Here is a 60,517-nt window from a genome sequence, read left to right as displayed (position 1 = left end):
GCATTTGATCCTCTGTACATTTCTGAAGGACAGGCTCCACATTCACTTCTACATCTCCTCTACCAAAACTTTGGCTGTCTGATTGCCATGCCTTCAGTTTGCAGTCAAGTTCCTGACACCTGTCATTCATCTCAAGAACATGCTCCTTTCTTTGACACAACTCTCAAAAGAGGCTCTGTCACAATTTTACAAATTAACCCAAGTGCCCTACATCCTGCCAAGTACTGTCTAACATTTAGATCAGCAAACACAGCTCCACCAATTTGTTTTCATGCTGAATTTCTCTTCTGAATTCCAGCAAATCAGAGTACAGGTAAAAAACCCAGCTGCACTGAAAAACGTAATGTTGATTCTGTAACCTTTGAATGGTACCAGTGGCACAAATTCAAATGTATCCTTGCCTAACAGAACTATATTGAATTGCACTGGTTTTCTACTTTTTTCACAGCCTCTTTCCTGCACTGCCTTGCATTTAATTCTGATCAATCTAATTGTCCCGCTTTCTCCTACTGATTTGTGTACCCAATGTAAGCACAAACTAACTATTTTGTCTGCACCAAAAAAATATTTCTCTCAGATAGAAGTGTTACATCAGCCTGGTAGGCCAAACCATAAACTAAGTGCAATCCACAGAAAAGCTCATTTACAAGTCTAAGCATAGCCCCATCAGTCTCACTGTGGTTTTCAAATTCTGGAAGAATATCTGATCTGTACAGAGACAACATTTCATAGATTTTTTTTTTCAGTTGCAGTTCTGTCCCACACAAGATTTGTAATTGTTGTGATAATTTCACTCATAAAAATGTACATTCAAGTCATACACCTCATTTCCTGAACCAAACCATGTTTGGGAACATTTAAAAATAGACTGGATAGGATCCTTGGACCACCAGATATTAATGGACACCAAACGAGTACGATGGGTTGAATGGCCTCCTCTCGTTTGTAAACTTTCTTATGTTCTTATTTCTCTGACAGTATTAAATGTACACTGAACAGAGCCTAATGCCTGTTCCCTGCATCCTAAATGCATCCTTGTACCATCCTTCAAAAATTATTGACCTATTTTTGTGCAGACAGTCCAATCATTTTCTGTACGAATTCTCTGTAGTCTTTCTGTGTAACACCCATTTTTTTAAAAACTTCTCTAACAACCTGAGATGCCTTTTGTGTTCTAACTCCCATATTAGCAACTAAGTCCATATACACTTCACCCATGTATCAATTTTCCAGGTATGTTTCAGTCTTGTTCTCCAAGAACTTGTCCAACTCTCCCTTCACTTCTTCATACTCACCCTGCTAGAACAGCACCTCTTCATTTAACTCTCTAACCTTGTCTGCCACACTTAAGATCTGTTTACCATCCATTGCAGATTTTCTGTTATAGTAAATAAGTTTCTTTTACTACGCATCTGTTTCTGCATCTCTTCCTTTAACACCTCAGTGCTCTGCTCAAACTTAGCATTACCCAAAGCAAGTTGATCTTTCTCCTCCCTAAGCTGAAGTGCCTGTCTCTACATTTCTTGATTTTTGTCATCTCTATGTCCAGTCCTTTTATTGACATTTCCAACACTCGTCCGGGCTAATTTGTCTGAAATGGTTCTCAATTCATTTTTCAGTTTAACTATCTTCACCTCAGTCTTATACAGCCGAACCCCCCTCTCTTTCTCTCTGTGTCTATTCGGTCTTTTTCGTCTGCCAGAGCTTTATGTCTCGGTTCCACTGGCTTAAGCGTCCGTGTCGTGCCATGCCGTCCTCAGACACGTCCCAGAGCTTTTTTTTGCAAAATTAGGCCGCTGTGAAGTCCGTCCCTCTGATGGAGGAGCAGCGACTGTGGGTTTGGTTTGTTTCGTTTTAAACAGAGACAGAGAACAACACTACGAGCGATACAGCCTGACGAGGAGAGGACTTGTGTGTCTGTTTTATTCTTTCTGCTTTACATGATTGTAAACAGCGTAATAAATACACGTTTCTGTTAAGAGATGTTAGGAAGAGCTAAACGTGTATAGACAACATTATATTCAGACAAGCACGTCCTCATAAGAATACGTTTCCATGTGCAACAATAATACTAAATAGCGAATCGTCATCATTTGTGCTAGTATATATGTATTTTAAACTGCACAGCGTGACTCCCTTAATTTATTACTCTTACTACAGATTTGTAACTGCAAACAATACTTTTTGCCGTATTATTTATAATTTATTTATCAGACGTCCTTAACCAGGGCAAGTTACAATTGAAACAAAATACACACGTTTCACGATTAATCATCCAGCTACAATATAGCCGGTTATAATTTAACTAAAGTGTGCGTGTCTCAGTCATGGCGTTTATGGACGCATTTATTAAACCAGTCCTTAATGTTTTAGAGGGAAACCCAGATCTGCTGTATTTATTTATTCATTAATTTAACTTGTAAATGGACATGTTAACTAAATCATGTTCACCTTAACACTGACTGTCTATGCGGATTGTCCTGCACACCATTCACACAACACAGCCTGAAACACCAGCCAGTTATTCATAAAATATTAAGAATATCGGCTGCTACGATGCGATTATTATCCTTCAGTTTATTTTAACTAGTCACGGAACTGCACCGGTCCTGTGAAATCCAAGTTTTTAATGCTCTCAGATATTAACTGTAAGCAGTCATTGTTTCTGTATGTGGATTTCACTCCATGCTGCTAATAAACTTGTAATTTTTTCGTGATCGCACACGGCATTTGAGATTATATCTTCCGACACAATGTATCTGATCTCCTCCCTGTGAAGTCAAACACACATCTCCAATTCTGAAAGCGAATCATGTCCTCAGTGGGGAGGGACGTTTACGGACACGTCCAGTACCAGCAAGTTAACCAGCCACAAAACACGGACGCGTCCAGACGCTCAGCCAGTGGAAACACCCGTTTAAGCGTCTGGGGCCGGACTGTCTGCCAGTGGAAACGGGGCATTACATTCTGAGGTCAAGTCGTTAATTTTCATCATCTCTTTTCATATTCCGTTAACTACAGAATCCACATTTTGCAAACTAAGCAAATGGCTCTCTGGGCTTCCTGCACCTGCATCTGAAGCCTCGCCATCTCCCGAGTCATGCACAATTCTTTCAAACAACAGTGTGAATCCTGCCACCTCTAATGTTGTCTTGCTATACTTTGCTTCCAATGTCTTTACATACTTGAATAGCTCACAGCAACCACCTGTATCAGTTATACACCTGCACTATTGACTTTGGTTTTTAACAAAACAGATATTAAATAAAAGCAAGACAAATCCACAACTAGGATTCAGTTTGTTAGTTTCCTGTCTGTCATATACATTAATGCATGTTTTATCATAATATGGGCAATAATACAAATGTACACTTCAAAGGACTCCCACAGTCATATGCAACAACAACAAAATGTATGCATTGACACTTTAAGTTAAAAGAGGAAATAAGAAATACAAAATTAAAATTGCAGTCAAACCTGTGGCTCATCGCTTAGTACACAATGGAATGCTGGAATACACGCGCGCTCCCGCTGCTGAGGGAAAATGGCGGTTCGTGTTAGAATTTCTTTTTTCCCCAAAAATATATGGCATATGATGTATTTAAAGCCTTGCAAATTACAGAGCCCAAAAAGTTTGGCTTAGGTCTGTATAAAAATTGAAAGTAGAGGGGTATGGCCACCTCTCATATTAGTGACACAGGCGTTTTACAGTGCATCCGTAAAGTTTCACAGCGCTTCACTTTTTCCACATTTTGTTATGTTACAGCCTTATTCCAAAATGGATTAAATTCATTATTTTCCTCAAAATTCTACAAACAATACCCCATAATGACAACATGAAAGAAGTTGGTTTGAAATCTTTGCAAATTTATTAAAAATAAAAAACAAAAAAAGCACATGTACATAAGTATTCACAGCCTTTGCTATTACACTCAAAATTGAGCTCAGGTGCATCCACTGATCATCCTTGAGATGTTTCTACAAATTGATTGAAGTCCACCTGTGGTAAATTCAGTCGATTGGACATGATTTGGAAAGGCACACACTTGTCTATATAAGGTCCCACAGCTAACAGTGCATGTCAGAGCACAAACCAAGCCATGAAGTCCAAGGAATTGTCTGTAGACCTCTGAGACAGGATTGTATTGAGGCACAGATCTGGGGAGGGGTACAGAAAAATGTCTGCAGCATTGAAGGTCCCAATGAGCACAGTGGGCTCCATCATCCGTAAATGGAAGACGTTTGGAACCACCAGGACTCTTCCTAGAGCTGGCCGCCAAACTGAGCAATTGGGGGAGAAGGGCCTTAGTCAGGGAGGTGACCAAGAACCCGATGGTCACTCTGACAGAGCTCCAGCATGTTTCTGTGGAGAGAGGAGAACCTTCCAGAAGAACAACCATCTCTGCAGCACTCCACCAATCAGGCCTGTATGGTAGAGTGGCCAGACAGAATCCACTCCTCAGTAAAAGGCACATGACAGCCCACCTGGAGTTTGCCAAAAGACACCTGAAGGACTCTCAGACCATGAGAAACAAAGATTGAACTCTTTGGCCTGAATGGGAAGCGTCATGTCTGGAGGAAACCAGGCACTGCTCATCACCTGGCCAATACCATCCCTACAGTGAAGCATGTTGGTGGCAGCATCATGCTGTGGGGATGTTTTTCAGTGGCAGGAACTGGGAGACTAGTCAGGATCGAGGGAAAGATGAATGCAGCAATCCTTGATGAAAACCTTCTCCAGAGCACTCTGGACCTCAGACTGGGGTGAAGGTTCATCTTCCAACAGGATAACGACCCTAAGCACACAGCAAGGATAACAAAGCAGTGGATACAGAACAACTCTGTGAATGTCCTTGAGTGGCCCAGCCAGAGCCCAGGCTTCAACCCGATTGAACATCTCTGGAGAGATCTGAAAATGGCTGTGCTCCCCATCCAACCTGATGGAGCTTGAGAGGTCCTGCAAAGAAGAATGGGAGAAACTGCCCAAAAATAGGTGTTTTAACATCTTACTCAAAAAGACTTGAGGCTGTAATTGGTGCCAAAGGTGCTTCAACAAAGTATTGAGCAAAGGCTGTGAATACTTATGTACATGTGCTTTTTTTGTTTTATATTTTTAATACGTTTGCAAAGATTTCAAACCAACTTCTTTCACGTTGTCATTATGGGGTATTGTTTGTAGAATTTTGAGGAAAATAATGAATTTATTCCATTTTGGAATAAGGCTGTAACATAACAAAATGTGGAAAAAGTGAAGCACTGTGAATATTTTCTGGATGCACTGTATACATGCTGGTTCATATGTAAGTATTCCTCCCAATATACAGTGAGGGAAAAAAGTATTTGATCCCCTGCTGATTTTGTACATTTGCCCACTGACAAAGAAATGATCAGTCTATAATTTTAATGGTAGGTGTATTTTAACAGTGAGAGACAGAATAACAACAAAAAAATCAAGAAAAATGCATTTCAAAAAAGTTATACAATATATCTCTTAAAGGGAGTGCTCCTAATCTCAGCTCGTTACCTGTATAAAAGACATCTGTCCACAGAAGCAATCAATCAATCAGATTCCAAACTCTCCACCATGGCCAAGACCAAAGAGCTATCCAAGGATGTCAGGGACAAGATTGTAGACCTACACAAGGCTGGAATGGGCTACAAGACCATCGCCAAGCAGCTTGGTGAGAAGGTGACAACAGTTGGTGCGATTATTCGCAAATGAAAGAAACACAAAATAACTGTCAGTCTCCCTCGGTCTGGGGCTCCATGCAAGATCTCACCTCGTGGAGTTTCAATGATCATGAGAACGGTGAGAAATCAGCCCAGAACTACACATGAGGATCTTGTTAATGATCTCAAGGCAGCTGGGACCATAGTCACCAAGAAAACAATTGGCAACACACTACGCCGTGAAGGACTGAAATATGGCCTAGCCAGTCTCCAGACCTTAATCCCATAGAAAATCTGTGGAGGGAGCTGAAGTTTCGAGTTGCCAAACGTCAGCCTCGAAAACTTAATGACTTGGAGAGGATCTGCAAAGAGGAGTGGGACAAAATCCCTCCTGAGATGTGTGCAAACCTGGTGGCCAACTACAAGAAACGTCTGACCTCTGTGATTGCCAACAAGGGTTTTGCCATCAAGTACTAAGTCGACCATCCTCATTAACATGCAAATCGATTTATAACTTTTTTGAAATGCGTTTGTCTGGATTTTGGCTCTCACTGTTAAAATACACCTACCATTAAAATTATAGACTCATCATTTCTATGTTAGTGGGCAAACGTACAAAATCAGCAGGGGATCAAATACTTTTTTCCCTCACTGTATATTACTGGAATATGCGATCATACGTAAACAGCCTCCTTCACACTGACTGCAGACTGACTGATGCATTATTCGAGAAAAAAGGGGAGAAATTAAAGTGTTGAAAAACATTAAAACTAAGGGGTGGGTGAAATGAAAGAGTTGGAAAAATAAATCTTCTGCTGGTTGTGCCTCCCAGGCTTACACTTATTAGCTGTTTACTGCTTTAAATTAAATAAATGCATAACTGAGCCAGTGTCCCCCTGCCCTCCCAGCTGCGCATCTTCTCTGCACAGACCCTGTGTGTCACTGAGCCATGAGTGACCCCAACACCTCCCTTCCCTCAGCCTCCTATTTCATTATTGTGGGAATGCCAGGCCTGCAGGAGCACTACACCACACTCTTCTTCATGTTCCTCCTCCTCTTCCTGGCCACCATTCTGGGGAACCTACTGATACTGGTACTGGTGTCTCTGGACCTCGGGCTCCACACACCCATGTACATCTTCCTGTGGAACCTGACTCTCCTGGATGTGCTGCTGACAACTGCCATGATACCCAAAGCTGCTGGCAGTGCTGTGGGGCCACTACAGGACCATCTCTATCGCAGGCTGCTTCCTGCAGATGTACTTCATCATCTCATTTGCCACTGTAGAAATATTCCTCGTGGCAGCCATGGCTTATGACCGGTACGTGGCTGTGGTGAAGCCCCTGCATTACAACACCATCATCAGCACCAGGGTGTGCCTAAGGATGATGTCCACAATCTGGGCACTGGGCTTCCTCCTCCCTGTGGTGCCTGGGATCCTGGCCATTTCAATGCCATACTCTACCTCCAACTATGTCTTACATTGCTTCTGTGACTACCCCACTGCAATGTCTCTACCCTGTGCTGATGTGACAGCCCAGGTGAATTTTGCCCTGTTGATCGCCATGGTGGTTGACTGGGGGCCATTTATTTTTGTGCTGTTTACCTACTGCAGGATTATAATAGCGGTGATGAAAATGAAATCCAACGAGAGCTGTAAGAAAGCCTTCTACATGTGCTCCTCCCTCATAGTGCTGGTGGTGCTGTACTACGTCTCCTCGGCTGTGGTGTATATTGGGTTGAGAGTGGACAGCATTTCACCCATTGGTCGCATTTTCATCGGTGGGCTGAACTACTTCCTCACCCCCCTGGTAAATCCCATCATCTACAGCTTAAGGAATAAGAAGATAATGGCAGCAGCTCAGAGGTACATTATAATCAAATGTTTATTTCCACACAGTGCCAAGAACACTGTCAGGGCTGCCAAATAAAACTCATTCTCTGGTTTTACTATGTACATTTACAAGTTAACGCCTCTGTAAATCCTTCAACAGAAAAGGAAAGAAACTTAAAAACACGTTTTGCAAAGACAGAACCAGATGGCGTGTGCTGGTTTGCCTGTATAAACTCAGGTGCGGATGCAGCCATGTAGGTCAACCAGTTCACTGAATTCTTCAACTTATGTAGAACGTCCCCCTGTGTTCATGTCACAACATATAAAACAAAGCACCAGCATCACATTGTATTAAGTGACACACACACATTCACAGACACACACCCACACACAAACACAAACACTCTCACACTGACACACAAACACCCTGTATACAGATCCTTACTTAATAAAAAGCAAATAAATAATATTGCAATTAGATTTTCTTCACGTGACCAGGTGTAGGTCTGCCCTTGATACTAGAGATGTATTTTAAAAAGTAATACCACAGTGACTGGATGTCAAATACACAATATTAAACAAACAAAGCTGAGTCTGATTTACTGTTTTTACACTTGCAGCTACAGTTCAAATTCAAACAAGGATACCTTTCTTTCTGTATTGATATCATACTATGTTACTAGGCCTAATCACTTGCTAACTGCAAATAACAACTAAATACTTGTGCAAAGAAAAGTTGCCATGGTTTGTAATTTGCAATTGGTAATTAAGTATTAGCATGAATTTTGACTCATCCCCCGCAAAGCATATAGACAGGGCATGTAACTTCCTCATGTGTTTGGCAGATGTAATCGCCAGAAGAAACGCCGTCATCAGCTACACTATCTTTAGGTCAGCTGATTGTACTGGTTTGAATGGGGCCTCGGAATTTGCTTCCAGCACTACATCAGGGCGCCATGCAGGCAGGGAAAGAGTGTGAGCAGGTTGAAGCCTGAGCAGTCGTTTCAAAACCTGCGAGACCAAAAAGTGGGACACAGCCGGCTCGCCATAAATCCATATGTACCATGTACCAGAGTTGGCCACCAGGTACACTTTGAGCGTGGATGGGGACCTGCCCTCATTCAGAAGCTCCTGCAGAAATTGCAAAATAACCCCTTTGGGGCAAGGGACCATCATTCAAGGTCAACTGGCCTTGATCAGCATTTTTGCCACAGAGCATGATAGGATGTTAATTGCTTAATTGTATCATGCTGTATACCTGTCTGGAGGCGTCTGCATTTGTTGTGTTCCTTTAATGCTCCATTTATTCAGGTTTTTCCTTTAATTTGTCACCTGTCTGTATGTATGTATAATCTACTACTACCTTATATAATTCCTTACTAACTTACATATATATTTATATTGTGAGCTATCAGGCTGCAAGCACAGCTTCCAGGGCAGAACACAGAAGAGGCAAACACCTGAGTGAAAGAATTGGGACTGGTTTTATTTTGCATTTGTCTCTTTTTTAAATGACAAAAACTGGGGAGGATTACCAAAATAATAAAAAAATCCTGGTCAAACGTTGCACCCAGTCTCTCCTCAAAACAAATGGGAAAAAAAACAACAAATCAAAACACACGTGTATTCACACCTGTAACCTTGTAGAACCCGAAATAACTGGAAAAGTCGTTGAGATTAAGCAAATAGAACTATCAAGCCAGCTTTATAGTAAAATGACGTAGAATCTTGTGGGCATTCATCCAATCAAAGGCTTCAAAAGTTGCAAGCTCTGCAAAGTTTGTAGGCTGCCCTTCCCAAGGGAGGAGGTCATCATGGAGGCAGATGATGTCTGGTCCTGTTACAGCATACAAATGATACAATCGTGTGGTTTTCTTAACAACGAGGTAACATCTTTAGCTTTGAGAGGAGAAACAGGAAATCCACACACAGACAAACCCAAGGGTGGATACATTCGGGAAAACCCATTTCTCTTATCATACAAAAACAGAAACGGTGAGAGAATTTAAGAAAGGGTGTATCGTTAACTGCTTTATTTGGCCTCCCACTAATGAATCCAATTTGCCAAGTCTGCACAAAATGTCATTATTTCTAATATCAATATAAAATATGATATAGTTAATATAAAACACTTTCTTCATCATTCCAATACAGAGTCTTCATTTCCCTCCTGTTTGGCAATAGAGCAAAGTGAAAAGAAGCCAAAAGAATCGTGTTTGTCAGTTACAATAATTTCTTCCTCCTGAGGGGCAGGTGGTATAGTGCTGCGTTTTCAGCTCCCATCCATCCCAACCTGCCACCTATGAGGTGTGTATGTATGTATGGCAAGGTATTCAAATAATCAGGGAATAGGAATGTCTTTTCTTTGCCTGGTCAGGCAGACAATTATGCCATAACCACACATTATCGAATATTGAATTCTCTTATGGAAATTGCAGTGGCCACCTACAATTTCCTGGAGCTTTACCGTGCATCTCAAAATTATGTTTCATCCTGCCCCAGGTTATAAAGGTCAATCCCCAGTTACTACCTACATAATACATACATTTTGTTGCTTTTAAGAGAATACAAAAGTCAGCAAAATGTTATTTTAACAAATTCAGTTTACATATATTTCTATTGCATTTTAATTTATAAACATTGTACATTCTACAAATCTCAAGAGAAGGGCAATGGACTTATTATTACTTCATGTATTTTATTCTATTTATTTGAATAATTTGACATCTCCACCAAAAGTACATTAAAATTAAACTATCAATACAAGAATATATGCTATTGCGGACGTCATCCAAGCTGTTTCACAATGTTTTGTAGATCCCTATAATATGGAAAACCTTTATTCATAGTATTTTAACTTATTTCTCCATAAAGTCAACCATCACTTCAGCGTTGTGGCCCTCAACATCGATCTGTTCAAGATGCCGTGTGGCTGTCTTTAAAGCCGTGTCCTCGGCCTACTGTGTCTCAACGAGAACACCAGCTTCTTCTCCATATGCACCTCTGCCACTGCGGGTCAAATATCGGTTCCTTCAGGACACGATTCACAACGTGAATCATCTGAAGACACAATGTGTGGTTTATACAACATCAGAGATCCTCCTTATAAAAGGCATCTCTATCACATGGACAGTAGTTGACATTCGCACAATCTTTAAGGTTTCCAGTATAGGGACAATTCAAAATAATAATCCTAATTCCAATTTATCACAAATTATTTGAGTACAGCACTCAGCTGTCATCAGCAGCATCATATCTCCTGTGTTACTGAATCAACTTTACTTCCTAGTGTAAGTACTCTGTTTTTATGTAGAGCTGTCAAACTTTCAAAATAATGTATCTCTTTCCTTTTCATCTAACTTAAATATCTGAGACCATTTTAATAATTATTACAGCAGTTCCTTCAACAATAAACCTATAACCCAATTATACCTTAATTAGGGCAGGCTGATTCCAGGGCCAGTAATGATCCATCCCATGAGGTGTGCTGGGTCTGGTCAGCCCTCTTTCAGACCCCCATAAGCTCCTACTAGTGGCTGATCCTTGAGGTGGCTCACATTATATATAAATTAGTGAGCCACGTGAGTGAGGCGCAGCCGGAACGCGTTCAGTGCTAGGTCAAGGTGTATTAATAGAATATTAGAGAGCTTTGCTTGATACAACCTGAGGATCCCAAGGTGAAATGGCAAAGAGACAGTTCTGGTGTGGGCGTCACTGTTTAAACAAACAGGAAACAAGAAGGTGCTGTTTATGTGACACACAAACTTGGATAGAAAAATGTTCCATATGATATTACATGGAACTTTACCACTCCCTCGTAGAGCAACCCTCATACATTCGTCCAGAAAATGAGCACAGAGAAACTCAAACCTGCTATGCCCTTCTAGCAGAAGCTAACTCATGCACTGTCAGGGATGAAGCATCTCTCAGCACATCAAGCTTGAAAAATGGGTAGAAATGTGTGGCATAGCCCTCGAGGGTCGGTGAGAGGCCCCCACCAGAGGGAAGACCACGGCCAGCAGCACCGGTTAAGAGCTTCCTGATCTCCTTGCTGCTGTAACAACTATATTGCCTGGAGGGAAGGAAACCATTTGGCCAAGGACCACCAGAGACTTATTTTCTCCTACATGCCATCCATAGGAGTTTTTGTTATTCTCTTCTCCGTGCCTAATGGTTTATTTATTTAATGTTTGTTTACTTTATTTTAGATCATCTCAACTGTTCAAGGTCTATTTTTATTTATTTTATTGTATTATTTATGTATTCTTAGATTTTGCTGTACTTGTGCAAAGGGCGCTATACAAATAAAAATGGATTGATTGATAGCCTCAGGTAAAACCTCAGATAAAGGGTTTCCCCAAAAAAGCACCTGTGAAGTAGCCATGCCACATGGGGATGCACCACTAGCTGCTCTGGCACCCGGAGACCAGCTGCCTCTTACGCCAGGGCAAGCGACTACACAATCCAGTGAGACAGGCCCCAAAACTAGGGCAGCATGACAGTCTGACAAATAGAGTATCAACATAACATTGTACTGCCTGCACAGGGCAAAGGAAATGCAGATGGAAACCCATCAACTCCAGTGGCTTATTGACATGATACAGTATCAAATGTTGGGTGAAAAGTGTGACACAGAAAGGCTCTGGAGCCTTCATTTGCTAAATACAAACAGGAAGGACAAATGCAGGACCAAAAGTTAAGCCAGGAGTGAAAGGGGCAACAAGGAGGTGTGGCTTGTCCTTCTCAGGCAATCTGTCGTGAGAAAGCCACAGTTGGAGCTTGGTAGCAACTAGGGTCAACAGTGAATGGCCAGATGCACGCAATAAATACATCATGAGCTCCACAATGAAGTTGGTAGCTCCAGCAATCTCTGGCATGACCTCTGGGGTAAAATCTGCCTTATGGTTCTCTACCAGATCCCACCACATACACCGCCAGCAAGCTGGAACTGTTCTGTATGTTCTTAAGTTCTTAAGTCAGTGAGTGAAAGCTGTGAGAGAACAAGCAAATGGGGTTGCCAAATTAATTCTGGAGAGGGCTGCTGTCTCCTCTCCAGGTGTGTTGGAGTCATGCTCTCCACCTGAAGCCTCGAGGAATACAGCAGTGTACACTGGCAGTGTAGAAGAATCAGGGAAACTGTGTCGCAGGTGGCCTTGAGGCTGCAGGGGTATATATATAGACAGAAATAATTGCGTCAGCAGCAGGCTATTGTGTGAAGGTAATTGAATGGTATTGAAAAGGTAAAGAGGGTGTCTCTACAGTGTGCAGTGTACTTGTACTGAAGCAGGGTGTGGGCAAAGTCACTGATTGCACACAGAAGCTGATTTCCACCATGATGCTTCAGGAACTGATAAAAGTGTTTTCTTCTCACTGTAAGTTCTGTGAGTCTCATCCCTGTGGTGCTCCCTTTCTCTGTGTCTCTCTGAGGGTTAATGAAGACTGCAGCACTGCAGACAGCAGCCTCTGGGGTCAGCGCGAGAGGCCGCCCCAAAAAAATGACACGTGAAGAGTCTGGTCCAGAAGAGCTGTGACTGGAGCTGAAGAGTGAAGTGAACAGACACACAGCCCAGGTACCTGGCACTGAACGTCACTCCACACTGAGCCACAGACCACAGACACAAACTGACTTCTGAAGGTTTGAACTTCTTTTAAAATACTTTTAAATCCAGATTCTGCAACAGAATTACTCAAATTTAGTTTCATTCCATTTCTTCTCAAAGGATAATTTATGTTATTCAATGAAGTCTGTTTATAATATATTCATAATCAGTTAGATCACATTAATGAATTATGTTTTCCTATATTTAAGATACATTTTAAAGAATATATTTGTATACAGAATACACAATGTTGTTACAGTATATATATATACTATTTAACTATTGCTTTAAATTAAATTATATATATATATATATATATATATATATATATATATATATATATATATATATATATAATTTCATTTAAAGCAATAGTTAAAGGTGTGAATACATCTGACCCTCATGTTTTCAAGAAATGCATAATGTATTGATGTATTGATGTATGTATTGATGAAAAACATTTTGCTCTGTGAAATGCTAAGATTACAGATTAATATTCTTCAGATGTTTTTCAGCAGGACACATACTCCAATCCATAAATCTTTCTTTGATATGATACATTTTGTTAATATTTTCTTCATAGGAATATGAATGATTCTACAGAGCAGTGTATATACTGTAAATTGGGACATGCAAACCTTTGATTACATTAACTTCACTTTAAATAATAATTGTGCCTGTAAAAGTAAAATAGGAATATATTTGATTCATGTGCTTTAAAAAACGATTTTAAATAACTTCAATCAGCACCTGTTTTACAGTTTGTATTGTATTATAAAATTAAAAACACAGATTGAAATCAAAGCAATAAAATGTCTGGTTCTTTTCTTGTTCAATGTTTACTTCTGTCCCTTTTCCACTGACACAACCAACCCGACCCAGAACGAAGCCGGAACCAAGCTGAGCTGGCCTGGTACAGGTTGCGTGATTCTGCTCAGGTAAATGATGTCACACGCTGTGGAAGTCAAGAGTCGTGCACCTGACATTAAAAGATAGTCGGGTTTTTCACATGACAATAATGAAGGATCTTGAGAGTGAGGTTATTCTCGTAATTTGGTTTCATAATTGTTTACTACATGGAAGTGAAAACGAACTTGCCTGGATACCAAATTGTAATAGTGATGCTGCAGAGACATTAATTAAAGCATATTCTCAAATGCAACAAAAACCTATGAAAGACCGTAACGATTTAATAGAATTTCTATTTGTTAAGGTTATAGTATTGTTTAGGTAGTCATTGAACCCTGATAATATGGAGTATTCCAACATGCGCTGAAACAGTCAATTTATATAATAATTATGTATAAATATATTGATCTATATATATATAACATTGTGAAAAGAAATATTGCCTTTTAACAGAAGAGTCTAAAATGCTTAATGTAGAAATCGCTTAACATAGCTTACTGTAATTAAAATGTAATAATTTATATCCATTACACGACTGATACCATTCAGGCTGATACACCAAAGACTGATGTTTAAAGTGATATTAAAACCATATGTATCTTGTTAAGCCCTATTGTAGCGAAGCGTGTGTTGCGCTTAATGTGGTTTACTATATTGGGCTTAACATGAAGTTGATATTAATTGTGGTTCAGTAAAATTGGTGAAGAACATGTCTAACCAACAACACACCAACCACAAAAAGGCGAGATGAGCTTCTCTGAGAAAGTTTCTAAAAATGTAAAACTTTAGGGGGAAAAAATTAGCAAATGGTCACAAAATGCTGACTCTCAAAAGCCGGCTAATAGGTCTTCATAACTAAGCCAGTGTCCCCCTGTCCTCCCAGCTGCCCCTCTTCTCTTCACAGACCCTGTGTGGCACTGAGTCATGAGCGACCCCAACACCTCCCTGCCCTCTGCTTCCCAGTTCATCATTGTGGGAATGCCAGGCCTACAGGAGCACTACACCACACTCTTCTTCATCTTCCTCCTTCTCTTCCTGGCCACCATACTGGGGAACCTGCTGATCATAGTGCTGGTGTCCCTGGACCCCCGTCTCCACACACCCATGTACTTCTTCCTGTGTAACCTGGCTGTCCTGGATGTGCTGCTGACCATTACCATCACACCCAAGCTGCTGGCGGTACTGCTGGGGCACAACAGAATCTCCTTCACAGGCTGCCTTCTGCAGATGTACTTTTTTAATGCTTTCTGTGCCACTGAAGTTTTCCTTGTGGCAGCCATGGCTTACGACCGGTACGTGGCCGTGGTGATGCCACTGCATTATAACGGTATCATCAGCACCAGGTTGTGTCTCAGGATGATGGCCACAGCCTGGGCTGTGGGATTCCTCTCCCCCGTGCCATCTGTGGCCCTGGCCAGTTCAGTGCCATTCTGTACCTCCAACTATGTCTTACATTGTTTCTGTGACTACCCCACTGTAATGTCTCTAGCCTGTGCTGATGTGACGGTCCAGGTGAATTTTACCCTGTTGGTCGCCATGGTGGTTATCTGGGGGCCTTTTCTGTTTGTGTTGTGGTCCTACTACAGGATCATAATATCGGTGGTGAAAATGAAATCCATGGAGAGCCGGAAGAAGGCCTTCTACATGTGCTCCTCCCACGTAGTGCTGGTGGTGCTGTACTATGTCTCCTCGGCTGTGGTGTATATAGGGCTAAGAGTGGACAGCATTTCCCCCATTGGACGCATTTTCATCGGTGCGCTGTACTACTTCCTCACCCCCCTGGTCAACCCTGTCATCTACAGCTTAAGGAATGAGAAGATCAAGGCAGCAGCTCAGAGGTACTTTGGACTCAAGTTTGTCTTTCCACACACTGCCAAGAACACTGTTAGCGCTGCTGAATAAAACTCATTTTCTAGATTCTCTGTCCATTCCAGAGCAGGGACCCAGCCAATGCCTCTGTAAATCCCTCAACAAAGAAGGAGGGAAACTGAAAAACAGAATCAAACAGAGGCTGAAAGGGCAAGTGGGGCAGAATTAAAAAGGTGCTGATAACCCCCATGAGCTGAGCTGTAGGGCTCTGCAGTAATAAGGGGTGGGAGATGATTGCCATTAGGATCTGTGCCCTTCAGGACTAACTCATATGGACGTGAGACCAGTTTATCAAAACCTTAATAATGCAACCATTGTAAGGGAATGAAACCAGTTCTAATGGGAAATTAATGTGATCTTTGTACATGAATGGCTTTTATAATTTTGCAAAGACAGAACAAGAAGACATGTGCTGGTTTGCCTGTATAAACTCAGGGGCAGATGCAGCCGTGTAGATCGACTAGTTCACTTAATTCTTCAAGTTGCGCAAAAGGTCCCTCTGTGTCCAACTGTCCCCACATATGAAACAAAGCACAAGCATCACGTTGTATTTGGTAACACACAAACACCCATACACACATTGTATACAAATCCTTATTTAAGTTAAAATACATAACTTTTTTCACACTTGACCAGGTGTAAATGTGTCCTTGATACTGGTAGGGATGAATTCAAAATATTGATACCACAGTGACTGGATGTTAAATACAGAATATTAAACGAGCAAAGCTGAGTCTTAGTGAATATTTTTACATCTGGCCATTCACTGGTGACCCTGAATTGATCACTGATATTAAGATATTTTACCATCTTAAATGTTTTTAAAAGTATATATATAAAAAGAAAAACATTATGAATCTCATTACCTTAGAGCCCAATCACCTGCTAACTGCAAATAACAACCAAGTACTTCAAAAATTCATAGAAAAGGTGTCATGTTTTGTTATTTGGAATTGGCGAGTGGGTCAAAGTTGTCTTTGAGTTGCCTGTGGATTTTTTTTTTTTTTTGTAATTTACTTTTACAATTTACTAATACTGTTCTAATTAAATGAAAAAAGCGAAAGCCCCCACAACAACATAACTACATAGCTTATTAGGCTATATTTTCCATGTTGCCCAAAGTGTGTCCCCCCACCCCCCCCGCTCTCATAGTCTGACCTGATTTGGGGGGGGGTGAGTTCAGTAAGTCAGAACACGAAAAATGATCCATTAGCATCAGTAGCCACTTCAAACGATGTCAAAAAGACCAAAGCCCTCTGGTGCCCAGGGGAAAAAAGAAGAGAAGTGGAGGACAAACGGGATAAGGACAGAGGTGATGTGATGTGATGTGATGAATGAGTAAATATGAACATACATAAGAAAGTTTACAAACGAGAAGGGGCCATTCTCCCCATCGTGCTCGTTTGGTGTCCATTAAAAACTAAGTGATCCAAGGATCCTATCCAGTCTTTTTTTAATTTTCCCAAATTGTCTCTTCAGCCACATCGCTGGGGAGTTTGTTCAGATTGTGACGCCTCTCTGTGTGAAGAAGTGTTTCCTGTTTTCTGTCTTAAATGCCTTGAAGCCCAATTTCCATTTGTGTCCCCGGGTGCGTGTGTCCCTGCTGATCTGGAAAAGCTCCTCTGGTTTGATGTGGTCGATGCCTTTCATGATTTTGAAGACTTGAATCAAGTCCCCACGTAGTCTCCTCTGTTCCAGGGTGAAAAGGTTCAGTTCCCTCAGACTTTCAGTAGGACGTTCCCTTCAGACCTGGAATAAGTCTGGTTGCTCTCCTCTGAACTGCCTCTAGAGCAGCGATATCTTTCTTGAAGTGTGGAGCCCAGAACTGTCCACAGTATCCAGATGAGCTCTAACTAGTGCATTGTACAGTCTGAACATCACTGCCCTTGTTCTCAATTCTACACTTTTGACAATATACCCTAACATCCTGTTTGCCTTTTTATTGCTTCCCCACATTGTTTGGATGGCGAAAGTGAGGAGTCCACATAGACTCCTAGGTCTTTCTCATGCGTTACTTCATCTAGTTCTATTCCTCCCATAGTGTAATTATAGTGGACATTTTTGTTACCTGCATGTAATACCTTGCAACTCCTCTAATCGACACCCTCTGTTTTCTATACATCAACCAGTTCATAATCCATCTAGTTACATTACCCTGAATGCCTACAGCTTCCAATTTGAAGATCAGTCTTCGGTGTGGAGCTTTACTATGCTGTTCACTGTCTGTGCTACTTTTCTCAGTTATCTTTGTTGCATAAACAGCTTTAAAGAGTGAAGGAAACATTTCACATAGAAACAGACACCTTTGAGCAATAAAAGTCACATGATTACTTAATGCACTCTCCAGAAAAGGTATTTCAGTTTGAATTTTTAACCTTGTGTATATGTTTTGTTTTGTTAGATTGGTGTTGTGCTTGTTACATTAATCCTGCTACCATGTCAGTCTCTGAAGTTTCCACTAAGATGCTTCAGGAACTGATAAAAGTGTTTTCTTCTCACTGTAAGCCCTGTGAGTCTGATCCCTTTGGTGCTCCCCTTCTCTGTGTCTCTCTGAGGGTTAATAAAGACTGCAGCACTGCAGACAGCTGCCTCTGGGGTCAGCACGAGAGGACGCCCATAAAAAACGACAGGTGAAATGTCTGGTCCAATTACTCCGATATTGCTTTATCCTGTTTTATCTCAGGAGGTTAAATTATGATATTCAATGACACTCCAATAATATATTTTACAAATTTTCACCAATATCATGTTTTCTAAATATGTTTCTAACTTATGTGTTGTTAATCAATTAGATCACATTCATGAATTGTATTTTTCTATATGCAACATATATTGTAAATATTTTTGTAAATAGACTTGCATAAATATATTTCAAACCTCAAAATGTAATATTTTTTATTTAATACATATATATTTGTTAACAAAATAAATTTACAAACATTGATAGTTTTCTTCAGATTTATTAATTCCTGAATAACCACCTTTGATAAAAGAAACCTTCAGGAAGTCTCTATATAGTTCCAGAAGCTCCCACTGAACAGAGCAGAAAGTTGTTGTGGATTTGTTTTTATTGGATTATATTTAAAGAATACTTATAGGTATGAATAAATCTGACCCTCATATTTTCTGGGATTAAATTACTTATTAATTACAAACCTGACTTGCTCTGTGCAATGCATTAAGATTACAGTATAACATTCTTAGCCTTTTTTCATCAGAACAAATAATGCGATCCATAAAACTTTCTTTGATATGAGTCGCAGAAATCCAGAGAGACATGCACCTCCAATCAAAAGTTTTTATTACAAGCAGCTGCAAGGAAGAGGTTCAAGAGGCGATCTCAAGAACAGTCTTAGAGAAGTTACAAACTACAGGCACTTTTATGCAGACCAGACAGGAGAAAGAAATAACAGGCCCACATGTCTGTCCCGTGTTGAGTGCAAGTTCGGTTTCTGCCTTACATCTGCTCAGGAAGACCCATATATAATCAAACCAGGGAGAATTAAGGCATATGTAATGTTTAATATAAGGGGGGTTTGTACGATGTATCAAGACCAAATTGCTGATGAAAACTGGTTCTTATTTGACCCCAAGACTTCCCTGCCCTCAGCCTCCTATTTCATCATTGTGGGAGTGCCATGCCTGCAGGAGCACTACACCACACTCTTCTTCATCTTCCTGCTTCTCTTCCTGGCCACCATCCTGGGGAACCTGATGATTGTGGTGCTGGTGTCCCTGGACCCCCGGCTTCACACACCCATGTACTTCTTCCTGTGGAAACTGGCTATCCTGGATATGCTGCTGACCATTATAAGTTCATTAATAATTTCATTAATAAATAAGTGATGAGGGCTGTTTGAGACACTGCAGGGTCAACAAAACATGCCACAAATCTGTTATATGAATTATCTGTAACGTACAGGAACAGGGGACGTAGTTGCGGTGCATGGTAGAGGTGGTCAGACAGGAGTGGGTCAAATACAGGACAGGGCAAACAAGGGCTAGGTAAGGACGTGGTCATGATAAAAGGCAAGGTTCAGACGAGCAGGCAAACAGGGGAAGTCCAGGGACGGGGTCTCAATGATATTTCAAAGCACTAGGCGTGAGATTGTAGCTAACACTGACAAAACTTAACAAAGTATGAAAGACAGTGAGGGGTTTATATGTGGAGCAGAGGGAAGCAAGAATCCAAGTGGGGAGGTGCAGAGTGAATGGGAGCAGAGGGTGATTGAACAAGTGCACATAGTGTTCAGGAATGTTGAATGATGGAATGAAGCTGGGAGAAGTGATGGGCGATGGCGACATCGTTTGGGGATATGTGGAGGTGCATTTAGACGGGGCCTGTGACATCATCTTTCTTTTGTATGTATTTTTAATGCTTTTCATAGCCCAGAATAAGACAAAGAAAGGAAGAAATCAATAATTTCTTAATTATATTTAAAACCACTGCAGTTATTTATGTTGTAACAACAGACTCATGAGGATTTAAGAATTTAACTGTATACAGAGTGACTAAGGCAGAAATAAGACAATATATTCAATGCAAAAGGAATCCAAATAAACTATCTCTCTTTACTTCACTTTTCAGCCCACTGCCTTCCCAGATGACAGCAGAAGAATTACTTTCATCATAACCCTTTAGACAGGAAAAGCGTTGCAATGGGTGTCAGTGGTATGGACACAGCCAGGGACCATCACACACACCTTGAGGGTTTTCCTGGCTCAGTTCAAAGATGTTTTCAACCATCCAGCAGATTGAGGCGAGCAGGTGAGCAGCTTCTGGCCCTGAAGACTCTGTATAGGAAGTTGAAGAAAATGTTTTGTGAAAATTATATAATGTTTTATATTAATACTAGCATTAGAAGTAGCTTGTATACAGACTGAGCAGATTAGCTTTAGCAAGCTAAGTAAAGGGTCAACAAGGTTGATTTGTTAGAAACTCCTGTCAGTAATAAAAGATCACACAGTGCCGAAATAGCCTACAGCTGTCTGCTGAAAATTTGTTTATGACTTAATCGTTTCTCCAGATAGGCAGGAATTGTTTCTGTTAATGAGTGATTGACACTAGGTAAATGATGACCGTGGGATCGCATCTTCCTAGTGCACATCAAAGACAGACATCTGCTTTTTGGATCCATCACCTCTTCATGGGAGGACAGATCATAAACGGACCCGGACCTGTATCTTCTGATTGGATGAACGGCCATAAGATGTTACGTCATTTTCCTATCTCACTGAAGGAATTTTTCCTGACGTGGAGCTTCCGAGCCGGCTGATTAAAGTTTTATTTGCTTTATCTCAACGACTTCTCCAATTATTTCCGAGACGTTTCTACAACTTGGCGTCAAGAAAGAGGATCTGAACTTGCCTCCACTCCCGGGACCAAAACAAGGGTGAGTGTAAGGATTTTTATATAACATATTCATATATTAACTGTTGGGGATAATTAAGTTTGATGGGCATACTGATTATTTAACCTACTGTAACCATGTAACTCATTGTATTGTATTCTTATTGTAGGATTAGCCTTTAACAGAAGTTGCAGAATTAACATTGTTAAAATATCTCACTGGAAATGTTGCCGTGGCAAGGGGGGCTGAAATTTGTCATTGTTGCAGAAATAATATCATAAATAACATACTCGCGCATAACTATTTCTGTGAAGGTCTAGACAATTGAACTCACGGCCTTCTTGACTTGACTTCTTGGAAATGTCAAACCGCAAACTCCCTATATTTATATTATATTTTGAGGAACAGCTCAGAGCTAATAACATAAACAATATACATGCTGCTCTACAGACAAACCAAAAATAAGATAGAGTCCCACGTTATCTACTACTAGGCAAACCGTGCAGCTGTGTTAACTGAAACTCTTGAGTGTGTTATGAATGTTATGACTTATGAGATCGAACACATTTCATGTCTGCCTAGCAAATAGATCTGTAATATGTTTGTAATATCTGTATGTACCTGCCCCGGAACTCTTGGCAATCAGACTTCTGACATGTATAAAAGTGTGTGTTGTTTCAAAAATAAACTGAAGACAAACGATCTGGCATTGTGTCGGTGACTTTACTTCCCGGGCTCGTAATGCACTGAAGGGTTCCTACTGTTGCTGTGATACACTTGGGAAGCGATCCACGTGTACCTGAAGGGTTTTGACTGGCAGTCAAGTTGTACCTTAACAGTGAGTATCTTTAAAAAATTACCACCCTGTATATTTAGATTTGATCTCGGGATTGTGTGAGGCTCTCAGATTGTAATTTAAAGAGAACCTGTGGAGAGGTAGAGGTAAAACAAATAGAAAGGTTGACTGTACAGCGGAGGTTCACAGTAGGGTGTTCACAAGTAAGACAGATCTGCGGGGAGAGATACCAAAGGAACCTAAAGGTACGACAAGGCCTACTGAGCCCCAAGTTAAGCAAGGAAATCCTTGTACGCTAGGGCCAGAGTTAGTGGCAGTCAAAGCCAGACGGAACCGGAGGTACTGTAAAGTCCAACAATATAGCCCCATCGTTGGCAAAGATAGGGTTGGCATAATGGCATTATAAGACGTGTCTATATGTGAATACCTACAAGAGAAGTTTAAAAAACTTCAACTTAAGATGGAAAAGGCAGGATGGGATCCTGACTGGGTTCCCAAACAGCATAGAGAATGGTGGAATAAGGAAAAGAGAGAGAAAACCAATAAAGCTTCCGTAATTCTTTGTCAATATAGTGTGAAATTAGAGAAGAAACGAATCGCAATGATTGAGGAAAATACAGCAATAAAAGAATAAAGAGAGAAAGTCACTGAGATGCAAACAGAGATAGATAATGGGAAAAGAATTAGAAATGAGGAAGAGAAAAATAAAGAACGAACTATTAATGTAAGGAAGCAAGCGCAAGCACCTTGGGGGCACATATAGAAGGCGATGAACCTGACTGGGATGATTTAGACCGAAAAGCCTGGGAACATGAATGCGAAAAATATGGGGGATGTGGATTTGGTGCTTCTGCCCCTCCACCATATAAACATTCAGACAACCCCACTGATAATAGAACAGAGTCTAAACTTTACCCAGATTTGAGTTCATTCAAGTCAGAGAAAGTACAATTAGCACCCATAGAGATGCGCACTAGACAACATCTCTCTGCCGATGGACAATTGTATGCATTAACAAAGTAGGTGCATCGCCCCTTTACACCCGGAGAGAAACACACAATATTAAATGACCTTCCAAAACTTAAATCCAATCATGGGAATCTGGACTTCTGGGAAAAATGTTATGAGATGTTAGATGTACATCAAATGCACGCTAAAAACATACATATAATAATTAAAACTAAATGTCCAAGGCCAATCTGGGATGGGTTAACCCCAGCCCAGCAGGATGGTACCTGGACAACAGCTGGAAATGATAATAATAATCTAAGGATCACTAACTTCATCACGGTTGTAAAGAGCTATATCTACCATAACACAAAACGGAGGTAAATGTTACAATTGCGGAAAAATAGGACATGTCGCTAAAGACTGTCGGTCCAAATCAACCTGCCCTAAGTGCACTTTCTGTGGGAGGACAGGGCACACGGGGGACAAGTGCTGGAAGGCAGGCGCTCCAGGCGAACACGAAGCGCCCTGGAATCAGACCAAAGCAAACCCTGATCAGCCGAGAGGAAACGCGGTGCTTCTGCAGATCATCCAAGATCTGACAGAGAAACTAAATAGGAAATAGGTCGCCTCGACCCCCGAGGTCGGTACAGGGGAAGATCCCTGCCTCCACATAACCGCACTGTTAGGGGGTCAGCAGTGTTCAATGTTGGTGGAACAGGCGCCTCTGTCTCGATAACCGATCTCCCCCTCCCACTGACTAAACGCAGACCAAAGATCTCAGGTGTAGGCGGCACATGTATCACGGCCACACTCAGCACACCTCAACTTTTAGAAATAGGCGATCTCCTAATACCAGTGTCTTCTTGGGTTTGTAAAAACCCAGAGGGGACAATATTAGGCATAGATATCCTTTGAGAAGCCGGAGCACTAGTGGATGCTAATAATAATCGCATAATATGGACCAATACACACAGGAATAAAAAGGATACACAAAGATACACAACAAATTGTGCTAGTATCTCACTCACACCATCAACACCTCACATATGGCCAGACACACCACTTGGACATGTGTGTCAGGCATTTCCTGATGTTTGGGCAACACATAAACAAGATTGTGGTCTGGCAAAAAAAATAGAACCTATAGTTATCCCAGGTCCATTACACAAAGCACATAAACAGTATCCTATTAAACCAGAAGCTTTTACGGCAGTTCAGACAATTATTCAAACATTGCAAAATGAAGGAATAATACGCAAAATGCATTCAACCACTAATTCTCCAATCTGGCCAATGGCCAAACCAGATGGCTCATGGCGACTTACAATTGATTACACACAATTGAATAAAGTTACACCTCGGTTACACCCGATTGTAGCCAATCCCAACACTATATTAAACGATTTGAAACCCGAACATTCAATTTTTACGGTCCTAGATATTAGTAATGGATTTTGGAGCCTGCCACTCCACTTTGATTCCCAAGATAAATTTGCGTTTACTGTATGCGGCAAACAGTACACGTGGACTAGAGTGCCACAGGGATTTCACAACAGCCCGACACTCTTTCACCAGTAAATGGCCAAGACTTTAGAAGGAATAGATCTGACACCCTGGAATAGTTTAATCATCCAGTACGTGGATGATCTTTTGATTGCGTCTCCTGATGAGACCGCACACTTAATTACAGTCCTTGGTGTCTTACAAACAGCAGGATTTAAAGCAAGCCCTAAGAAAGCACAAATAGGCCTAACTAAGGTTCAATATCTCGGACACATTTCACAAGGACAAAAATCTATGACGCATAATAGGCAAGAAGCCATTCTAAATATGCCAAAACCACATAATGTTACGGCTGTGCGTAAAGTTATGGGGCTCCTTAATTATTGCAGCACTTTCATCCCTAATTTCACACATTTCACACAAACCATTTCACCTCTACTGTTCCCAAGATGGGATCTATTATACAGCAGTACTAACACAGGAACATGGGGATAGGCAACATCCCGTCGCCTATTACTCCACAAAGCAACCTACGGTAGCAGCAGGCATGCATCGCTGTATGGCAGCAGTAGACTGCGCCTCTTGGGCAGTGCAGGCATGCGAGCCGATTGTAATGAACACACAGTTGATTCTGCACACAGGACACACGTTAGTTGAATTATTACACACCGGCAAATTGCGTTCAGTCTCCGATAGTAGACGAGCTAGTTGGGAAGCCGTTTTGCTAACTAGAGATAAATCCATACAAATAATAAAAGACACACAAGTAAACCCAGAAGATGGGATGTTAGGGGAGGGAGAAGAGCATACATGCTCTGAGCTGGTGCTCCAGGAGGACCACAGTCGCTTCCTAGAAAACCCCCTCACAGACCCTGACTTGGAACTATATGTTGATGGATCCAGGAAAATAAAGATGGAATCTAATAATAGATGGACACTGAAGGAAAGTTTGGCAAAAGCCCTGTTAACTACAGGCAAGGGATGGACAGTAGCGCTCCCCGGTGTGCTGTATAAACTTAGAGCGTAACCTAATCGGAGTACTCAGCTTTCTCCATATGAGTTCATGACAGGGAGAGCTTTGCAACTCCCTGCTGGCATCTGGGGTCCCATTGATCCCAGTGCTCCATTCAAAGACTATCTTAAACAATATGTGGCACAGCTATGTACACACTTAAAAAAACTTAGAACACAAGCACGTGATCTCCAGTCCCTCAGGGACTTGGAACTCAAAGAGGAAATGCCAACAACACTTCCTGAGGTTGGTTCGCAATTAATGTGTAAAATAATCCCAAGCAGACCAGGGCTCAGGCCCAAATGGACAGGACCGCATCATGTCCTTCTTTCTACAGACACTGCAGTCTGTATTGATGGACAGGACAGGGGTACTAGATGGAAACATTGGTCACAAGTTAAAAATTATAATCCAGGAGAACTGTGTACTAAACCCTTATCTTTTCTCATTCCTAGGAAAGCAACAGTTGCAGATTTCCTAGAATTTTGAGAGACATTCCCCTAACTGGTAAAGGTTTTGTCCCCCTACAGGTACTAAGGGATAATCCAGCATGAAGATGACTGTGTACACTACAGTATATGGACTGATCTGCCTGTCCTTAGTTGAATCATGAAGAGATAACAAATGTATCCAAATGCCATGCACCTTTGCAAATGCCCTTAATAAGATGAAATGTTGGGTTTGTTCCCACATTCCACACGACACTGAGAAAGGGGTTCCAATGATCCCCATTCCAATTCCAGTATTTTCTGATTATTCACAACTTAGAGTTGCCTCTAATGTATGGTATGCATATGATTATGGCTTAGGCATCACAGGAGAATGGTACTTTAGACCGAAGATGGATCAGAATAGAAGAGATTTTAAAATGCCATATATTGACTTGGCTCACAGTAACAAAGGATCTGTGTGTGTTTCATACTATAACCAAACCATGCAATCCCAATTTATAGGTAATAGTACTTGTAATCACACTGTGGCTATCGATGGCCTTGACTTTAGGTATCAGACTTGTCGATTTTACGCCCCATGGAATGGGACTTATTGGATATGTGGCATGTGGGCATATTGGGGACTTCCTTGTAAGTTCACAGGTTCTTGTTATTTAGGATTTGTGGTGCCAGCTTTGCGCCACACTGAAGATAAATACCTTCCAGATATAGAACAATTTACTCACCCTAAACGTGAGATAGGGGAAGGAGACAGGTTTGCTTCCATACTATTTCCTATGTATGGAGTTGGAAGAGCAATAAAGGAAATCAGATTAGTAGCTGGTATATTAGAAACATTAAGTATTTCTACAACTGAAGTTCTCAGCAATTTAACAACTGAAATAGTGGCTACGCGAACTGTTGCCCTCCAGAACAGGCTAGCTCTAGATTTCCTGCTAGCAGCACATGGAGGGACATGTGCCATTATAGGGCATGAATGCTGTACTTACATACCAGATAACTCCGAACACACTGATAATCTTATAGAGCACATTAGGAAAGCAACTACAAAGATACACCAGTCCTCCGGAGGAAAAACCCTCTGGGAATGGCTTGCTGATACCTTTGGTAATCTGGGTATGATTTTGTTACAAGGATTGATATCAGTAGTTACTATTCTGCTATGTCTGTAAACCTCATAATGTATTTACTATGGTTACAGCTGCAATTAAAACACCCTCGTTGGCAGACTTTCTCTAAATTTCTACTAAACGACACCGTCCCTCACTCGGGAGGAGCAAAACTCTTGGTTCTGGAGGCTCCATGTGACTGAGGACAAATGGATTTAGTATCAAAGGCAATAAACCTCATGACTCAAGGAAAACCAAAGGATGCATTGGAAAGATACTATTACAAAGGTCACTCTGCTCCATGAGACGCCTTCAGGACATTCTGTACATTCACATTTAGGGGCACACACTTATCACTCGAGCCGGTCAATTAGACCGATTTGGTTATTAAAATTTGAATTACTCTGTGTTCCTAAATACACTGCACATACCCGTTCGTGACTTTTCCTAAATATATGTATTAAACATGCCTACCACGTTTTAGCTGGATAAACACGAAAATAAATAAGTTATAAACACATTTACCTAGAATAGCCAAAATCGGGTTATTTTGACCGGTCATTTAAATGCATAATAACTCGAATATAACGCATAATCCTGCCTGCCCCTTTACAATACAGTCAGTCTGGCGAATGAAGAGAGCTCGTTTTGGAAATGCCATGTACACTCACCTAAAGGATTATTAGGAACACCTTACTAATACTGTGTTTGACCCCCTTTCGCCTTCAGAACTGCCTTAATTCTACGTGGCATTGATTCAACAAGGTGCTGAAAGCATTCTTTAGAAATGTTGGCCCATATTGATAGGATAGCATCTTGCAGTTGATGGAGATTTGTGGGATGCACATCCAGGGCACGAAGCTCCCGTTCCACCACATCCCAAAGATGCTCTATTGGGTTGAGATCTGGTGACTGTGGGGGCCAGTTTAGTACAGTGAACTCATTGTCATGTTCAAGAAACCAATTTGAAATGATTCGACCTTTGTGACATGGTGCATTATCCTGCTGGAAGTAGCCATCAGAGGATGGGTACATGGTGGTCATAAAGGGATGGACATGGTCAGAAACAATGCTCAGGTAGGCCGTGGCATTTAAACGATGCCCAATTGGCACTAAGGGGCCTAAAGTGTGCCAAGATAACATCCCCCACACCATTACACCACCACCACCAGCCTGCACAGTGGTAACAAGGCATGATGGATCCATGTTCTCATTCTGTTTACGCCAAATTCTGACTCTACCATCTGAATGTCTCAACAGAAATCGAGACTCATCAGACCAGGCAACATTTTTCCAGTCTTCAACTGTCCAATTTTGGTGAGCTTGTGCAAATTGTAGCCTCAACAAGGCATTATCGCCCACAGGACTGCTGCATACTGGTTGTTTTTCCCTTTTCACACCATTCTTTGTAAACCCTAGAAATGGTTGTGCGTGAAAATCCCAGTAACTGAGCAGATTGTGAAATACTCAGACCGGCCCGTCTGGCACCAACAACCATGCCACGCTCAAAATTGCTTAAATCACCTTTCTTTCCCATTCAGACATTCAGTTTGGAGTTCAGGAGATTGTCTTGACCAGGACCACACCCCTAAATGCATTGAAGCAACTGCCATGTGATTGGTTGGTTAGATAATTGCATTAATGAGAAATTGAACAGGTGTTCCTAATAATCCTTTAGGTGAGTGTATATGAACATGACTGATTCAGGGGGCATCAGTGATACGGGCAATGACAGATATTTCGTGGGTTTGTGCCAGTGCTGTGAAAACATTGCGAGTGAATGGCACCAAGTGGTACCAAGTGCTTTTACTCTACTGATCAATACGCGATCGCTACTGCACAGTACAGAGTGCAATAACGCAGGCACATCGAACAAAATAATGATTCACGGACATTATCAGCGGAGGAGCATTTATTATGATGGTATATATTCATGGAGCAAAAGTATTCACCTGGAGAGGCTGTCAAAATGCAGTGTGAGGGACGAGCTCATGCAGGAAAGTACAGAAACTGTCCTGTGTGACTGTACGAGCTGTCAGGTATGCAGGCTAAATATATAGTAAATAGTTTATTGAAATACAAAACTACAGTGAATACAAGCACTATATGTTGAAAACAAAGTTTACATGGTGTTGAAAATGTTTACTTTAGTGTACAATTATGTTTTGATAAATGCAATAGTTATTTTTGAACTATAAAATATTGCTTTTGAGAATTATTTCAATATTTACATTTGCACTTGTTTCATTATCTTATTGTATGCCATTTTTGAGCTTTTTGCTTATTGTAGACTATATAGTTATTCATGTTTTGACTGCAGTGTGCACGTTTAAAAAAAAAGTGCGTTGTTATTTATAGCAATAATATCAATGTTTTAAGATTATATTTCAATTTAAATACTACATTTGTGCTATGCAAATGTTGGATTTGAAGTTCATGAATACAACTTCTGAGTTTTATATGATGGTTTGCCTTTGATCGTCATATCACAGCTATTAAAGAGCTATCGGTTACAATGACCGGCTATGGCGCTTGAAGGTAGTTTGAAATGTCGGCGCTTCTAGTGTTAAATGGTACAATGCTGTTAAGGGTGGTGTTTGTGACTTCAGAGAGTAGATGGCTGCCTATTGCAAAAATGATGTGGCGATCCTTAAAGAAGCATGTGTAAGTTTTCGAGCCGAGGTTATCAAGACCTCTGGGCTTGACCTTTTACAATGCGTGACTATAGCATCTCTCTGTATGAAAATGTATCGAGCCAATTTCTTGCAGAAAAATACTATAGCCGTCACCACTTCTGACAACTAGACAAAAAAACTTTTCGACTGTCTCCATACAGTGGTTGGAATATCTAACTACCCAGGATGACATAATGATCAGTCATGCTTTAAACCGCGGGGAGGTCAAAATGGGTCCCTACCGCTTACGAGTTTGCCGGTTGTATTTTCCACGGGTGCCCGCAATGTTTCGTTCCAAACACATTTAATCCCGTAACTCAAAAACTCTGTGGTGATATGTACTATGATTTTCAGGAACGAATTGAAACTTTAAAAAGCACCTATGGTTTGAACGTGGTGGTGATTTTGGAACATGAGTGGACAGCCCTGAAGCAGCAGGATGAGGGGGTGCGGTGCTTCATGGAAACCTTTGACTTTCCAGAACGTCTCGAACCCCAGGAGACATTATTTGGGGGCCGGAATAACTTGATGACCCTGGTCCAAAGTTTTGTAACCGAAAAAAACGTGCCTCCTCGTGAGATTATAACTTCTGGAAACCAAATCTATCGGAATAAAAAGGGTTACACGTTGGAAAATAGGTCACTTAACAAACGGTTCAGGGTGGTGTACAATAAAGGGGTGTTGATGCCCGACTATAACACTCTACCTTATGGATATTAGCGGTGGTTTTGATAACAGACTTCAGCATCCTTTTTCATGTATTATAGCCGGTCCCTCCAACTCAGGTAAGAACTATCTTATAAAGAACGTCATAGAAAATGTGGAAGCGACCAAGTCCCAAAATCTCAACAACATAGTGTGGTTCTACTCTTGCTGGCAGCCACTCTACGATGCTTTGGCAGCGAAAAAAAAAAATCTGAAAATTGTACAGGGAGTCCCTGAATCACCGTGCGACGACGATTTGTTCCCCCCAAGTCAAACTAATCTAGTGGTCCTTGACGACCTTATGGAACTGGCCAGTGACAATAATAAAGTGGAAAAAGTCTTCACAGCCTACATTCATCATAGGAATTTAAGTATTATTTATTTAGTTCAATTTTTTTTTTCCAAGGTAAAAAAAGCCGCACTATTAATTTAAACGCTAATTATATAATTCTGTTTAAAAATCCCAGAGATAAACTACAGGTTACCGTCTTGGCTCGTCAAATGTACCCCAAACAGACAAAGTTCTTTTTGGAGGCTTTTGAGGACGCTACCAAAAAACCCTACGGGTACTTGCTCTCCGACTTAAAAGCACAAACGTTTTAATAATGGAACATGCTCAGAAAATGTTTTTGGTCCCTCAGGAACAGCTTGAAAAACTGAGAAAAAATGTTGTCGGGCCAGAAACCCTCAGACAAACTGTCGAAAATAACTTGGACTCTGAAATGAAAGCTATATTAGCCAGGGGTGATTTAAATCAGCATTCCAAAACCAAATTGTATAGTGCCACGTTACAACGATATCTCCGTCTGGTTCGGCAGGGGGAAAAAGATTACAACACCTTAACTTTAAACATGGCCTCTCAAGAAAACGGGGTTGTGGATGTGGGGGCTGTGGCTGATAAGGGTTTTGATGCTCAGGCCGCTGTGATTGCGGATACCGATCCTGTTGAGGGCTCTTCCTCCTCGCCAGAGGTCGATGTTGTAACCGATGTTTTAAGAAACATGACTTCCAGAAGCAAAAGAAATGCTGAATATATCCTACACAAAATGGTTCAGAAACCGCAGGTAACGGCTTGGAATGAATAGGGGAAATTTGTTTTTAAAGGGCAATAGATCAAAGGATTACATATGTTTGATTTGCTGAAGAGTGTCACTAGTACTAATAAGATCCCTGCTAGCCGCAGACCTGTAGGCTGGAATTCTTTTCTACATGCGATGGCCTGTCTGAACATTCCCCAATCAACAGTGCCTAACCAGGAGACACGCCAAAAAATACACATGTGTAAAGAGGGGGAGGCTGAATGGGGAGCTAAAACCCCAACTGCTCATTACTCACCCAGTGCTAAGCGAAGGACCTCAGGACCTAGCACATGTTGGGTCGCTTATTAATAGCCTGTTATTATTTGTAAAACAGTGAATGAAGACCGACAACCAATTGTAATTATTTATTTTATCTTTTATTTTTCAAGTGTTTACAAATGTGTTCTTTATAACATGCACCGTGTCTTGTATAATAAGTGTGTTAAATAAATGATTTTCTTCAAAGACTGATTCCTATTTTTCTCCTTAACATGCATGAGATCTTTTAAAATCCTCACTAGAGCAGCCAGTCTGTATACAAGGGTGGTTAGATCCATAAGTAACAGGAATATAAGGGGCAGGATACATTGTCCTGACAAACTGTCACTTTTTTATCATTCTGTTCTAAATCATCGCTGTACAGAGTCATAATGTCTGGATATGATCGGCCTCTATGATATAAGAAAAACACACAATGTTGGCCACAAGTGGTGGTCTGCAGACTTTGTACTTGACGCCCGTTGTAAAGGTTTTCTTGATAGTTGTTGAGCAAAAAGTTATGGATCCTCCGGGGGTAAGGTCTGAAATCTGGGGGGTGGCCATAGGAATCAAAAAATTCACCACGGTGCTCCTCCCTTAGATAAATAGCCATCTAATGTACTCCAGGCATATTTTTAGGGTGAGTATTGATTATGTACATTGCGGGTAAATTTTTGATCTTAAATTTAGGCAGCTGGTCGCAAGCATAGACGCCTTGAAACAGTTTGTGTGTACAGGCTTATTGAGCTCTCTGGTGTTCATTTTAATAATAATCATACAGAACGTTTCTTCTCTGATTCACCTCAATAATGTTGTCAAACACAGCGTACACGATCATATTTACCGTGCGGGGTAGAGACTGCTTAAAACGCATCTCCAGACACATGTTGCCTGTTTTCACCAGTGAAAAATGTTGTCCACACTCTTCGTCGGGGGTCAGGTTGAAGCCGTACAGCGTGTAGCCGCTACAGTATTCCTGGCGATTGATCACCAGAGGTTGATCCTTGAGATGGCGACCCATAGCCAATACAAGACTGTAATATTCCCGAACAGCATTGCTGTTTTCAAAGTCCGGTTGAAAAGGTTTGGACGGCACCTGCACTCCGTCGACGTACAACACTATAAATTGGGCGTTATAATGTTAAAGGGGTTCTTGTTGTAAACCCCGGTAAAGGCATCATTATCCACTAGACCTATAATAACCTGTTTTGGGAGCTGCCCTAGAAAAACATTTTCTTGATTCATCACTCGAGTCCCTGCGGGGATACTGTGGACTTTCATATAGACCCTTTCTATCGGGTACTTGGCATTTGCCGTCATTAACCCCTGCACGTGTCCTAGTTTAACTGTTGGGGATACTGCTGGGGATAATATATTCAGTTTATATTTTTCAATATCAGGGGTCATCAGACAGAAAGCATTTTTGCTCCAGATCATTTTAATTTTAATGTCTACCCCATTGAGCATGAGTTTTTCTTGAAAAAATATGTCCGCATGAATATGCCCCATTAGCTCAAAGGTCCATCCTTCTGCTGAAAAGGCTGCTCTTTTTTGCAAGCCCTCTATATCCTCTATATAAGTCGTCCATAGCTTCTGGGGTGTCTTTGAAGAACAGGCCAGGACTGAACTGCTTGCTTAAGTTCTCCTCGCTATAATTAAGGATACACTCCGTCATGGCTCTATAGGGGTAGGTACTGCTGCTTTGACTAATGAGTCAATCACCCAGGGTCACATCCACTTGCGAAAACATGGTGGCCACAGGGTAATTGATGACACCAACGTTGGCTGCCTTCACTGTTGCATCCCCATCCTCATCATCCACTCTGCAGTTGATTAAAATGACAGTGTTGTTCAAATCAATATAATCTTCCCCATTTCCTGCTATGAAAACTCCACAGGGACTATTTCTGAAATTGCGGAAAGAGGCGGAATCTCTACATAGATGCTTTTATCTATACTCGTTTGGGTGTACGGGACTGTAAACAGGTCCATTTCTGATTTAACACATTCTTCTTATAGGCTATGGACAAAAGACATGTTTAAAAGATGTAACCTGAGGCTCTATTGGTCTTTATTTGAGACTTTCTTTTTGCAGGTTTTTTCTTCTGCTGCTTCCGTCTCCGCGGGTTTCTGCAGTGTGTTGAAGAATGAGCGAGTCTGCATTTTTTGTTAGCCAGGGGTCTTCGTTGCCCTGGTGGATGTCTGCTGCTTCTTCTTTTACCCCTGCCCCTCAACAGCACCATGAGTCCCGAACCCTCCTGATGCTCATGGCTAGCCGAGCGGTTCATAACATTGGCGAACACGTCACTAACAATGTTTTTAGCCGCTGATTTCAAGTGGGGTCTGGCTATAGCAAAGCCTCTCTTGAGCAGGGGTACGTCCATTCTAAAAAGACCATGAAAGAGTCCACCTAGACCAGCCCCATACATAGTGGGGGCTCATACAAACCCGGGCAAGCCATTCCCGGCTTGCATTTTGTAATAATCCACATAGGCACGAGGATCGACATATCCCCTTGAGATATCCATTTTGATAATGTACACACTGTTTCACAGCTTGAAAATATAGTTTGACTATAACTTTACCGAAACAGAGTGGTACGTTGATATTCTGATCTGATTTTACTTTGATCGTGATGTTGTCAAAGTGTGTCTTTGAGACTGGTACGTAGTGCGGCTTGTCATAAGTAACTGTGATCATGTCATTGCTTTTACCTTTAATAAGTACATTTCTCAAAAGAGGCACGTAACTATCCCTGACCCTCTGGTGGGCAATGATGTCTGTATAGATGTAAAGAGTGTAAAAACCACCCCTGATATCGGCCGGGAAGGGGGCCACCACGTCTGAGAATGAGTTCTCCGTGTCGGTATAGAAACCTAATATACGTCCCAGGGCCCCGCTGGTTTGAATACTAAGGCCAGCTTTTGACACAATGTACACTTGGTTTTTAATAGGATTGTAATATAACTTGAGGGAGGGGTTCCCATCTGAGAACTGCTTATTCATCTCATCTAATATTTTATCCACACTGTCGTAATAACCTCCTTGTATCGTGAATGACCATTGACTCTTTTTAACATGATCAAAAACTGAGAAGTTGGCATCCTTATTTTGTGAAATAGACCAAGTGTAAGGATACTGTATTTCCACCAACCCCACTTCTCATGAACCCCTTAGATTTATAGATTTTCCAAATTGCACCGTGTAACTGTATATTTCATTTTTAGGATATATATCGAGAGAGGAGTTACAGGGTAGAGTCACATAGAAAGCCGTCTGATTCCATCTTGAGAAATGAAAGTAATGCCCCCCACCACACCCAGGCGGGCCTCTTGTTATAAGGCTTGAATATCGCAAACCTGTTGCTATTGAACTTTTCAGGCCAGCCTCTCCATTTCACTAACACATATTTTTTCCGGTTTTGGGTTTTTTCCGTTATTATCTTTTCAACTCTGAATACTCTATCTTTACCCACAATAATTGTTTGTAACTCAGCAGCGTAAAATGTCCCTTCTATTTCCTCCCCGTCATAGTCTTTCAACCGGTTCACAGGGGGGTCTCTAGCCAACTGCTCGGTAACTGTAAAATATTAATCGGAAAATGTTTGTTTTGGCAAAAAGTGTTGCGCAACTTTGAAATTCTCACCACATCACCGACATAAGTAGACATACTTATAAGTAGTTTTCTCTGTCTTAATAAAGGGACCATATACATTTTTATAGACCTTAAAAGAATTACTCTTGTTAACATCTATAGGCAACACTTTAATGCTGGTTGTGATATCCTCGGTTGTAAGCTTCGATAAAATCCTGAACTTTATCAACATACTTGAACGTGTTGACAGCTGTAAAATATCTCCACATTTTGGTCTTCATGGTGCGGTTAAATCTCTCCACAACCGATGAAGCTCATTACCGGTGGTGAAATTATGTATATTGTCTCTTCAACAGATTCTGAAATTCTCTGTTGAGAAACTCTTTTCCTTTATCAGTCTGCAGTTTTTTTGGACACCAACCCTGGGACAATATATCCTCAAAGGCCCTTGTCACCACACTACCTGCGTATTTCGATAACACATCGATGCACATCAACATAAATTTGTGACCATTGTTATGTTTTGATAAATTTGACATATCAACTAGATCCATCTGCCATTGTGAGTCTATGTCAGTCACATAGACACGATTTCTTCTTAATTCTGAGCAGTTTATGTAGGGTATAGGCATCTTGTTCCCTTAGCCATTCTGAAACAACATCATCCTTAGCCTTAACCCCAGCCTCAGCGAGTCCTCTTTGAAAACCTTTCTTACCAGCCAAACCACTGGCCTTGGCCGAGTTGTAGTACAGATCCTTCATCTGGGGAGTTTGCCGCTGAACAAGTTTCTCTTTTATAGACGGCTCATTTTTCAGCTCCAGCAAAATCTCATCTATGATTTTCTGGACTTGCCCAGGGGTGGCCCACATGTGGGAGTAAGATAGCTCCTTGATTAGCACTGGCTTCAGCCATGGTTTGTTCAGTCTCCTGTAAAACACATTGAAATAGAATCGGAAATAATAGGCATCTGGTTCAAACAGACAGCTGTGCCTCAACTTGCTAGGGTGATTCCCTAGATGACAGACTGATTTCAGGGTTCAGTCGATAAGAGCCTGCAGAATATACACCAAGGCGCTTTTAACAACTCTGCTTACATCGACCCACATGCCGGGCATAAATCCTTCGTCTTCATCATGCCCCTGGGACAGCTGCTGCTCATTGGGTCACTCGGCGGGCTGTGGGTTGTTTCTACAACCGCTGGAACGCCCCCTTCCTGAGACGAGTCAGCGATAGACAGTGCAGCAAAAGCAGAACCATTCAGGATCTCCTGAGCCTGTGCATCCCAGAGACTAACTTCAATATCCATCACAAAGTATCCTGTTTCGTCTTGCGGAATCGGGGGTTGAGGTCCCGGAGGGTGGCAGCAGTCAGAGGTTTCAGGCATGTATACAGGTGAATAGAACCAATGTAGATCCCGGGATTGGAGAGGGTTGTAGAGCCTGTCAACATCCATCGCTTTTGGGTAAGACATTCTTAAGACATTTTTAAGCCTTGATCGGGGGTGATGCACTTTTTATATGGTCTCTGTACAACAGTCATCACAAGGTTTAGTTTGTAGAATAAGGATGGAATTATATAATCCATTTGTCACACACTGTGGGGCACAGGAACAGGGGAACCTAGTTGCAGTGCTGTGAGGGATGGTCAGACAGGTGTGGGCCGGGTACCATCAGGACAGGGCAATCAAGGCAGGGCAAGGACGTGGTCGTGGTCACGCACAAGGGTCAGGGGATCAGGCAACAGGCAATCAGGGGAGGAGCAAAGTCGTGGTTCAGAAGTCAAGCAGAAGGCCAAGGATATGCAGAAGATACAAGGCTAAACAAAGCACAGGAAGACAGCTCGGAATAGTTTGGAGGTGCAGTGCGAATGGGAGCCGAGGGTGATGGTGCTCAGGAATGTTGATCAATTAAATGAAGTTGGGAGAAGTAACTGGTAAGGAAGGGTGATGGTGACATCTACTGGGGATAGAGTGTCAGTGCTATATGGTGGCTGTGACACCTGAATGCCCTGAAGCCCAATTTCCATTTGTGTCCCCATGTGCATGTGTCCCTGGGGAGTTTGTTCCAGATTGTAACAACTGTGTGAAGAAGGGTCTCCTGTATTTCTGTCTTGAATGCCTTTAAGCCCAATTTCCATTTGTGTCCACAGGTCCGTGTGTCCCTGCAGATCTGGAACAGCTCCTCTGGTTTGATGTGGTCGAAGCCTTTCATGATTTTGAAGACTTGAATCAAGTCCCCAGTCTCCTCTGTTCCAGGGTGAAAAGCTTCAGTTCCCTCAGTCTCTACGAGTAGGACATTCCCTTCAGACCTGGAATAAGTCTGGTTGTTCTCCTCTGAACTGCCTCTAGAGCAGCAATATCTTTCTTGAAGTGTGGAGCCCAGAACTGTCCACAGTATCCAGATGAGCTCTAATTAGCGCTTTTGTCACGGCTGACCGGTGCACCGGACTGGATAACCCAGGCGCAGAGAGAAGGAGAAGAGTAGAGATAGACGAGGGTCTAGGGCAGGCAAACAGGATCCAAAGGGACAGGCAAGAGAGTAGTCAAAGGGCAGGCGGTGATTCAGGCAAAACAAGTCCTTAGGGAGAATCCGAGAGGCAGTGGTCAAGGAAACAGGCGAAAGGCACTTGAAAAGATATCTGGAATACTTAGAATTGTCTACACAAGGAAGAACAAAACTGAGCATTGATTTGTGGAGATGCAGGGGTTTAAATAGAGACCTGGGTGAAGCAGAGGACAGGGATGTGAGGTGCAGGGCCAATAGAGTTGGAGACAGAAGCTAGCATGTGCACATGGCTCTGTGGAATGTAACTGGAGTGATTGATGCTAATGAATGGAGAGAATGGTTTAGAACTTGGGAGATGACGACCTCTGGTGGCGAACAGGGGAATCGGTGAGTGAGGATGACACAGCATTATACAGTCTGAACATTAATGCCCTTGTTCTAAACTATATACTTTTGACAATATACCCTAGCATTGTGTTTGCCTTTTTTATTGCTTCCCCACATTGTTAGGATGGAGAAAGTGAGGAGTCCACATAGACTCCTAGGTCTTTCTCATGCGTTACTTCATCTAGTTCTATTCCTCCCATAGTGTAATTATAGTGGACATTTCTGTTACCTGCATGGAATACCTTGCAACTCCTCTAATCAACACCCTCTGTTTCCTATACATCTACCAGTTCATAATCCATCTAGTTACATTACCCTGAATGCCTACAGCCTCCAATTTGAGGATCAGTTTTCGGTGTGGAGCTTTACTATGCTGTTCACTGTCTGTGCTGCTTTTCTCAGCTATCTTTGTTGAATAAACAGCTTTAAAGAGTGAAGGAAACATTTCACATAGAAACAGACACCATTAAGCAATACAAGTCACAGGATTACTTAATGCACTCTCTAGAAAAGGTATTTCAGTTTGAATGTTTAACCTTGTGATGTGTATATGTTTTGTTTTGTTTGATTGGTTTTGTTGTGCTTGTTACATTAATCCTGCTACCTTGTCAGTCTCTGAAGTTTCCACTAAGATGCTTCAGGAACTGATAAAAGTATTTTCTTCTCACTGTAAGCCCTGTGTGTCTGATCCCTTTGGTGCTCCCCTTCTCTGTGTCTCTCTGAGGGTTAATAAAGACTGCAGCACTGCAGACAGCAGCCTCTGGGGTCAGTGCGAGAGGACGCTCATAAAAAACAACACGTGAAGAGACTGGTCCAGAAGAGCTGTGACTGGAGCTGAAGACTGAAGTGAACAGACACACAGCCCAGGTACCTGGCACTGAACTTCACTCCACACTGAGACACAGACCACAGACACGAACTGACTTCTGAAGGTTTGATCTTCTTTCAAACTACTTTGAAATTCAGATTCTACCACAGAATTACTCTGATATTGCTTTATACTGTTTCATCTAAGGAGGTTAAATGATGATATTCAATGACACTCCTATTATATATTTTACAGATTTTCACCAATACCATGTTTTCTAAATATGTTTCTAACTTATGTGTTGTTAATCAATTAGATCACATTCATGAATTGTATTTTTCTATATGCAGCATATATTGTAAATATTTAAATATATACATATATTTTAAACCTCAAAATGTAATATTTTTCATCTAATACATATACATTTGTTAACAAGATATATTCACAAACATTGATAGTTTTCGCCAGATGTATTAATTCTTGAATAACCACTTTTGATAAAGGAAACCTTCAGGAAGTCTCTATATATTTCCAGAAGCTCCCACTGAACTTTAGCAGAGCAGAAAGTTGTTGTGGATTTGTTTTTGTTGGATTGTATTTAAAGAACACTTATAGGTATGAATAAATCTGACCCTCATGTTTTCTGGAATTAAATTACTTATTGATTACAGTATAACATTCTTAGCCTTTTTTCATCAGAACACATAATGCGATCCATAAAACTTTCTTTGATATGAGTTGCAGAAATCCAGAGAGACATGCACCTCCAATCAAAAGTTTTTATTACAAGCAGCTGCAAGGAAGAGGTTCAAGAGGCGATCTCAAGAACAGTCTTAGAGAAGTTACAAACTACAGGCACTTTTATGCAGACCAGACAGGAGAAAGAGATAACAGGCCCACATGTCTGTCCTGTGAAGAGTGCAAGTTCGGTTTCTGCCTTATATCTGCTCAGGAAGACCCATATATGGTTAAACCAGGGAGAATTAAGGCATATGTAATGTTTAATATAAGGGGGGTTTGTACGATGTATCAAGACCAAATTGCTGGAGAAAACTGGTTCTTATCAGACTCTGTTCCCCTGGGTATCAGGGTTGCACTATGGCACAGTACCGTAGCACAGTGAGACAGTGAGACAGTGACCTTGTTCACACAGACACACAGGGAAAGAAATGCAGTTCTTCAGTGTTTTTTGTTCCTATTTATTGAGAGCTATGAATGAATCTGGAGGGCACTGTATAGACATAGGAACCTTAAATTACATTGAGATATAAAAGCAATATTTGAAGACATGTGATTGATGTGCTATTTAATATGATATCAAATATATTACATGACCACTTGTACAGATTTCATTATATTATACCATTGAAAAGAGAGATTGAAATCAAAATAATTACATCTGTTTTTTTAGTTTTTCTGTTTTCTGTTTTTCTTGTTAGTTGTTTACTTCTTCAATTTAGAGAAATGCATAAGTGAGCCAGTGTCCCCCTGTCCTCCCAGCTGCCCCTCTTCTCTTCATAGACCCTGTGTGGCTCTGAGTCATGAGTGACCCCAACGCCTCCCTGCCCTCAGCCTCCTATTTCATCATTGTGGGATTGCCAGGCCTGCAGGAGCACTACACCACACTCTTCTTCATCTTCCTCCTCCTCTTCCTGGCCACCATCCTGGGGAACCTGATGATCGTGGTGCTGGTGTCCCTGGACCCCCGGCTCCACACACCCATGTACATCTTCCTGTGGAACTTGGCTGTCCTGGATGTGCTGCTGACCATTACCATCACACCCAAGCTGCTGGCGGTGCTGCTGGGCTACAACAGGATTTCATTCACAGGCTGCCTTCTGCAGATGTACGTTTTAATTTCTACCAGTGCCACTGAAGTTTTCCTTGTGGCAGCCATGGCTTACGATCGGTATGTGGCTGTGGTGAAGCCACTGCATTACAACACCATCATCAGCACCAGGGTGTGTCTCATGATGATGGCCACAGTCTGGGTACTGGGTTTCCTTTCCCCGCTGGTATCTGTGGTCCTGGCCAGTTTACTACCATTCTGTACCTCCAACCATGTCTTACATTGTTTCTGTGACTACCCCTCTGTAATGTCTCTAGCCTGTGCTGATGTGACGGCCCGGGTGAATTACGCCCTGTTTGTCGCCATGTTGGTTGTCTGGGGGCCCTTCATATTTGTGCTGTTTACCTACTGCAGGATCATAATATCGGTGGTGAAAATGAAATCTATGCAGAGCCGGATGAAGGCCTTCTACATGTGCTTCTCCCACGTAGTGGTGGTGGTGCTGTACTACGTCTCCATGGCTGTGGTGTATATAGGGCTGAGAGTGGACAGCATTTCCCCCATTGGGCGCATTTTCATAGGTGGGCTGTACTACTTCCTCACCCCCCTGCTCAACCCCATCATCTACAGCTTAAGGAATGAGAAGATCAAGGCAGCAGCTCAGAGGTACTTTGGACTCAAGTTTGTCTTTCCACACACTGCCAAGAACACTGTCAGAGCTGCCGAATAAAACTCATTTTCATGTCCATTCCAGAGCAGTGACCCAGCCAATACCTCTGTAAATCCCTCAACAAAGAAGAAGGGAAACTGAAAAACAATCAAACAAAGGATGAATGGGCAAGTGGGGCAGAATTTAAAAGGTGCTGATAACTCCCATGAGCTGAGCTGTAGGGCTCTGCAGTAATAAGGGTTGGGAGATGATTGCCATTAGGATCTGTGCCCTTAAGGACTAACACATCTGTACGTGAGACCAGTTTTACAAAACCTTAATTATGTATCCATTGTAAAAGAATAAAACCAGTTTTAATGGAAAATGAAAGTGATCTTTGTACAAGAAAAGGTTTTGTAATTTTGCGAAGACAGAACCAGATGACATGTGCTGGTTTGACTGTATAAACTCAACCAATCAACCAGTTCACTGAATTCTTCAAGTTACACAATAGGTCCCCCCTGTGTCCAACTGTCCCCACATATGAAACAAAGCACAAGCATCATTTTGTTTTAGGTAACCCACACACACACATACGCACATTGTATACAGATCCTTATTTAAGAAAAAGCAAATAAATACCTTTTTTGCTTTTGGCCAGGTGTAAATGTGTCCTTGATACTGGTAGAGATGTTTTCAAAATATTGATACCACAGTGACTGGATATCAAATACAGAATATTACACAAGCAAAGTCTTAGTGAATATTTTTACACTTGCAGCGACAATTCAAAACATAAAAAACTCACCATAGATTATAACTTTCTTTCTGTCTTGTATTAATATTCTCACTTGGTTGTGGTTATTGCTGTGCGGGTCTGAAAAAAAACACTCTTATTCTAGAACATTTATTGTAATCGATATCAGTTTAATTTGTCTAAATTACATTCATCATTTCAATGCTATACACTAAATGTCTGTAGTCTTAATACATGAAGAAAAGTTAAACAAGAAAACGTACTCTCCATGGCGTGGGAGGGGGTGTTTAGAACGAATGTGTGAAGAGTGTACAGTGCGCGCACACACATGACACTGATATGCAGATAAATTTATGTGCACAGTAATTGTCAGCATACCATCAAATACAGGTCTAGAGATACCGTTCACATCTAGAAATGGAAAAATGGAAAATTCCCTGCTGTTTACCTTTGGCATGACTCGACAGCACAGACTCCCTCATAGTGAAAACTTGAATCTCTTTCTTGCAGACCTTGCAATGCTGTCCAAGATAATTTTATTTTACGCATAGTTTATACTGATCATTTTCGAGTCACCTATCATTAAAACGGCAGCCTCCTGGCATATCTACTACATCAGATTATTATTATTATTATTTTCATTTATTGGCAGACGCCCTTATCCGGGGTGACTTACAACATAAGTGCAATACAAAGTGGCATCAAACATTACATTTTCAAATTTACATAAAATAGAGGAATTCAAAATATAATTCATTTTACAACTTCCAATTTACACAGGCAAGTACAGTGAGTGAGTTCATACATCCTGGAAAGTAAAGCTAAGTGCTGTCAAGATGTAGGGTCACAGTCAACGGCTACGGGAAAGGGAGCAAGGAGGAAATCAATCAATAATACAAGTATTAGTAACACAAGAAGCATGATAAAATGCTGTGAAGTCCTATCTAACAAGGACTAATATTACAAGTACTGTCTGAAAAGATGTGTCTTGAGTAAGTGCCGGAAGGAGGTCAAGGACTCTGCTGTTTTGACTTCTGTGGGAAGGTTGTTCTACCATTTACGGTCCAGGGATGAGAAGGAGCGGCTCTGGAGGAAGGGGAGTGGAGAGGAGGCAGAGTTAGTCTTCTGGCACTGGAAGACTACAGTGGTCTGGAGGGGATGTATGGAGAGACGAGTGACTGAAGGTAACTTGGTGCAGTGTGGTCGAGACAGCGGTAGGTGAGGGTCAGTGTCTTGAACTGAATGCGTGCCGGTATCAGGAGCCAGTGGAGGGAGCGGAGCAGTGGAGTAGCGTGTGCGAATCTGGGCAGAGAGAATACCAGACGAGCCGCAGAGTTCTGGGTGAGCTGGAGCGGCGGGTAGTAGTTGCAGGCAAGCCGGGCCAGGAGGGAGTCGCAGTAGTCCAGGCGGGAGAGGACCAGTGACTAAGTAGCTAAGTAGTGCTTTTTTTGTGTGTTTACTTGTTTATTTATACATAGATATATATTGCACCTGTACTGTAGTAACAGCAGCTAGTGTTTGTTATTTAGGTAACTTATTTTTTGCAATTTGACCGTATATGGACGCAGAAGGAAGGGCGAAAAGTGGAGGTGCAGTTAGACAGGGAGTGAGTGCTGGGCAGTAGCTGTGACACCATTATTAAAGATGAAGGTTTATTCTAAGAAAAAAACAATTATATATATATATATATATATATATATAGATAGATAGATATATAGATAGATATAGATAGATAGATACAGATAGATAGATAGATAGAGAGAGAGACAGAGAGACAGAGAGAGAGAATGAATGAATGTCCATTAATGGGTAAAATACAATTCAAGACAATTGTCTCAGATATTTAAGTTAGATGAAAAGGAAAGAGATACAGTATTTTGAAAGTTTGACAGCTCTACATACACTCACCTAAAGGATTATTAGGAACACCTGTTCAATTTCTCATTAATGCAATTATCTAACCAACCAATCACATGGCAGTTGCTTCAATGCATTTACGGGTGTGGTCCTGGTCAAGACAATCTCCTGAACTCCAAACTGAATGTCTGAATGGGAAAGAAAGGTGATTTAAGCAATTTTGAGCGTGGCATGGTTGTTGGTGCCAGACGGGCCGGTCTGAGTATTTCACAATCTGCTCAGTTACTGGGATTTTCACGCACAACCATTTCTAGGGTTTACAAAGAATGGTGTGAAAAGGGAAAAACATCCAGTATGCGGCAGTCCTGTGGGCGAAAATGCCTTGTTGATGCTAGAGGTCAGAGGAGAATGGGCCGACTTGCTCTTCTATCAGCTTGAATCACTTTGACTGAAATAACCACTCGTTACAACCGAGGTATGCAGCAAAGCATTTGTGAAGCCACAACACGTACAACCTTGAGGCGGATGGGCTACAACAGCAGAAGACCCCACCGGGTACCACTCATCTCCACTACAAATAGGAAAAAGAGGCTACAATTTGCACAAGCTCACCATTATTAGACAGTTGAAGACTGGAAAAATGTTGCCTGGTCTGATGAGTCTCGATTTCTGTTGAGACATTCAGATGGTAGAGTCAGAATTTGGCGTAAACAGAATGAGAACATGGATCCATCATGCCTTGTTACCACTGTGCAGGCTGGTGGTGGTGGTGTAATGGTGTGGGGGATGTTTTCTTGGCACACTTTAGGCCCCTTAGTGCCAATTGGGCATCGTTTAAATGCCACGGCCTACCTGAGCATTGTTTCTGACCATGTCCATCGCTTTATGACCACCATGTACCCATCCTCTGATGGCTACTTCCAGCAGGATAATGCACCATGTCACAAAGGTCGAATCATTTCAAATTGGTTTCTTGAACATGACAATGAGTTCACTGTACTAAACTGGCCCCCACAGTCACCAGATCTCAACCCAATAGAGCATCTTTGGGATGTGGTGGAATGGGAGCTTCGTGCCCTGGATGTGCATCCCACAAATCTCCATCAACTGCAAGATGCTATCCTATCAATATGGGCCAACATTTCTAAAGAATGCTTTCAGCACCTTGTTGAATCAATGCCACGTAGAATTAAGGCAGTTCTGATGGCGAAAGGGGGTCAAACACAGTATTAGTATGGTTTTCCTAATAATCCTTTAGGTGAGTGTATAAACAGAGTACTTACACTACGAAGTAAAGTTGATTCAGTAAACACAGGAGATATGATGCTGCTGACAACAGCTGAGTGCTATACTGAAATAATTTGTGATAAATTTGAACCAAGATTATTATTATTTGGAATTGTCCCTATACTGGAACCCTATAGATTGTGTGAATGTCAACTACTGTACATGTGATGGAGATGACTTTTAGAAGGAGGATCTCTGATGTTGTGCGAACCGCACATTGTGTCTTTATACGACCGATCTATTCCACATGGCAGATATGCACATTATGAATCGTGTCCTGAAGGAACCGATGTTTGACCCATAGTGGCAGAGGTGCATATTGAGAAGACGCTGGTGTTCTCGTTGAGACACAGTAGGCCGAGGGCGCGGCTTTGAAGACAGCCACACAGCATCTTGAACAGACCAATGTTGAGGTCCACAACACTGAAATGATGGTTGACTTAATGGAGAAATAAATTAAAAGATTATGATTAAAGGTTTCCCAGATTATAGGAATCTACAATACATTGTGAAACAGCTCAGATGGCATCTGCAGTAGCATAAATTATTGTATTGATAGTTTAATTTATAATGTACTCTTGGTGGAGTTATTCAAGTGAATAGAATAAGAGCCATGAAGTAAGAATAAGTCCATTGTTCTTCTCTTAGGAGAGATTTGTAGAATGTGCAATGTTTTTAAGTTAAAATGCAACAGAAATACAGTACTGTGCAAAAGTTTTAGGCAGGTGTGAAAAAATACTGTAAATTAAGAATGCTTTCAAAAATAGACATGTTAATAGATTAAATGTATCAATTAACATTAAATGCAAAGTGAGTGAACAGAAGAAAAATCTACATCAAATCCATATTTGGTGTGACCACCCTTTGCCTTCAAAACGGCAGCAATTCTTCTAGGTACACTTACACACAGTTTTTGAAGGAACTCGGAAGGTAGGTTGGCCCAAACATCTTGGAGAACTAACCAAAGTTCTTCTGTGGATTTAAGAAGCCTCAGTTGCTTCTCCCTCTTCATGTAATCCCAGACAGACTCGATGATGGTGAGATCAGGGCTCTGTGGGGGCCATACCATCACTTCCAGGACTCCTTGTTCTTCTATACACTGAAGATAGTTCTTAATGGCTGTCGCTGTATGTTTGGGGTCGTTGTCATGCTGCAGAATAAATTTGTGGCCAATCAGATGCCTCCCTGATTGTATTGCATGATGGATAAGTATCTGCCTGTACTTCTCAGCATTGAGGAGACCATTAATTCTGACCAAATCCCCAACTCCATTTGCAGAAATGCAGACCCAAACTTGCAAGAAACCTCCACCATTCATTCGTGTACCGCTCTCCAGCCCTTCGGTGAACAAACTGCCTTCTGCTACTGCCAAATATTTCAAATTTTGACTCATCAGTCCAGAGCACCTGCTGCCATTTTTCTGCACCCCAGTTCCTGTGTTTTCGTGCATAGTTGAGTCGTTTGGCCTTGTTGCCACATCGGAGGCATGGCTTTTTGGCCGCAAGTCTTCCATGAAGGCAACTTCTGACCAGACTTCTCCGGACATTAGATGGGTGTACCAGGGTACCACTGTTTTCTGCCAATTCTGAGCTGATGGCACTGCTGGACATCTTCCGATTGTGAAGGGAAGTAAACATGATGTGTCTTTCATCTGCTGAAGTAAGTTTCCTTGGCCAACCCCTGCATCTACGGTCCTCAACGTTGCCCGTTTCTTTGTGCTTCTTCAAAAGAGCTTGGACAGCACATCTGGAAACCCCTGTCTGCCTTGACATTTCTGCCTGGGAGAGACCTTGCTGATGCATTATAACTACCTTGTGTCTTGTTGCTGTGCTCAGTCTTGCTATGGTGTATGACTTTTGACAGTAAGCTGTTACTCACCCAGTTTTATTCCTCCTACACAGCTGTTTCTGTTTCAGTTAATGATTGTGTTTCAGCCTACATATTGAATTTATGATCATTAGCACCTGTTTGGTATAATTGTTTAATCATATACCTGACTATATGCCTTGAATTGCGTCAGCAGCAGGTTATTGTGTGAAAAGCTTTAAAAAAAACGCAGCAGTAAGGCTCTCATGTCTCATTGAAAAGGCAAAGAGGGGGTTTCTCCATTGTGCAGTGTAAAAGTGTTTTCTTCTCACTGTAAGTCCTGTGAGTCTGTTCCCTTTGGTGCTCCTCTTCTCTGTGTCTCTCTGAGGGTTAATAAAGACTGCAGCACTACAGACAGCAGCCTCTGGGGTCAGCACAAGAGGACGCCCATAAAAAACGACCGGTGAAGAGTCTTGTCCAGAAGAGCTGTGACTGGAGATTGAAGACAACAGACACACAGCCCAGGTACCTGGCACTGAACGTCACTCCACACTGAGAGACACAGACCACAGACACGAACTGACTTCTGAAGGTTTGATCTTTTCATCTTATTACAATATTTAAAAAATCCTGATTCTACTACAGAATTACTCTGTTTCAGTTTCTTTTCTTCTGCGTTTTGTGATATTTAATGATATTTAATGAAGTAGGATTATATACTATTATAATTTTTTTTTATTTAAAGGTGTGAATTCATCTCACACTCATGTTTTCTATAAATAAATAATCTAGTGACCCCCCAAACATACAACCCACAGCGGCCAAATCCTCTGAAAACGAGACCGGGTTGATATGCAAGTTACCACAATACTTTAATTAATACGAATTCAGATTAGCGGTGAGGTTGATCTGCATGAATTAACCTGGAGGCTGTTTTGTTTTATACAAGATATAGGCTTATTAAAAATGTAAATAGACAACATGTATTTGCAAAGAGACAAGCAGGGTGGATAATATTCAAAGTAAGAGTGAGAGGAGATCTATCCGATACTCGAGTTTTGACTGGAGGCACAAAACATGTAAAATAACAAACAAGTATTATGATTATGCTACCCGTTCCTACAATTTAGATTTCATACACAGGTGTTATGTAATTGTGATATATCTAATTCTTGACTAGTACGGTTTTATTAAAATAAGTATTTTACATTGCAATAATAAAAACGTACACAAATTTTAATACTTATGATTAAAATTTTGTTAAAATCCAAGTCTAAAATCACTTAAAACATTTAAAATCTCAATGTGATTAAAAAATAAATTCCAAATAAACTCCAAGTGAAATAAAGCATGAAACTAATTATTGACTAGTATACGAAATATACTACCTGTACCTGCAGATGTGATTCTAGGGTATGTGAGAGTGGGGTGGGGTGCAGCGGAGGGGGGTGCAGCGGAGCTTTCTCCCATGAGAGCGGGGGGGGTGAGGCAGAGTCTTCCCCCCCAAGCCCGGGGCCCTAGGCAATTTCCCTTACCCCCTTGCGACGCCCCGGCCTGTGTGGTTTACTGAGATTCAGTTATGCAGACGGTCAATAGCGGGGAGGGCTGGCAGACTGCTTCAACTTGAGGTCAGTTGCAAAGCTTTCAGGTTTTTGTTGGAGAAGTTCTGGTTCTGGTTCCATTCAGTCTTCCTGGATTTCGTCTCCTTGGCTTCTTCTCCCAGGTTGTTCCACTCCAAATTGTACCACTCCCAATTGTGCCACTCCAAATTGCTAGTTTTATCTTCTGTTTTTATACATTTCAGACAAAGAGATTCTAATCTCTTTCCTTCCAAACTTCTGATTGGTCAGGTTACGGGTAATAAAATATAGATTCGAATCGAAGCAGTCTTTGCCATTCCTCTCCCTTGATTCCTACAGAATGTGTATTGGGGGTGTGATGGCTTTGAGGAATGTGAAAGTGGTTCAAATGTTACCTAGAGTTTCTAACTCTCTATATTGTCTAGTTTCTGTTCTATCAATTACATTTTCAAGTTCCTCAAAGCATGACCTTACAGTTGATACCAAACAAGCCAGGTGTTCTTTCTCGGTGAAGTTTGCATTTGAGTTTTATTGGAATTCCAGGGGGGCTGGTCTGATGCCCAGGTCAGAGGAGGATCAGTTAGGATGTGTGAATAATTCTCTTAACAAAAATGTTGCATTGTATGTGAAATATAAATGGTCCAATGGTTGTTTTAGCTAATGGTCTTTCTTTTAAGACCAAACATGGCTTATTCATGTTTTGGTTTGAGTTAGAATTACTTAAATGTAATTAAATTAGTTTTAAGTCACCTTTTATTGTTTGTTATCAAACGGAGGAAGAAGCTGGGTAACACTTCTGTTTCTGTTAGCAGCATGTAGTTTATATTTGGGTTTGTTGCCCTGGTCTATGGAATATATAAAGTACCTTGAATGTCTGAGTTTCACAAAATAAATCTTCAATTGCAATGTTGTGCTAGTCTCTGTGGAGACAGTTGGGGGGGGTCTTCCAGCATGAATGTTTTACCTGTTGTACTTTGGTGAGCACAGGCCAGTCGTAAAACACAGAACTGTCTCCTTAAGTCCTGTAACACAAGCCTAAATTTCTCAGTTAGGAAGGTATATGCAATTCTGTATATATTTGCCAAAATAATGATTGACATATTTATAATTTATTTAATTAATGTATTAAAGGGATACTTTGGTATTTTGGCATTTTAGCCTGAATGCTTTCTCACCCAGAGTCTGATGAATCCATGGAAACCTTTTTAATTCTGTGCATCCAGTTTGAAGAAATTTGAATTTTTCATTTTGTTAGCACAGCACAATTGCTGGAAGCTAGTGGTTGCAAAACTCTGACTCTCAGAAGCCAGCTAATAGGTCTTCATAACTAAGCCAGTGTCTTCCTGCCCTCCCAGCTGCCCATCCTCTCTTCACAGACCCTATGTGGCGCTGAGTAATGAGTGACCCCAACACCTCCCTGCCCTCAGCCTCCTATTTTATCATTGTGGGGGTGCCAGGCCTGCAGGAACACTACACCACACTCTTCCCCATCTTCCTCCTCCTCTTCCTGGCTACCATCCTGGGGAACCTGATGATCGTGGTGCTGGTGTCCCTGGATCCCCGGCTTCACACACCCATGTACTTCTTCCTGTGGAACCTGGCTGTCCTGGATGTGCTGGTGACCATTACCATCTTACCCAAGCTGCTGGCGGTGCTGCTGGGCCACAACAGGATCTCATTCACTGGCTGTTTCCTGCAGATGTACTTTTACATTTCTTTCTGTGCTACTGAAGTTTTCCTTGTGGCGGCCATGGCTTATGACCGGTACGTGGCCGTGGTGAAGCCACTGCATTATAACTCTATCATCAGCACCAGGGTGTGCCTCATGATGTTGTCCATAGTCTGGGCTCTGGGCTTCCTCCTCCCTGTGGTGTCTGTGGTCCTGGCCAGTTCAGTGACATTCTGTGCCTCCAACTATGTCTTACATTGTTTCTGTGACTACCCCACTATAATGTCTCTAGCCTGTGCTGATGTGACGGCCCGGGTGAATTTTGCTCTGTTGATCACCATGGTGTGTGTCTGGGGGCCCTTTCTGTTTGTGCTGTTTACCTACAGCAGGATCATAATATCGGTGGTGAAAATGAAATCCACGGAGAACCGGAAGAAGGCCTTCTATATGTGCTCCTCCCACATAGTGGTGGTGGTGCTGTACTACGTCTCCATGGCTGTGGTGTATATTGGGCTGAGAGTGGACAGCATTTCCCCCATTGGTCGCATTTTCATAGGTGCGCTACACTACTTCCTCACCCCTGTGGTCAACCCCTTAATTTACAGCTTAAGAAATGAGAAGATCAAGGCAGCAGCTCAGAAGTACTTTGAACTCAAGTCTGCCTTGCCACACACTGCCAAGAACACTGTCAGGGCTGTTGAATAAAACTCATTCTCTGGATTCTCTGTCCATTCCAGAGCAGGGACCCAGCCAATGCCTCTGTAAATCCCTCAACAAAGAAGGAGGGAAACTGAAAAACAGAATCAAACAGATGCTGAAAGGGCAAGTGGAGCAGAATAAGAAAGGTTCTGATAACCCCCATGAGCTGAGCTGTAGGGCTCTGCGGAAATAAGGGTTGGAGATGATTGTCATGTGTGCATGAGGTGTGCATGATTGCCATTAGGATCTGTGCCCTTCAGGACTAATACATCTGATACCAGTTTTACAAAACCTTAATTATACAACCATTGTAACAGAATGAAATGAATGTGATATTGTACATGAAAAGTTTTTGTAATTGTGTGAAGACAGAACCAGATGTCGTGTGCTGGTTTGCCTATATATAGTCAGATGTAGCCATATAGATTGACCAGTTCACTGAATTCATCAAGTTTTGCAAAAGGTCCCTCTGTGTCCAAATGTCCCCACATATGAAACAAAGCACAAGCATAATTTTGTTTTAGGTAACACACACACACATTATATAGACATTGTATACAGATCCTTATTTAAGTAAAAATAAATAAATAACCATTAGAAGGCTTTTGAGAATACAATGCTTACATATAGAGGGTCAGTCCTTCTGACAAATATAATGTATTAAAATCACCAGGTTCACAGTGCCATTCCCTAACCCCTGCACCAATTCATATACAATTTTAATATGAAACCTATTTTAAGTAGGCTGCAGCCGTCACTGCCAGCTGTTGTGACTAATTGTATAAAACTTAATAATTGTGGTTATTGTCTCAAATGAATGTATCAATTAAAAACATACATTATAATAAATAATACAAAATAGTTCTGTGTGTGTGTATTTATACATATATATATATATATATATATATATATATAGCCTACTATATTATATTTTGTAAGTTGCCCTGGATAAGAGCATCTGCTAAGAAATAATAATAATAATAATAATAATAATAATAATAATAATAATAATAATAATAATAATAATAATAATATATACACATATGTGTGTTCTATGGCTCTACAATAAGTGAATACACTCATTGTCACAAATGCTCAAGTGGAGAACATATAATGATGGGGACGACGAATTGTCATGGACCCACAGGAAGTAATTTGAAGATATCTTGAAATGATTTGCAGAAATCTCTGAATAATTTAAAGATATCTGTTACATGCCTTGCATGCGTACATACTGGCCACTGGCGGGGTGCTCTGTGTCTGTTGTCCTCCTATCCCTATTGTACGCAGGTGTCCTACTGTGATTGGTTCTCGTCCCCGTCACTCAACTCCGTTGTTCTGTGCTTTTCCTGTCCAATCAGATGTCTCCAACTACAGTTTAAAAACTCTGTCATTCCTCCTTTTCGGGAGACTACCGATTGCAACGCCATTTTGTGTTGCTACCCTGTCTGTTTGTGTAAAATACCTTTGTGATTGATTGTTTTTCCTTGTGTAAATACCCACTGTTTTCTTCTCTGTTTTGTTTCCATTTACATTGTATTCTGTTAATTGTTTTCTGTTCAGGGGAGAACAGGTAGATAGGTGAGACACCCATGGGTTTACACGGTTACACATAGGGATGTATGTTGTCTATCACATTAGGTATTTAGGTAGGGACGGTGATAACCCCTCTATACTAGTTGTTAGGCTTAGATAGTTTAGTTAGTGTAGATAGTTAGGGTCATCATACAAATCCAAGTCAGGTAGTGGTTTACTCTTTTAGACTAGCTTAGATAGGTTTTGTTTTGGTTCAGTGTTAGCCGACACCACCCAGGGTGTTTTCCTCTGTATATTTGTTCATAATTTGTATTATTATCATCACATGTTTTTGTATACTGTACATACTTGTATATACTCCCCTCCCCATTGTAAATAAACCCTTCTTATATATATATATATATATATATATATATATATAGTTGATTTTGTGTTGTATTTTGCACTCCCCTCACTACTGCATTTGTGTGTTTTATGTTACGTTCCCCTTATCCCCTTACATCAGCCACTTGGGGTCGTAACAATATCTCTATTATACATTTTGTCCTCAAAGTTGATGTGTTAGAAGCAGGAAAAATGGGCAAGCATAAGGATCTGAGCAACTTTGACAAGGGCCAAATTGAGATGGCTAGATGACTGGGTCAGAGCAGAGCAGCTCTTGTGGGGTGTTCCCGGTCTGCAGTGGTCAGTACCTATCAAAAGTGGTCCAAGGAAGGAAAAGAGGTGAACTGGCTCATTGATGCACGTGGGGAGCGAAGGCTGGCCCGTGTGGTCTGATCCAACAGACGAGCTACTGTAGCTCAAATTGCTGAAAAAGTTCTGATAGAAAGGTGTCAGAACACCCAGTGCATCACAGTTTGTTGCGTATGGGGCTGCGTAGCCGCAGACCAGTCAGGGTGCCATGCTGACCCCTGTACACTGTCGAAAGCACCTACAATGGGCACGTGAGCATCAGAACTGAACCACGGAGCAATGGAAGAAGGTGGCCTGGTCTGATGAATCACGAGTTCAAGGTGTTGACTTGGCCTCCAAATTCCCCAGATCTCAATCCAATCGAGCATCTGTGGGATGTGCTGGACAAACAAGTGCGATCCAGTCCCACCTCACAACTTACAGGACTTAAAGGATCTGCTGCTGACGTCTTGGTGCCAGATACCACAGCACTCCTTCAGAGGTCTAGTGGAGTCCATGCCTCGACGGGTCAGGGCTGTTTTGGCGGCAAAAGCGGGACCTACACAATATTAGGCAGGTGGTCATAATGTTATGGCTGATCGGTGTATAAAACACTGATGTAATTGTTTTGTTAGTGGTACATGAAAACAGCCTTTCATTTGTGCCTGCAGTTATTTTTCTTGCTACTTGATCACGTTACAGTAATGTGCTGCAAACATATTGTAATTATCCTGGCAATAGATTTTAAAACACAGTTTTAACAGGACATGATGATGACCAATAGTAAACCAATTTATTGATCAGTTCAAAAAATGAACTTGTGTTGCAGTTCTCGTTACATAACTGAAAATAAATATACACTGAATATAATATTACACATTATATTTTACTTCCTTGTCTAATTTAATTACTATACTGTAGGAACGTTTTATTGTATTGCATAAATTCGTATTTCTGTTGCAATACTAACAACACTGCAAATCAATGTTCAAGTCCACGCTTGCAGCAGTATGGTGCCGCAGCTCAGCGTTGCTCAGTGTGTGTGAATGGCGGTGGCTCTGGCAGTGGAATGCGCAGGTCAGTGTCTCCGCTTTGCTGCGACATTCCAATCTGAACACTCGGAGTGGCTGCGCAGAGCTGCGTTTTGGTGCCGTTTCTCGCCAAACGCTGGACTCGCACCATTTGACAATGTTTTGTGTTGTAGTTCACACAAATTGATAAAAATGTATCAACTATCACATGCCAATGTTAGAAAACGGCCTTGTATTATGATAAATGTGGTGGTTGTTAATATTTGTACTTTAGTTTAAAAACATACTTTTAATGACGCTAGTTAAAGAAAATCCAAGATGGCTGATTTGATAAAAAAAATACAAGTTTTGATGCTGGTTTTGGTTAAAGTCACAATTTAGTTTTTTTGGTATTGCACATATCTAAGTTAAGGCATAATCTAACCATCTAACAGCTTTTTAAATCGATCAACCACCCTAATAATATAACAGTATGATATATGTATGATGTATATTGATAAATAATGTAGATAGATGTGTAGCAATGAATACAGAAGGTATAAAGGTTTGAGAAAGCTGAAAGTTGAAAAGGCTTGGGAAACTAGAGAGGGAAAGACGAAATTTGTTTTGTGGGAATTAATGTGCTGTCGATTTCAGCACAGGTTTTCTGAGGATAATATGATAATATTGAGAAATTAGAGGATGAAGAATTAATTCAGGTGTACAAAAAATTAAAGAAAACGAATGAGAGGAAACAAATAAAATAAGTCAATTGAGTTGAAGTCATGAAACTCCTGGAAATTCAGGCTGGGAGAGAAGCTGTGAGACATAAGAACATAAGAAAGTTTACAAACGAGAGGAGGCCATTAGACCCATCATGATCCAAGGATACTATCCAGTCTATTTTTAAATATTCCCAGATGTCCAGTTTCAACCACATCGCTGGGGAGTTTGTTTCAGACTGTGACAACTGTGTGAAGAAGTGTCTCCTGTTTTCTGTCCTGATGTATAGTACCACGGGGCACGGGAACAGGGGGACTCAGTTGCGCTGCACAGTAGAGGTGGTCAGACAGGCGGGGGTCGGATACCAGGAGGACAGTACAATCAAGGCAAAGCAAAGACGTAGTCGTGGTCACGGGCAAGGGTCAGGTGATCAGGCAAACAGGCAATCAGGGGAGTAGTAAAGTCGTGGTCTGGAAGTCAAGCAGGAAGTCAAGGATACACTGTAGATACAAGGCTAAACAAAGCACAGAAAGACAGCTCAGAATTGTAGTTTACACTAACAAAACGTCACAAAGACTGAGTGTGACTGAGGTGTTTATATGTGGAGCAGAGGGAAGCAAGGAACCAAGGTTGGAGGTGCAGGGCAAATGGGAGCAGAGGGTGATTGAACAAATGGACATGGTGTTCAGGAATGTTGATTGATTGATTGATTGATTGATTGATTGATTGATTGATTGAAGGGAGCTGGGAGAAGTGACTGGTAAGGAAGGGTGATGGTGACATCTACTGGGGATATTGTGTAAGTGCTAGATGATGGCTGTGACACCTGAATGCCCTGAAGCCCAATTTCCATTTGTGTCCCCGGGTGTGTGTCCCTGCTGATCTAGAAAAGCTCCTCTGGTTTTATGTGGTCAATGCCTAGGTCTTTTTCATGCGTTACGTCATCTAGTTCTATTCCTCCCATAGTGTAATTATAGTGGACATTTTTTTACCTGCTTGTAATACCTTGCACTTGTCCACATTGAATTTCATCTGCCAGGTGTCGGCCCACAACTGAATATCATCTAAGTCCCTTTGAATAACCTGTGCTGCTGAGATTGTATCCACTGAGCCACCTATTTTAGTATCATCTGCAAATTTGACAAGTTTGCTAATTATCCCAGAATTCAGATCATTAATATATATTAGAAAAAGCAAAGGCCCTAGTACTGATCCCTGTGGAACTCCACTAACAACCTCACTCCAGTTAGAAGCAACTCCTCTAATCGACACCCTCTGTTTCCTATACATCAACCAGTTCATATCATATCATATGCTTTCACATGATCTACAGCTGCAGTTGCATGTTCAAACAATTCTAATAAATTAGTAAGACATGATCTGCCTTGTCTAAACCCATGTTGACTATCTCCAAGAATATGTTTTTCATGAAGATGCTCCTCTATTTTCTGTCTCATCATTTTTTCCAACATTTTACAAGTGATGCAGGTGAGACTGATTGGTCTGTAATTTCCTGGCTCAGTTTTGTCCCCTTTCTTGTGGATTGGTATGACATTTGCTGTCTTCCAGTCAGTTTGCACATCCCCTGTTCTAAGTGTCATTTGGAATATCTGAGTTAGCAGCCTATACAGTGCGGGAAAAAAGTATTAGATCCCCTGCTGATTTTGTACGTTTGCCCACTGACAAAGAAATGATCAGTCTATAATTTTAATGGTAGGTGTATTTTAACAGTGAGAGACAGAATAACAACAAAAAAATCCAGAAAAACGCATTTCAAAAAAGTTATAAATTGATTTGCATGCTAATGAGGGAAATAAGTATTTGACCCCTTCGACTTAGTACTTGGTGGCAAAACCCTTGTTGGCAATCACAGAGGTCAGACATTTCTTGTAGTTGGCCACCAGGTTTGCACACATCATTGTCATGCTGGAATACCCATCCACGACCAATTTTCCATGCCCTGGCTGAGGGAAGGAGGTTCTCACCCAAGATTTGATGGTACATGGCCCCGTCCATCGTCCCTTTGATCTTCTAAGTGCCACCTCATACCTTCAAGGTTTGCTTTTCTATAATTTGTAGACCCTTGTTTTAGACTTGGACCTTGTTTTTTGAAATAATTCCTCAAAGCTAACCATGTTGTGATCACAATTTGCCATTGTTTTCTCTAACTAGTGTCCCTCTGACTCTATCTTGGTCATTTGAAAAGATCAAGTCAATGCATGCACTCTCTCTGGTTGGTTCCCTGACAAATTGAGTTAGAACGCAGTCATTTACTGATCGGGAGAAATTTTACTCCCTCAATAAATAGGTGGACAAGGAATACTCAGGACCCGATTTAACTGAAATAATTAGGCGGGCTCTGCATTCATACATGGGTTACACAATCTTGCTGCAAACCATGGTGGGAATATAATATATTTGGCATTCAGACAGAGCACTATCCTGCATCATTTATCATCTCAACCTTTTCTATTTCTGCTTCTGTAGTCCCGACTGGGCTTTCCCAGTCTATGTTTGGGAAATTGAAATCCCCTATTATAATATCCACATCCTTGCTACATGCAGTCCTGATTACACTGTACAATGCAACATCTTGCTGAATATCTGAGTTGGGTGGTCTGCAACTCACTCCTACCACTAATCCTCTGGATCTCTTGTTCAAACGTTTCACCAATAAAGATTCTGTTCCGTTTCTTGGGATCTAATTTGAGTTCTTCTGCCTAAATGTCATTTTCCACATATCATGCTACCCCACCCCCTCTTCGATTTTGCCTGTCTCTCTTAAACTGTGTGTATCCTTCCAACTTGTATTCATCCCCATCATTTTCTGTAAGCCAGGTTTCCGTCACTCCTACAACATCATAGTCACGTACCACCACTGTGTCTTCTAAGTCCAACATCTTATTCCTTATTCTCCTGGCATTGAGATACAAACATTTCACGACTTTCCTAATAGCAGGTTCCTTTTGTTTTCTTTCCTTAGTGGAACATGTCCCATTGTCAGAGCTCCCTGACCCCCTGGTCACTAGTTTAAAAGATTCTCAATTTCTCTGCACATACGCTATCAAAATGCATTAGCCCCCTGTTTAGATATAGACCGTCCAGTTTGTACAGGTCCCATCTATCCCAGAAGAAAGTCCATTGCTCCATAAATCTAAACCCCTCTTCCCTACACCAAGATTTCAACCAAGTAGAATGGGGGGCGCCATAGGCGTTTCCATATATTTTATGGCATGTTACGTCACTTGTTTATTATACCTACGTCATATCCGGATGGAAGTGTACACCCATAGCGCCCTAACCTACTCTAGCCCTCTAAGTAAAGTGCTTAGGGGGAAAGTTTTTTTAAATTTATTTTAGCTCTCTCTCGCTCTCCCTCTCTCTCTGTCACGAAACGCATAACGTGAAATCTGAGTTTAAAATGAATGCTGGGGGGTTTGGTAGTGGGTCCGGAGCTGCCGAAGCCACTCTTTTCTAAGAGGGCGGGATATCGTGACGTAGAGAAGAGACTAAAAGCGCATCATTCCCCGATCAATGTTTAAAGAGAATGTCTTACCCGAAATCTATGGATGTCAACAGGCTCTACAATCCTCTCCAACCCCGGGATCTACCTTGGTTCTATTCACCCGATTTTGTATACATGCCCGAAACCTCTGACTGCGGCCACCCTCCGGGCCCTCAACCCCCGATTCCGCAAGACGAAACAGGACCCTTTGCGATGGACGTCGAAACTGGTCTCTGGGGTGTACAGGCTCAGGAGCTCCTGAACGGTACAGCGTTTGCTGCACTGTCTATCGTGGACTCGTCTCAGGAAGGGGGCGTCCGGTGGCTGTAGAAACAACCCACAGCCCTCCGAGCAACCCAATGAGCTGTGAACCGCCCCAGGGGCGTGATGAAGACGATGGCTTTATGCCCGGCGTGCGAGTCGAGGTAATCAGAGTTGTTAAAAGCGCCCTGGTGTATATTCTGTCGGTTCTCATCGACCAAACTGAATTTTCACAACCAGTCTGTCAGGGTTGTGAAGTGAATCACCCCAGCCAGTTGAGGCACAGCTATCTGTTTGAACCAGAGGCCTATTATTTCCGATACTATTTCGATGTGATTTACAGAAGACTGAACAAACCGTGGCTGAAGCCGGCACTAATCAAGGCGCTATCTTACTCCCACCTGCGGGCCACCTCCGGGCAAGTCCAGAAAATCATAGATGAGATTTTGCTGGAGTTGAAAAATGAGCCGTCTATAAAAGAGAAACTTGATCAGCTGTTCAATGACCTGGATGAGCCGAGTAGAAAAACCGCCGGGAAGCTAAAACAGTATTTCTTCCGTAAAGAATTTAAAGCTGAGACCTGCAAAGAATTTGAGCTCTACGCCACCGATTCAGACTCTGACTGAACTGAGGGACCTGGAAGATGGAAGACTGCTTCTGCAACTGGATCTGCCATCAACACTCAGTGGATAGCCTGAGAGCTCTATTATACCATGTGCTTGACAAAAAAGTAGCCAATGTGAGCCTTTTCTCTACAGATTTAACCGTAGATGATGACCAACTTTCAAACCTGGAAAAGTTAATGGCCACTGTAACAGATACAGGGGGGTACTAAAACTGGAGTGAGATGGTCGAGGGCGCCGAGAAGGATGTTAGTCCTTTTCACCATCATCTGTATGAACTTTTACTGATCATGTTTAATAAACCTTAGTTTACTTTTAAAATAGCCCATATTGTTGTTTTATTTGTGTATGTAACCGATTGTGTGTGCCTACAAGATAAAAAACCATGTCGTTGTCGATATAGAACAAGTAATCAATCATCTGATTTCTTTTTGTCTGGATCGTTGAAAATTTTTTTGTTCGCCTGAAATGGAATAAAAAAAACATGTTTAAAAAACTTTGCTCATTGTGTTGTGTGATCTGACAGAATGACTTGGCAAGCTCCCCAGATGAAGGATCTGTACTACAACCCGGCCAAGGCCGGTGGTTTGGCTGGTAAGAAAGGTTTTCAAAGAGGACTCGCTGAGGCTGGGGTTAAGGCTAAGGATGATGTTGTTTCAGAATGACACCAACCCTGGGACAATATATCCTCAAAGGCCCTTGTCACCACACTACCTGTTTTATTGCGCAGAATGCGGATCCATGCGTATTTCGAGATCACATCGATGCACATCAACATAAATTTGTGACCATTGTTATGTTTTGATAAATTTGACATATCAACTAGATCCATCTGCCATTGTGAGTCTATGTCAGTCACATAGACACGATTTCTTCTTAATTCTGAGCAGTTTATGTAGGGTATAGGCATCGTGTTCCCTTAGCCATTCTGAAACATCATCCTTAGCCTTAACCCCAGCCTCAGCGAGTCCTCTTTGAAAACCTTTCTTACCAGCCAAACCACCAGGCATAAATCCTTCGTCTT

At 41.5% G+C, this 60,517-nt stretch overlaps 4 protein-coding genes across 4 annotated transcripts; all 4 read left to right on the top strand.

Annotated features, from left to right (window-relative positions):
- Positions 1–6,673: 6,673 nt before the first annotated feature.
- On the top strand, positions 6,674–14,941 carry LOC136751691 (olfactory receptor 6N2-like). The gene is made up of 3 exons (XM_066707484.1): positions 6,674–6,763; positions 6,867–7,481; positions 14,918–14,941. The coding sequence occupies exons 1-3, from the start codon at positions 6,674–6,676 to the stop codon at positions 14,939–14,941; spliced, it is 729 nt and encodes a 242-aa protein (XP_066563581.1).
- LOC136751690 (olfactory receptor 2AT4-like) lies at positions 14,938–15,915 on the top strand. The gene has a single exon (XM_066707482.1). It carries the CDS (start codon positions 14,938–14,940, stop codon positions 15,913–15,915), a length of 978 nt encoding a protein of 325 aa, XP_066563579.1.
- A 3,510-nt stretch (positions 15,916–19,425) lies between these two features.
- On the top strand, positions 19,426–41,589 carry LOC136751689 (olfactory receptor 2AT4-like). Its single transcript, XM_066707481.1, has 2 exons — positions 19,426–19,696; positions 40,643–41,589. Exons 1-2 carry the CDS (start codon positions 19,426–19,428, stop codon positions 41,587–41,589), a joined length of 1,218 nt encoding a protein of 405 aa, XP_066563578.1.
- Positions 41,590–50,191: 8,602 nt separating this feature from the next.
- Positions 50,192–51,356, top strand: LOC136751688 (olfactory receptor 2AT4-like). Its single transcript, XM_066707480.1, has 2 exons — positions 50,192–51,020; positions 51,202–51,356. Exons 1-2 carry the CDS (start codon positions 50,192–50,194, stop codon positions 51,354–51,356), a joined length of 984 nt encoding a protein of 327 aa, XP_066563577.1.
- Positions 51,357–60,517: the final 9,161 nt, after the last annotated feature.

The sequence above is a fragment of the Amia ocellicauda genome, chromosome 6 (assembly GCF_036373705.1).
Source record: "Amia ocellicauda isolate fAmiCal2 chromosome 6, fAmiCal2.hap1, whole genome shotgun sequence".
Lineage (NCBI taxonomy): Eukaryota > Metazoa > Chordata > Actinopteri > Amiiformes > Amiidae > Amia > Amia ocellicauda.
This window is presented reverse-complemented; position numbering and strand designations above follow the sequence as displayed.

Excerpts from the sequence above, each read along its gene's own strand:
- LOC136751691 (XM_066707484.1), top strand. The coding sequence starts at position 6,674 with ATGCCAGGCCTGCAGGAGCACTACACCACACTCTTCTTCATGTTCCTC. Across the intron at positions 6,764-6,866 it reads TGGGGAACCTACTGATACTG|CTGCTGGCAGTGCTGTGGGG; the intron begins GTACTGGTGTCT and ends TGATACCCAAAG. Across the intron at positions 7,482-14,917 it reads ACTACTTCCTCACCCCCCTG|ACCCTGTGTGGCACTGAGTC; the intron begins GTAAATCCCATC and ends TTCTCTTCACAG.
- LOC136751690 (XM_066707482.1), top strand. The coding sequence starts at position 14,938 with ATGAGCGACCCCAACACCTCCCTGCCCTCTGCTTCCCAGTTCATCATT.
- LOC136751689 (XM_066707481.1), top strand. The coding sequence starts at position 19,426 with ATGTATCAAGACCAAATTGCTGATGAAAACTGGTTCTTATTTGACCCC. Across the intron at positions 19,697-40,642 it reads TATGCTGCTGACCATTATAA|CCTCCTATTTCATCATTGTG; the intron begins GTTCATTAATAA and ends CCCTGCCCTCAG.
- LOC136751688 (XM_066707480.1), top strand. The coding sequence starts at position 50,192 with ATGAGTGACCCCAACACCTCCCTGCCCTCAGCCTCCTATTTTATCATT. Across the intron at positions 51,021-51,201 it reads CATTGGTCGCATTTTCATAG|AGCAGGGACCCAGCCAATGC; the intron begins GTGCGCTACACT and ends TGTCCATTCCAG.